The 72,089-nt window shown below is 40.9% G+C and overlaps 1 protein-coding gene across 1 annotated transcript; it reads left to right on the top strand.

Annotated features, from left to right (window-relative positions):
* The first annotated feature begins 14,863 nt into the window (after window positions 1-14,863).
* Window positions 14,864-48,779, top strand: LOC119493512 (protein crumbs homolog 1-like). The gene is made up of 13 exons (XM_037778874.1): window positions 14,864-15,111; window positions 22,436-23,134; window positions 24,634-24,829; window positions 27,217-27,356; window positions 29,238-29,420; window positions 29,535-29,648; window positions 34,757-35,713; window positions 37,760-38,304; window positions 39,882-40,047; window positions 40,943-41,804; window positions 43,226-43,342; window positions 43,525-43,651; window positions 44,986-48,779. Exons 1-13 carry the CDS (start codon window positions 15,042-15,044, stop codon window positions 45,205-45,207), a joined length of 4,398 nt encoding a protein of 1,465 aa, XP_037634802.1. The 5' UTR covers window positions 14,864-15,041; the 3' UTR covers window positions 45,208-48,779.
* Window positions 48,780-72,089: the final 23,310 nt, after the last annotated feature.

The following is a 72,089-nucleotide window of genomic DNA, read 5'->3' on the forward strand; positions in this document are numbered from 1 at the left end:
GCCCACTGAGATTTGCAATCAGGACGTGCCTACCGAATACATGCATCACCACAGTATATAAGGCGGCATCCAGCGCTTCCTGGCACCCCGCGCCCTCTTCAGCGAGCAGCGCTGGAGCAGCACGTCCTCCTTGGTAGAGGGCTCTGCCTGTGCTTATAGAACTAGGGGTTACAATATCATAACCTTCGTTGTAATTAACATAGGCTCCACCCTCTACTGGACCACATCGACCTAACCACACTGATCCAGACTAAGGATTTGACAATGCAGCCCGCCTACTTTTTAATAACCTAGACCACCGCAGCGGAGCTCCGCCCTCCACCGCTCCTGAGAAGATAAATCCACCTCTTTGACCCCATGAACGGAGGAGGAAGGATGCAAAACTTGAAAAAATATTCCAGTCACAGCGTCCTGTCTATCCACTTTGTTAACACACAGGTGCGTCGCCACCAGCATTGGACGCTCGATGGGGTTCCACTAGTCACAAGGCGCTCGGCACCTGATTGGAGAAAAGCTTTCCTTGGTGGGCTGCTGCTCCCGGCTTTCAAACCGGAACCAACATGGCGGCTCGTTTGGAAACTTTCTTCTCTTATATCACAAAAACAGTTCACTGAAATGTATTTCTGAAAACATTTAGATCTCAACTTTATGCAAATGAGGAGCGGCCAATGTGACGCCCCGTCTATTGAATTGCATCGCAAAGCTACCAGAATGCATTGCACGGCTGCTTACATAGACAATGAATGGGAAGTGTGGAAAGGACGGGGGCTACCATTATGGTACATGTCCATTATGGAACATGTCCACAGGGTCCGTCCTGGCCCATAAGAGCCCATATGACTCCTTGCTGTGTAACCTTTACTGTACAGATCAGAGAGGCATACAAACCTGTGCAGAACTCTGAAATGAAAACTCCGGTTAAGCCTGAGGTGACAGCCACATCAAAGACTCTTGGCATGGCGTCTAGACTGAGAGGTTCTGTTGTGCATGTTGTTGTGTAGGACTCTTTCCATTTTAAAAACCCACAAGACTTTTGTAAGACCTCCGGATAAAATGTGAGATTCACCCTGCATGAGATAGATGTTGAGTTTACAGTTATATCTTTCATTGCTGTATCTTTCTTCAATCAAAGAGCCACAATAATACATTAAACATGATTATAGTAGTAGCCCTAACAGCTCATGAGTACCTCATAAATGTTTTTATTGCAAAGGCACACTCAGAAATTATACTCATTACGACTCCTTTTCACCAGCCAGGGCCTCAAATGAATGGTTGTAGCGACTATAGAAAGCAAGAATAACAGGGCCTGTATCATTAAGGGAGGAAGCTGCGATCATTAAACATTTTGATGTGATTACCACATATTTAGAGATTAGGCAATTAAAGCTATTATAACACCAAAAACGTATGAGAAAAAACACTTTTCAATCCATGTACTCATCCAACTAACTTGTCCTTGGCTACAGTCTATTTTGTCAGACACTTTACTCGTATTCAAAGGATGAGAGTGGCATTAAAGGGGAACTACGCCCATTTTCAGAATTCTTTTCATTTTCAAGATCCTCTAAACTGTCCAAAAATATAAGTAAACATGAAAAACTCTCCTAAATCCAAAAACTAGAGTCCTAAAACTCAAATTTGCGATGTCATCAAAAATGAATTGTGGAACTGCCCCATGGACAATGACTTGGGAAGGATGCTATAGGTGACACTGCGGCTCACTCCCTCTCACAGACACACTAAAATCATGAAGGTTTCAATTCCTCATAAATACTGCTGTAGTTGAGAAGGTGTGTCTAAGAATATGGACAGTAAACAACAGGAAGATGCTTCATTTTCTCAGAAAGGCCAATGAAAGAAATGCTGAATGAGGGATTGCATTGAGTTACAGAAGCTGGAACACATGGTAGATATTTCGAGAGATATTCAAAGATGGCAAATATTCCTACAAGCTCCAGAAACATTCTTAGCAGTGGCAGCCTTGAAGGAAAATCAGTCAAGCCCCAATGTTTAACAGTACCACAGTAGACGTCACTCATGATAAAGCCCAGTAATCATAATTGTTTCTTGATTTACAACAATTGATGTATTATGTACCCTGCAAAAACATGATAGATCAGATATCTTATAGTCCACACTTATCAGCCATGAAGCCACCAGCCAATCAAGCTGTTACTGTTCTTACTTGCCATTTTGCTATTTTAAGGTCAGTAAGTCCTCATTCATTCATATGTAAAGTGTGAGGTTGGTGAAACCTGTTAAACTTGACCCGATGAATTTGACATACATGAATCTACGGGACGTCCAAGGAGGCACCATGCCCTCCTATTTCCAGTTCTGGACTCCTTTCATGTCTTCCTGAAAGGAGCGGGTGAGCCACACGCACACACACACACACACACACACACACACACACACACACACACACACACCCACCCACGCACACCCACGCGCACACACACACACACACACACACACACACACACACACACACACTCTTATGTTTTTGGTTTGCATGTATGTGGGCAGATAGAAATGTCTGGATTGATGGAAATTGAATGACATGTGAACCCAAAACGAATATTAGCTTATTCAAAGTTAAACAAAGTCCCTTCACTCTGTGTCCCAAACAAGTGGGACTAAATAACGATGTTATATAACCTTTAGTTACAGTAATCGGGTGATGTAATTGAGATCAAAATATATTTTGCAAGGGAGAGTACAGCAGAGACACAAACAGCCAGATAAAACAAAAGGACAAATACTGTACATACAAAGGACACAAGCAGAGAAACAAAAACACACACAGCATCAGACAATCACAGATATGATTAAATAGATTCAAAGTTTAACGTTTAAAAATGAATTGCAAAGTAGTGGAGGTCTGTCTAAGTTCAGAATTTGCCCGAGGGGTAACCAGAGTTAAACAGGCCTGAGATCTGCTCTGGTGAGCAGGGGGTTTTAAATGTGAGAAGAGAAGTGATATTCTGAGGCAGCTCTGCTGGAGACCTTTTTAAATAAATAGGAAATTGAAAATGAGAAAAAGAATTGTAGCGTTTGTGACATCTCCAATAGTTTATGGACATTTTGAAAGCCTGAATTTGGATTTCATTATTTCATTTAGAAAATATTAAGCTTCTAAATAAAACAAATATGTTGTTCAAAATGCCACAAAGACACGCTCTGGAAAACAAAAATACTGTCTTTGTTTTTAAAGGGAGATGATTCACTTGATTCGTCAGTGGTGGAAAGCATATCAATTTGATGCTACTTTATACTTCTACTCAACTACATTTCAAATTGAAATATTGTTCTTTTTACACCACTATATTTTTGGTAGCTGTAGTTACTATTTACTCTGCAGATTCAGATTTTGACATGCAAACATAACTGTAGTTTAACTACCCGACAGTATATCAAATACATTCATTTCGCTCTATACGCAGTATACCTATACCTATACCTGCTCTGCAGGTGGCCACTTTGTAAGGCTAAAGATGCCAGAGAAAGCCAGGAAGCAATGGGGACATTTGGAGAAACACCTCCACTAATAACACCGTGGGTGTGAGACACAGTATCATAATTAGGTTTTTAGAATCACAGATTAAAAGTGAGTCATTTAAACTGACAACAGTAATCGTGAAGACACACTGACAGCCGGATGTCCCAGCATTCACTGTCAGACAACAAGCCACCCCTCTGAGAGTCCAGCAGCACAGAGCTGAAGAGATCAGGGTGAGGAGACTGTCTAGCCTTTAGCCTTTACCAAGCCACAGAAAATCTAAACAATACAATAATAGATAGATGCACATTTTTGTGACCCGGATTCAAAGTAGATGTAAAAAATGTGGGACAATATGAATACAGGAGCAAAACCCACTGTTGACGCTAGGAAAAAAAAATGGTATTCAGTCAAAAAAGAAAATAAATAATACAATAATGCAAACCAGCATTGCATGACTACTTCAAAAACTGTTATTACCACTAAAATGTAATGCTGTTTTGGTTGTGGTAGGCTGACACTGAGTTATTCCTTGTGTGATTTTCCAACCCGGTCTCACTCCCAACTCGTCAAATACCGCAGATTGGGCAGCGCCCCTCAGGATCGGATACTGACTCACAGATGCACCCTTTAGCGACGGTACGTGACAAACCGGGCTTTTAGCTAACTCCAATGTAAACCCACCCATGGCGTTATTCGAAGGTCGGAGCAAGTGTCGTAGTATTAATAGTGTGAGAGTCCACTAAGGGCTGGCTGGGGGAGAAATGTTAAAAGAAATGTTAAATGTTACTCCAGTTCACTCTCCCTGTGAATAACGTCATCTCGACATGCGTCATCAGAGCATCTCAGAAAGACGAAAACAAAACGGAGCAGGCTGATAGCGAGGAAGCGCCAGACAAGCGAGAGATTTTCAGGGTTGCGTTTGAGGTCTAGGGTGTGCAAACATTTTGGCTTTGGCAAAAAAAGGGAGTTGTCCTTGATAAATCGCTCGCTGTTCGCAGAATATGCAAAGGCCAGATGAAATACAACAGCAACACGACCAATATTTCCACACACCTACTGAGACCATGCACTTTATTTTTTGAGAATAAAGTGCATGTCAGCATTCACCCACTGACAGGATCTGATCTAAATACTCATTCACACAATGCTTTTGGGGTTAAGTTTCTTGCTCAAGGACACATCGAGATGTGACCAGAGCAGCCGGGGATCGAACCACCGACTTACCGATTGGTGGACGACCTGCTCTACCGTCTGAGCCACAGCCACCAATAAGAGCCTTCATGGACGACCTGACTGTCACTACTACATCTGTCCCGGGCAGCAGGTGGATACTCCAAGGCCTACAGAAGCTCATAAATATTTATGTTCATATATTCTTTTTTAACTAAGTTGTTAAGGTCATATTGAATATTGTTAAACGCTACACAGGCACTGTATTGTCGGGGTTGATGAATAAAAGGGTTAAGCTTTTAACATGCAAAACACATGATATTATAAAGTCTAGCATACTGTAGGTTCTCAGATATGTGATTTGCATAATACAACATCGCTGAATTCACCATTAACTATTCGCCTGAACAGTTTATGATATTGTGTATGGTATCATTGTCAAGGTTGGCCATTATTCAAACACACACACACACACACACACAATCAAACATAGAAGTAGACATCACCTCTTCTGTGTTACCATGTTTGGTTAAGGATATATGATGCAAAATACATAATTTGGTTATGGTGGAAAGTAATGCAGGAGGATAACCGCTCCACCTGTCTTAATCATTGCTAAGGTGCTGGAAACATCAATGAGTCCAAAAGATGATAGAAAAGACATCCACACACTTAGCGCTATGCAGTGTTTCACTTTTATTCTAAGCTTTCGGTCTGTCAGACCTTCATCAGAGCATACATGATTCAACAATGGACAGGCTGGTAGAAATAACCAACCCCATTGTAATCACTGGCAGTATGCAGTGCACCTGTGCACAACCTGCTGGTAGAAGAAGAGAACTGTGAGGCATACAAATAGATGCCATATTTGTTTTATAATACAAAAAGGGGTGGAACATAGTGGATATAGAAAAAAACATATATAATCATGAAGCACCTAATAGTAATATCATACATTTTCATCACATAGTAAATGGGGCTTTGAGAAGGATCAGGCTAAAGCCATCATAAATCAGATCAATCCCCAGATCTATAAGAAAAAACAAAACTCTCTTGGATGCTCTTTTCACCTACATGATTCTAATGTTTAATTTAAAGTGAGACTTAATTTGACACGTGAATTAACTGCAATTAAAAATATTACTGGATGAATTTTTTCTTGTCCCTCCCTAATACCTCCAGGTCGACAAGAGACAGGGTGGTTCTGACAAAACCAGGTGCCGAGGTGTGATTATGTCACGTATTACCCGGAAGGAGTCCATACCACAGCCAGCATGCAGACCTGTGTTACTGGTTCAGACAGGAAACCTCGCAGAGGGACCAGACATATGAGAACACTAACAACACTGCGGTTTAACTCAACAGCCAACATGAACAGACATTATAGGGTTTGAACATGTAAAACTGACAGACACATGTTAACAAATTAATGAATTCCTCTTAACCTGATTTGAAATCTTATACAGTCTCACTTAAAGGAAAGTCTTCCTCTTATTTCCCTGTGCTGCTGGTCTATGCAGCTCACCACAGCATCAGTGTGTGTGTGTGTGTGTGCAGCACATGTTGGCCCACTGCAGAGAAAAAACAGAGCATTTGGCAGGGCCTGAATGCAACAGAAACAATAAATCACCACCATCGCCATCTGGTGAGCAGCTAGGTGAGTCACAGCCTGCATGGTGTTCTCCTGCATCATTACCGCCCTCCAGTGGATCAGCCAGAGAAAAGAGCTGCAGTCAGTTGGCCTCTGCTGGATCGCTCAGCTCCAGCAGCAGGATCCCTCCTCAGTTCACTGAGCTCCCAGCCAGACAGCCTGAAAGAGTTGGGCCACGTCTCTGTGCTGGTGACTGGCAGCCTGCACCAGGTGGGGGAGGAATGCTGAAACATCTGAAACATTCACTCGACTCCTAGAGGATCAGAAATCATCATCACTGTTGATCACTGTAATCAGTCCAGGAACATATGTCTGTATGAGTTTATAGTGACTGTCTCCTTGTAAGGTTTTGTTCAAACTTGACATATTTTATGATTTTTTTTATTGTATTTTCTCCTCAGTGGTTATTTATAGTGGCCTTTTTGCACTACAGTTTATGATATTTCTATATTGCTATATGGAGACATGAGCTGTTAAACTCAACAGTCAGTATAGTAAGAGTAAAGTACCATTTGTTTTATTTCTCCTCTGTGTTATCAGTATCTCAATCTACTGTGTCCACATCACTTTCTGTGGGTCTATAATAACCCCAGTATTGTTTCTTAAATGGTTGTCTGTCTGTCAATAATAAATAAAGAAATAAAACAAAATGAAAAGATATTAAATATTAAACAAAATGACTGATAATTTAAAAAAAACTATACCGCCTGCTGCAAACTGTAATTCGGAGAAAACTTTGATTTCAATAGTGTGAATAAATAGTCAAACTTAATAATAAGAATACATTTCCAAAGAACAATTTGACTTCAATACGACAGTACACCACCTCAGAGTGTTCAGATTAGTTTGCTAGAATGATCACGCTGGTATGATCATATGCATCAAAGGGTTGAATCAAACAGTTACGTTATTTTAGAGAAAACATGGAATATTATATATATTTTTTGAGACATTATGTATGAGCCATATCGCCCAGCCCTAGTGTGATGACATCTGAGCAAAGCGAACAACGTTACCACGGTTTTGCACTTGGCGGCGCTCAAGTCTGTCCTTTATGACAATTACAACTCAGACTCCGAATGAATGTTAACTGTTTATTCTGCGACTGTAGCACGTTTCATAGCAGCATGGCTGACAACAAAAAAAACGGAGCATAAAGGTTACCCATAATCCCTTTGCGTTCCTAACTGCGGAAGTCAAATTAGCCTGAAATACACAACACAGTTGGTTGCAATCTGCAACCACGCCGCTAGATGCTGCTAAATCCTACACGCTGTACCTTTAAGTTAACTTTTATAAACTTCATTCTCATTTATGTTGTGTTGCATGTTAAACATGTCGCGTTCTCTTATGACAGATATATAACAACTACCATAAAAAGCCCTGTAATACAGTAAAATTGCTGCACCCAAACAACAAAAACATGTCTGTCTAGCCTGTCCTGCTCCCCTGCTGTGAATTCCTAGTAGTAATGTCAAAGCTAAGCTGACAGACGGACACAATCTTAAAAGCCAAATGGAATGCAATGTTGCTCTATTATATATTGCCTTCCAAATATTACTGGAGGATGTTTGCTTTGATACTTTCCATCTCTGTTCAAATCCCTTTCATTACTTGAGCATTTGAGTTGGCATACTTCAGACCAGGTTTTGGGTGATGAAGGGTTAAAGTAGGATGTTTTCGAAGGTCGCGGGTCCCACTGGGGGGGGCCACTGCAGGGAGCAGATGTCTTTCTGGCTTATTAGCCCCTCATCAAGATTACTGCAGGCAGGGGGACGGGACAACAGATTGAGGCCTGACAATCTCTTTATACCATACACAGAAAATATCATTAGAGAAAAGGTCAGCTGTTTTTCTGAGCTGCAGACATTCTCATGTTGAACTTGGAGATCTAGCTATACACCCGCCAAGTTTATTGGAAACAAAGCAGATAGTACAGTGTGTTGCAGACTGCTGTCGAGCGTGGATGACATCTTAATAAGAGCCCGAAGAGAACAAAGACCCTCACGTATAGACAGGTAGCGAGAAAAGGCCCCAGTTGGCGTGTAAATCACTTTATTGTGCTAATCAGGTATTAGAGACAGCCGGAGCAATTAGTGAAGTCACAATCTCAACAGAGATTTGTTTTACACAATCCACTGTCGGGCAACAACGTTTCTCCCTCAATGAGAAACCTCAGGGATTTGGTCATGTATCTTGTGCCTTTGCTCTTTAAGATGCTTGAACCGACCAGAATCCTCTTACAGGGACTCCCACTATCCACACTAATTCCCAGTGGAGGAGGTGGACCGCTGTGTTGGAGTTATCACCGCCTCTTATCATTCAGCTGTCAGACCGCTACAGTGAAACTCGCTTTCATTTAACCTGTATTTGCACAGGGAGGTTTTGGTGAGTAACATGCCTCTTATAAAGTGACATTCATACAGTTACCTGCAGTCACAGCGGCAGGTAATTTCTATTGGGAAAACTATGCAATAACTTCATTGTTATAAAGTGTAGTGCAAGCAACATGTCTTCACACATTAATGGTCTCTTCCGGGTTATGCTACAATACTTATTTTGGAAAAAAATGTGCTTTTGCATGTATTTTGTGAATCTTTAATGGGAATAATATTCAATAACTTCACTGTTATAAAGTAGTGCTAACATAAGAATTAGAATAGAAGTAGAATGGACATCCCCATTCAAATCAACATAGTAGGATGGTCAGACCATTTTTATGTGTACCGTTGCCATAGAGACCATTGTAGCGGGCGAACTTCCATATAAACCCGTTCGAATCTGGCTTGGGGATCTTCTGTGTGGAGTTTGCATGTTCTCCCCGTGTTAGCGTGGGTTTTCTTCTGGTTCTCCGGCTTCCTCCCACAATCCAAAGACATGCAGGTTAGGTTAATTGTTGACTGTAAATTGCCCGTAGGTGTGAATGTGAGGATGAATGGTCGTCTGTCTCAATGTGTCCTCCCTCTCACATTTCTGAGACCCCAGGACCTTTCTTGCAGTGCCACCATTTGTTCAAAGATTCCACTTGAACACAAGAAATATCAAACTTAATATGAAAAAAAACACAGAGATCAGAAAAATGTACTGATACTACTGAGCACATTCATGCTCTTCAGAAGATGGACCCTGGAGACTCACTGAGCTAATCATAGGACAAAATTTAAAGTCTGTCAATAACATATTATTTCAGGCAGTTAGATTCAACCATAGGCCAGTACGCAGGCTTTCTCATAATGATTTTTAGTCTCCAAGCCCAAGCCAAGACAGCCCTGATGACATCTCTTCTTGGTATCGCCACCCTTAGTGCAATCAATGTGCTGTTTGCTGTTTTGCAATTTTGGGTAGGTGGTGTTTTCATTGCCTATTTAGCCACAGTGGATGTCACTATACATCCTGTGTATTTTTCAGCATTCATAGTGATAAGGTGATATACGAAAACAAACCACTTTCTTTGCACCACATGATTTTTTTGGGGTCGGAAAAACTCTATGAACAACAAATAAAAACACTTTCATGAACTGTACAAAGGACGTTTATCACACTTATATTTACTACGACATCACTGGTGAATTTATTTTCAACCAAGCAACTTTTTCCAAATGCATCAAAAGAAACACTTACATTTAGTTTAATACAGAGCTGAGTGAGGAGTCGTGGACAAGTGAACATGGACGTGAGTAATGGTGGATTGGTTGTTAAATGGAGTTTGAATGCCTCCCCATCTGAGCTTTAGCAGCATTCTTTGTTGGCAGAGTTTAGAAGAGGGGGAGTGAGGGGTTGAAGTTAAGGGTCACAAGGCAATTGGAGCTCTTTTGAGATGCCATTGTTGAGGAGGGTCAGACAGGAATGGATGTTAAGATGTGCAGGGGAGGGAAACGTGTGTGCGTATGTGTGTGTGTGTGTGTGTGTGTGTACGCAGGGGAAAGAGAGAGAGAGAGAGAGAGAGAGGATGAGATGGAGTACCCACAGCAAATCCCCTGTCTGGAACTTTAGAAGGAACCACATAAACAACCCCGTCGCTCTTCTCTCAAGAGAAGGTGGGAAATGTTAGCTGAGATTTTTCTTGAAGAAAACACAGAATGAGAGGCATGACACCTTTTGAACTATTAACCTCTCATTCCAGGTGCTTTACATTGCTTAAAAACTTCAGAAATTAAGTTTGTCAGAGTGTTATTTGGACTTCAGCATACCGCTGTGGTCGGTGTGTTAATGGATGCAATGATTGACTGTCATAAACCTCTATTACCATTCAATAGCAAAATTAGCATTGGCTGCCCATTAGCAGACAGCTGCTGCTCCTCACACTGCTTGTAAAATACCACCAACAGTGTTTTCTCTTTATCTGCCTTGTACCAGTGGAAACTTGAACAGACAGAGATACAGACACAGGAGCAAGTGCATTGTTCATCTCAGGGATTATACACAGTTTAACAGAATGTGAATATATATGTATATATATATATATATATATATATATATATATCTCAACAGTTCATATACCCATTGTACAACACAGTTTTAGATGTTTGTGAAGTTGTTAATCTGTGAACTAAACCATCCTGTTGCACTCTCTGTGAATCTCTCTGTATTACCATACAGTACAGGTGTAAAAGAGGAGGGCGCGTGTTGGCATCCTGTTAGTAGCTGTATTTTTCCAGGCGTGAAGTTTATAATTGCCTGCGACTGTATTGTGTATTGTAAGCATGCTTATTTACCCATACAGACCACTTATAGCTTCCAGCAGATCCTCCAGACCACTGCTCCATATGGTACCATGGGTAAATAAGCTGCAAATACTGACTCGGAGGGACGGATTGGGGTGTTGTCTGTTACTTCGGACAGTATTTTTTTGATAGAGATGATGACCCCCCCTGTCGTGGTTTGTCTGCATCCTGGATGAAACTGGATTTATCTGTACAACTGCTCTGAAGGAATACACCTATGGGTTGAATTGTCACCTAGATGGTTAAGTGATGAGAACATGCACACCTAATTTATCCTCATGTCACCTGTAGATTATTAGATTATCCATATTAATTAATGATCTTAATAAAATTGTTTTACATAAGAAGAAAGTGAAGTCAACCTGGAAGATTTTATCACTTGTTTCTTAAAAAAAAAAATCTAATAATAGGCTACTCAGTATTGGATAACTGACATCAGAAAGAGAGTGTTTCATAATTATGATTATGGTCTAATAATTATGAGGCACTAGATCATATTGATGCCATTCTAAGCGTTACTTACTCTATTAGCTCATAATAATGATAATAATTAATATTTTTTTCCTCATAATATAGCAATATCATTATATGAGAGACTAATTACGATATTATATCTCTATGAGATAGCATTATGAAACTTTCCCCACAACTACGAGAATGATTAATTTATATTATTTTGATTCCCCAAATATCTTACAGACGTTTTACAACATTATTTCAGTTATCAAAAGTTCTTGAACTGTGAGATCAGTAAATAAAGTCATGGGTGTCTAGAAAAACTGGGAATTATATTACAAAATGTTACATAATTTGTGATATTTTGAGCATTAGTCTCCTGTGATATGTATGTTTAATATTCTGGTATTTAATCTCCCTACTTTTTGTTTAATCTGTGTTGTCAATTGTGCATAGGTTATGTTAATAAGGATTTTAGTAAAGCAATTTAAAAAAAAAAATCATTGGAAACCATTTTAATCAATGATTCAATGAAGCAACTTATTCTTGTGCTCCAATTAGGGAATATACCTTATCATTTTAACAAATAACTGTTCATTTAGCATCAACATAGTGCTACGTGAAAGTAAAATATTGTTCTCTTGTGGGTGATATTTAAGTATTATATTATGTGACAGTGACTATTCATTGAAGGGTAAAAAGAGAAAAGGGTCTCAGGTAGTGTTGGCTTGTTTAACTGTCGTAGGACAGAATTTTCCCTCAAATTCTTTAAAGCTAAAGTTGGAAACTTTGAGAAAATATGATAAAAAAAAAGTTATTTTTATAAAACGGTCACTATATCAAACTGTCAAACTTGAGAGCGCTGATCAAATGTGAAAAAATCAGAATGTTTTTTGACCCGGCCATATTGAGACCTCTTCAGGGAATACCAAGCACTGGTCACATGACTGGAGGACAGCCAATAGGAACGCTCTCTCTCTGAAATGACCTGTGATTGGTCAAAGTCTTCCATTACAGGCTAAATTTTTTAAAGCCTGAAAACAGAGCCGTGAGGAGGTACAGAAGTCTAGTTTTCTCTCAGAACACTTGAATTACAATATGCTGAAAGGTTATTATGGAATTTTAGCCCAATGATGCCAAAAATATACTGCCTACTGCCACTTTAAGAGATCTGGAATTCTGTTTACAATGGAAACATGTTCTCTATATATGCTGTGTCATGTAAGACTGATGACTAGTGGGGAGCCACAAATCTAATAAAGCAATTAGACTTTACAATTCAGGGAAAACATGACAGCACAGTATATATTAAATACATTTGTATACCTCACTTTCCCCTGACAGAAAGACAGACCTACAGACAAGCAGAGAGACTGTCAGCATCCTCAGGCCTGGCTGAGACTCCACGTCAGCCTGCTGTCTATTTCTCTATTGTGTTGCTGCTTTAATGCTCAGCAGCCAGTCACTGAGGAATGTGAAGCTGTGGAGCTGCTGTGACTCACTACTTCACACATTTGCATGTCGCTTGTTGAAGGCCACCCGTACCCCCCCCCCTCGACTGCCCCTCCTCCTCCTGCCCCACCCCGCGCCGGAGTGTTTAATTAAACTTTTTTTGTTGTTGTGAACGCAGCAGGTTGGAGTTTAAGCCCGACGCTGGGATCATGACCAGGAGATGTGGTTGGGGGTGGGAGTGTGTGTGTGGGAGTGGGGGTGAGTAAGGCATTCGTCTACCTACCATAGAGGCCTCCTCCAACCAGATAGGTGCTGGGTAAGCTCCCTCTAACCCTGCTCCCAAAGGTGGGGGTGGAAGTTGAGGGAACTGGGGAGCAACAATCCACAACCTACACTTGAAAGTGCAAATTTAGGGTACTTCATGAGAAAGTTGTCTTAGTTAAACACTGAAAAGTCGATAACACGGTGTGTTTACTTTCTCAATATTTAGCCTAAACTAAAGTGTTAGTGTGGTCAGCCTAAACCCAGTCTCGAACCCATCGGCTATCGGTCTGCCGACGGATAAGCCTCTAGGGACAAGGGGCTATATTTCTGGGGTTCTGGTGTAGCCAGTGGATATCCACACCAAGAGTTCCCTTTCTGTGCCCCAGCTCATTGTTTAGAGTCCGATTACAACTTGAGAAGCAAGACTAGGAGTTTCGAAAAAGAAAAAAATACCTGTAAAGTGCCTAAAATGGCGTATTGTCACATGACCTATGACATCATCATTTGAGGTATCGACTATTCCTTCGCAATTTAGCGTTACATCAGTTGGAGGGTTATACCTGCCGAATTTGAAACAAATCTAATAAACCCTCTGGGAGGAGTTTGAAAAAGATTGCACAAATGTTTTAAAATAAAAAAAAAATAATTTTACAGACAACACTTCTGGTTGGGGGAAGCTAATGGAAGTCAAGGGAAATATGTCCAAAATGATGAGAGCAATGTAGGTACCAAATTTTGCGAATATCGGAGAAACTATGTCCCAACTAAGGCCTTTCACCCGTCAGGGGGCGCTATGGAGCTAAACACGCATGAACCCAATCGCTGTATAGTATATTCTCCCAAGGTTCACAGGTTTTGGTGTGTGTGCCAAGTTTCGTGAGTTTTCGAGTATACCAAGGGTGTCAAAAATGCGTTCACAGGCTAAAAGTGATTAGGGGGCGTGCCACGCTCAAGCCCAATTGTGTCATCAAATTGAAATAACTACTTGTTTGAACATGGGTGCAAAGTTTCATAAGTTTTTGTGCATCCTTAAGTCCTCAAACATGTTTGTAAAATTAAAATGAATGCATGACATCCAACATGGCTGACTTCCTGTTGGGGAAAAAAGAAAAAAGTTAATATGTTCTTAAAGATGAGAGCCATGATCCCACTGAATTCTATAAACATCGAACGAACTTAATCCCAACCCTGGCGTGTGTTTGGAGAGCTATGGAGCCCGCTGGCCAGGCCCGAGCCCAATCACCTCAGAACTGTGCAATTTTCACCCGTACTGAAGTGTGTGCCAATTTTTGTGAGTTTTCGAGCATCCCGAGCCCCTCAAAAATGTGATTGTGCAGCAGAATAATAATCTCTACAAAAACAATAGGTTCCTCGGCAATAGGTTCCTTTTTTTCCAGGCCATGAACCGTTGGGCCCCAGGCACTTTCGTGTTCGGTCCCTAAATATAGAAATAATGGCAGTGATCGGTGAGTCCGGTTCTCAACTGGTGAAGAGAGAAACAGATAAGCAGTGGTTCAGTCCAATCCAGTATTCCAGCTCATGTCTTCATCCCCTCACTCTCTTGCCGGGGCGATTACTCTGCTTTACTCCAGCCCTGCTTGGTCTCCAGTGAGACTCACACACACTCCATAACACACATTCACACACACACACTCAGTCCAGTCAGTCCCAGGGGTCAGGCATGTAGGTGCCGGAGTTCTACTCTTTAGCGGCAAACTTGGAGCAGCCTGGATGGAGCGCTGCAGTGTGCTGGATGGAGAACCTGTGGAATGACAGCATCCTTGTATACACTGACTGTTTGTGACCCTGTTTTACCATGGAATTTGGACGAGCTTGGTCCAGATATCAGAGGACGGTGCTGATCACCATGATGATGTTCAAACTGGGTAAGGCTTCAGCATGTGCAGTTTACTACTACTACTGCAGAAATGTAAACACATCACCTTAATATCTACATTCATGCCATACATACACAAGTAGGAACTTTTAGGCAGTTTTTAGGGGAACAATTCACAATTCCATCCACAATTGTAACTGTATCCTTTGCTTCTGTGTGAAGTTCACAACATTACAGCAGTAATACAGCAGTATACAACATTGTGTTCAGTATGTGTGCACATGTATGGCCATGATGTGTGTGTTTAGAGCCACTACAGGGCCATCCCGTAGAAGTAAATGGTTTGGTAGGTTTGGTAACCCTTTATTTTATGGGTCTGTACTTTAATAATTTCTAAGAAGTTTCCTGGAAAGAATCATGTATTTTTAAATATAGGGAACATATAGACAATGTTCAATTGGTACACATCAATAATAATAATGTTCTCTAATGAATTGCTAGCATAACCTGGTGGGTCTTTTAGTCGTATAACATACAAATATGTGAAATTTGTCAACCATTGCACATATGGAGAAAAATACAATTAGTAATAAATAAAGAACTCAATCATAAACGATCAATGAAATACATATTTTGCCTGTAATTAGTATTACAAAGTTCTTTCCAGGCAACTTCCTAAGAAATTATCAGGATTTTTTTCTAGGAAATTCACAGGTAGTTTTACTTATTTATTAAATAAAAGCATCAAAGTTTACTTTTAATTGCAAAGCAAGAAATCCATGTTTTAACACCAGTTTAAGCAGTGTCATTGGTTTAGTATACACTATAGTGTAATGATAACAGTGTAATGGATCCAAGTGATGTTATCAATAAAACTATGATTTCTAAAGATATCTGTTTTTATGTGTAGGTTAGTCAGTTCTCGACACAAATCACAACTCCCTGATTCCTAACAGATAACGAACTAATTTAACAGGATCTAATTAGTTTCGTTATGACTCTCTCATGTGTGATGAATCTGCAGCTAGTCCTGGGGTGTGTGCGTGTGTGTGTGTGTGTGTGGGAGGGGGTGTGGTTCGGGGGGGTTCTTGGTCGACCCCACCACCTTATGAAACCCTGTTGACCTATTTTTCCCGCGACCTTCATTTGTGTGAAGCGTCTGAAGCTCGTTTAAACGGTGGCGGGATTGGCTGAGGGTGGCATTGTTGGAGATCTCCATGGTAACGAGCTGAGCGTCCGGCTGCACTGCTACACAGCTTTTTTTGTCTTTGCTTTGAATGGAAGGAGTGATGGGTATTAAGGAGCATGGCAAGAGACCTGGCACTCTGAGCTCTTGAGAATTTAAAGAAAAAGATGAAAACACTAACGGGAAGCAGAGTACATGTGATGATGAAGACGAGGTGAACAGGAATTTTAAGATGCAGGGTTTGCCTAGTACTTTATTCAAGACTTCCTTTGAAAGAAAAGTACACAAAAGAACATCCATAGCATTTGCCAAACAATTTACTAAAAGGAAACTGCTTAAAAAGTTACGGATTTAAGTGGAAAAGGTCCAAAAAATGCAGGACCTTTATAGCTTCAATCAAACCAAGCCTGAACAACAGCAGTTTTAGGAAAGAGAAATGATTTGATTTAAAACTGCAAGTAGTAGTTCTAACAAGAGTTGGGAACTAGTGACCCAAAAACATTAAACATATGGGAGTACAAGCATCCACACTAAATGTATGCAAAAGCTAAACCTAGTACTTAAGTATTCCCCCTTTTAAGGAAAACAGTTTTAAAATCAGTGAGGAGCCAAACTCCTCATTAGGCCTACTCTTAATACCAGAAAAAAACACACTGTGATTTTGAGATCATTGTAATTATAATGACTGGTCCTATGACTCTATAATTTGTCAAATACAAGTTAAAAAGAATCACGTATTTTACCCCCAAACTAGACAAAAACTTTGTGCTGGAAATGAAGCAGTCTTTGAGGCAGCTCACACAGGAGACAAAAGGATGTGCGTCTCTGACTCAGTGTGTAACTGTGACTGATTCAGAGAGGATTTGTGCATTTTTGTTGTATAAAGCAAAGCAGCCACCTGCTGTGGAGCCTCCGGAGCACAAAGATGAACTCAGGCAGAGCTGCTAGTCTCTTGTGGTGATTCAATAAAATTCCTCTGAGCCCAACTTGTGCGTTAGGCAGGGGCTTCCCTTTCTCTGTGATTCATAGCGCTGCTGCTTCCTCTGCCCTTTAGCGAGTCTCTCTGTTGACTTTGTGTCGCTGTTTTCGTGACTCGGGGTAAATACTTTCTCTGGCTCTGTCCCTGCTTTTTGCACCTGCCAAGAATGAAAGAAGTCCTATCTTATTTAAGAATGTCTTTATCTCATTTGATATGGTATTTTAAGACATGCGGAAGCTCTTAAAAACTCTTAAAAAGCACAACTCTCACAACCAAGCCCTTTGATTTCTACTGAATCATTAAAAACGGTTCACAAATATAAAGGCTCTAACTTCCTAAAACAGCTGACCACTGTAGTTTTTTATCACATTAATGCTCAAAAAGGAACAAATTGTGCATTTGTTGGGGATTATTTTCAGCGGTGGATTAATCCAAGTTTAGTGCTCTAGTGAGTCTTTGTGGAAGCAGGACGGTGTATGCAGGACTGAGTCAAAATAAACTAAAGTCTGTGTGTTCATGGTAATGAAGGAACATGTCACCCAGGGCAACAGGTGGCTCAATGGTGTGTTTTTAATGTTTTTTGGACAACAACAGCGCTCTAATTCTTTAAAAGATTGTGTGAAGTTTAAAAGTTATTTGTGTTAGCAACATGCATCTATGTTATCTACTGCACAAGCCTATAGCATTATCTTGAGACTCTTAACGTAATTTCTTACACATCTTGCAAATAAAAACACAAATCTTATTGAAGAGTATTTTGTTAAAGTTTAGGTTGAAGTTAAATTTGCTCAGGGTGTTCCTAAATGTTAAACAGTGTGCAGTTTATGTGCTCAAAGCTGACTCAAGTGTGTGCTGCTGCACAAGACCACCTTAACATTAGGCTGCAAACAGATAAAATAACTTGAGTTGGAGGCATGAGCCGTTCAGATTGATGAAGATGCAGTGTAGACTTTATTCCATAACAATGTGCTTCCTCAGATCTGAAGATTAGAGTAGCAACTGAATGTACAAAATAATCCATATAAATATGTCGAATGCTCGGGTTGACCCTGTTAATGTTTAGCTTAAATTTATGTCTGTCCTACTTTTACTAGTAAGGCAAATTAACCCCAGAATGTCCTTTGTTACCACTGTTACTAATGTATTGCATAATATGAATTGTTTGTATTTTTATTCAACATACACGTTTATCTATATGGATTATAGTTCAACATATTTTTTGCTCCAGAAGTGATAAATAAGATGTCACAGTGCTTCGATTTAAAGCTTTGGAGATGGTGTGTTGTCAGTAAAATGTCAGTCAGTGCTGTGTATCCATGCTCCTGCTTCCTTTTCAAGTTATCATACTTATTTGCTGTTGAATGTAAAAAAATATACTGTATATATACTAAAAACTTTACATAAAGTTAGAGTTCATGTTCCTAAACGTTGGTTATTTCTTGGCCTGTTCATACTAATGAAGATGAACATCTTTTATTTTAAATCAGGTTGGTTTTCCTGCTTTTCAATTGGTTTTAAGATTCATTTTAGGATTTGATTTTTCAAAACCTGCATATACATTTCACATAGCAAGTAGACTTCATCAAAGCAGGATGAAGTAACAGCATTACATGTGAATTGACTCCCTCCTTTGCATCAGAGGGAGTAGTGATATGTCTATGTTAATGTTCTGAAAAGACTCTGTGAGGTCTCTGGAGCTCTGGAGTCCCTTCAACCTGCCAAGAGTCAGTGTCTCTGCTCAGTGTTATTGTTAAACTGTGATGCTGGTACCAGTCAGTGCCAGGGATCGACCCTGTCTGGCCATAACCATGATCTATGAAGTGCTGAGTAACGGGGAGGAGGGGTTAGGAGGAGCTGTTATCAGCGCCCTGGAATGTGTGAAGGGTTGATTGGGTTTAGATGGAGGGGTGAAGAGTGAGGAGACCCTCACTGTCTCCGTCAGACCTCTCCTATACAGGATTCATGAGATTACAGGTAGTGCAGGTTAAAGTGCACGGTTCCAACTGAGTTCAGCTTTAAATCCCAGGCCAGGGAAAGATCTCGGCTCTCTTTGACAAGGGAGGCGAAAAGAGAACAATAATGAGGAGATAGTAAAAAATGATCTCAGTACATGTGAGAGCCAAGTGAGGGAGGGAAAAAGAGGGAGGTGATGCAAGACAGAGGAAATGACACTTCTGAAAAAGACATCACAGCTTAGGTTGAGATAAGGAGGACGAAACAGGCAAAAACATACCATCAAACCTGGGTCAATTAACACATTGTGTAGCATTTGGCTGTGAAAATAGCAGATTGAAGGATTTACTGCATTAACATCCTTTATAAAAAAAAAAGAGTCATCCTATCGCTGTGTAAACTTTCATAGTTCTTAGAAAAAAACACAGTTTGCAATGTTATTGTCAAATGCATGTTATGAAGGTTCTCTGTTGGTCAGAAGTGTCACATGTTTTACAGTTTACATGAATAAAAAGCAACACTTACATTTGTTGGCAGCAGGAATAATTGCAGGTAATGTGTTATACTCATTTTTTATTGGTGACCTGTTGACAACCCATTCCAATTTATCCCACCCATCTAAGTGGGTAGATATGGAGTCTCGAGTGTGTCACTGCAATAATCATAGACTTCCTCAGTGTTTCATTATTATCAAATATATTGAGGAATAAATAAATAAAAAAATAAATAAAATTATATATATACATCATTTATCACCAAACATCAGCATGTTAGTATACAGGGTGGCTGTAGACTTTTAGTCGTGTTTGGTGGCACACTGCTTATATGTCTTTAAATCAAAGACAGACAAACTAATTGTGAAATCGAATAACATACATTTGTAAATGGAATAACAAAAAGTAACCATTAAAAGCCTTTTGAGATTTTGCAGAGTAACTCAGCATTTAAAGATAGAATAAGGAATCATCATCATCCTTTGACTGCAACCGTTCAATGCAAATGTGATTTATTAGTTAAGTGCAAATTACTTTTGATAAATGTAGCAATTTTTCAATTGATTTCAATTCAACTGAAAAATGTCTACAATTATTCCAGTGGCACACTTTAAACTCTAGTCTATAGATTGGGAGTTAGCAATTCAAAAAACATTTCCACTCCTCATAAATTCCCTTACTGAGGCCTGATTGCACTTCACTGCTACTCATTCTGACTGTGTAAACATCAGCTTTTAGGTTATGAACAATGGGGCTTATTACCAGCATTCAAATTAAAACAGAGGAAGCACAAACAACGGATTTATCAGGTATGAGGATGGTGGGAGGAGAAGTGAGAGGCTGATGTGAGGATGAAGACTTGGTGTTAGAGCAGAAGAAGGAAGGAAGTGTTAGCAGATGCATGTGAGAGGAACTGGAGGGGTGTTAAAGTGGATGCAGTGGGAAATGAGAAATGTAGGTGTTGCAGTGAAAGTATAAACACATTGTTACTCGCATGTTTTTGTTGATGACTTGCTAGCTGATTCCATGCATTTCTGATTATGGGTGCTTGTGGCACCTTGTTACGAGACACAGGGGGAAAAGGTGTCAGAATTGGCCTAGTTGACATACCTGTGATTCATCTGCCTTAGAGTGGATATAGAAGATTTTGTAGCAGTACTATGCAACTTTTGAAAGAAATACTTGCACAATTTACCTCTTACAATTGAAAAACTGAATTCATAAGAGATATAATGCCCTTGCCTAATAATACACTCAGGAGTTTTGCTGCCACGGCCTTACTTGGTCTGGTATGATCATTATCTCATGGTGGTCGTACCTCTCCAGGAAGCATGTTTGGTGTTTCCTGCTCGTGGTCCACTTGCTCTCATACCATCATGTAATTTCCACTTTTGGCAATAGTCTTAGGCAATAAATAAGTAAGTAAATAAATAAATAAATAAAATGAGTGAGGCTAAACTTTTGACCACATAATGGTGCTACACCACAGGCTATTGAAATATTCAAGAAGGTTCTCCCCCTGTGGAACATGAATGCATTTAGCGAGTGCATTGTGTGAAGTCAGAACTTTAGTGTAATAAAGATGCAAATGCCAGGCCATGTCAGTATGATCCATTCTCTATGGGCCACGATTAACCAGAAATAATTCCCTAGCAATTCAACCATCAGATACCTTGAGTGCAAAGTTAACAATTTGGCATGGGGACAGCTCAAGAAGAGAGTTCATAGAGTTTCCAGGAGGGTTCATCCTCTGGAGACCATGACGTGTTAAGTCAGATCTCTTATGTGTACAAGTAGATACAAGTGGTGATAAAGAATGGTCAGATAGTTGTGAACCAGGGGGAGCATGAACATCCACTACACCTAGGCCAGTAGTTGTTAATCTATCTTGCTCTGAACCAACATGTTGGACAGATGGACCAACTGGTGGTCAGACTGGAAGCAACTATGCGGTTCATGTTTTGTGTGATTCTCAGATAATCATTGCATTTATCAGGTTAGTAATATCCCTATTGTTCTACACATCACAGTCTGAAGTCACAAACTGTGTACAAACAGCAATGAGTGAAACTCTCATTGACGACACTGACAGCTGCTAGCTTATTCTCATAATACGTTTACTTTTAACACCATCTGCTGTGACCTTAAGTCCAGAGGAAATATAGGGTCCTTTCACCTTTAGCACCTAAAGGTCAGCGTTATAGGTAGACCACTGTATAAGCCGCAGGGTAATGCAGATAAAGCTTACAAGGGAAGGGCACTGTATACCTGTGGGCTCATCACAATGAGCAACCTGTGTCACATTATACATAGTCATTTTATCAATTTTTAAAAAAATCAAAATATTGATTGGAGCAATTAGAAAGCTTCATTCTGTTGTACATTTAGATGCACATCAGCAACCATCAGAAATGGTTCACCTTGAATGGTCTTGACCTTCGTGTGGCAGTGGGGAATCAAGGCTCTGCATCAAAGAATGAAGCTTTAAACATATCACAGCCAATTTCATTTGCATATAAATAAAAGCACACAACATTATTAAACAACTATAAGGGAATAAAATGACTCATGCGTAATATACACACCAGATGTTTTGGGCAGTATGATGCATGTCAATCATTTTTAATTGTGTACATTTACCTTACACAAAAAATTGGCACCTTACCTCTCTCTATCCCCTGTCTTGTAAGAAAGACATATTTTTTTTATAGAAAAATGTTGCCTATTCCATCTTTAATTGCAATTCTCTCTTCCATTCCAGGTCTACTGTGCACAGCAGCAGCAGACAAGTGTTTGTCATTTCCTTGCAACAATAATGCCACATGTGTTGACCACCACGGTGACTATGCGTGCCTGTGCCCCAAAGGACCGGTGTGGTACATGGGCAAAAACTGCGATGAGCTGTATGACGCCTGTATCATGACGTCACCTTGCACCAACTGTACTAGCGAACCTGGCACAGACAATTTTACCTGCCACTGCCCGGACGGCTTCACGGGGCTCAACTGCACCCTGGATGTAGATGAATGTCAGAGCAACCCCTGCGAAGGTATCCATTCCAATTGTGTCAACGGAGTCAATGGCTATTCCTGCCACTGCCCCCTGGGGTTGGGAGGGGAGGACTGCCAGGATAATGTGACCACTTGCTTAGAGGAAACATGCCAGAATGGTGGCACCTGTATGGACATCCCTGACGTTGGGCACAGGTGCCAGTGTGCAGCTGGGTACCAGGGGGTGAACTGTGAGGAGAACATTGATGAATGCCAGTCTGAGCCCTGTCAGAATGGAGCCATCTGTAAAGACGGGGTTAACGCCTACCAGTGTTTCTGTGTGCCTGGATTTCAAGGCTACCACTGTGACTTGGACATCAACGAGTGTGCCTCCCAACCATGTCAAAACAATGGCACATGCCTGGATGAGTCGGATCACTACAGGTGTGACTGCGTTCCAGGCTTCAAAGGTAAGTCACTGTGTGTAGGGTTCGATTTTTGAAAGGTGAAACGTTTGTTGTTGGATGGAGATTCTTGGCAAATTATCTTTTGATATGAAAATATTTGACCATTAAAACAGCAATCCAATTATGAGACACTTGTACTCACCATTTAAATGCAAGGCTGGATTACCAAGAGGATAATCCCCCAGACCCTCGGGGGGTTAGCGTTAAAAGGCCAATTCAATGTGTGGCAATAGATTTGTGGTAATTTTGCTGATTTGATTTAAAAACATATATTTTGGTGCTACCAATACTGACTGACACACAACGAACCTGGGATAGGATAGCATCGCAGAATCGGAGTTCTTGTTGGATTTGCCATTTCAATCCAATTATCTTTAGGAAGTAGGTCCATATTGGATGATTCACCACCAATACTAATGTTCAGGGCCAATAAACAAAGTGGTGTGCCCATTATGCATAGACTGTATATGAGAAGTGGACACCGTGATGTCGCCCATTGGTTTGTGGACTACTGTTTTGAAACCTTGAGTTCCCTGCATTCCAGTCATGTAACCACAATCTTTGTTGTGTTTAAGCTGCCTAACCATAACCATAACCATAACCATACTTTATTTTCCATAACCATGATCTTTCCCTAATCTTAACCATTGGTTTGGTCATTCCTAACCTGTTTGACTTGCAACCCCAGAAAACAAAGCTAAGTCTGCTTGGGACTCCTCATTTCATAGTTTGCATCAATCAGCGGGTTTTGACCAGTTCAACCAAAGACTGATTCTTGCCTCTGAGATTTATTTTTATTTTTATTGAAGACATTTAAAGAGACCCAAATAAGTAAAAGTGTTCAATAATGCACAAGAAAAGCTGACAAAATTAGAAATAAATTACAATATATATGAGAAACATTTTTTTTTCTGCCTTCCTTTTCTGTTAAACATCCTTCAACCTGTCATATTGATACCAGCGAGTTGAGAACAAGCACCATAAACGTTGGCACTGGACGTAAAAAAAATGCATTCAATATCAATGTCTTTGACTGGTGATAGGGCTGGAAGTCATCTTGATTCTTAAAACTTGTTTTGATGTTGTTTTTGGTGGGTTTGGAGTAAGATTTGATTAAAAGGTTCATGGCACCACTGTTATGCTGACCATGCTGTTATGCAGCATTCAGTGACTTTAAATGATAGTTTTCAGGAGTATTCAAACAAATCACTAGATCTTTCAATGAAAATCATCATTAATTTTTGGGCGTGAGATTAGTACAGTCAGTACGGATAGATTGCTTTATTTGTATCTTTGTATAAGGGGTCAAGCTTTTATACCATTGACTACATGATAAGAGGTTGCATGGCTCTGTTTAAGTAGCATTAGTCTGTGCGTTGCTGCAGCTGAGTTCTTGGCAGCTCATGTGTTATTGTGTTGTGTCTGTACGTGTGCTAAGATAATTAAGTGGGTTGCCAATCTCCCTCCTTGGCCCACTGCCATCCCCACTCTGTCCCCTGCAGGGATTAATTGTGAGGTGGAGATAGACGAGTGCGAGGTGCATCCCTGCCATAACGGCGCCACCTGCCGAGACCACGTTGCCACATACACATGTGAGTGTATGGCCGGCTTCCAGGGCCAAGACTGTGAGGTCAACATTGATGAATGTGCCAGCATTCCCTGTTTGAATCGGGGCAAGTGCATAGACGGGGTCAACAGGTAAGATCACACACACACAACCACACATGTTTATACAGCCTGCGCATACCACACACATACTATTTTAGTGCAGTTAGAATGATTTGGGGTTTTGAAACGCAATACCTCATGGATAAACAGTTACATTGATACATACCTATGGACTGTACATTTGAGGTAGAATGCAAATCACTCATACATTGAGTTAGACTGGTGGTAGTACGTGATTATCGTTATTATATGTTTAACCATATTGGTTTAAAATTAGTGCACATTTCTATATGACTTTTCTATACGCCCTCTCATGTTGAGCCTGGTAAGGCCGACGTGTAATCCAGGGTCTTGTGACAGTCTGAGACTCCATGGCAGACATTAAAGTTGATCAGGGATAATAATTAATCCACTTACTGTCGGTAATTCTGATGAGTCATTAGACGGCTAGAGGTGCTGAGAATACCTGGTAGTAACACAGATTGGAACAGCAGGGAGTGCAGATGATGAGTAGGATGTTATATTTTACACTCAGGGACAAGATAAGTGCTGTAAAATGGTCCAGAAAACAGTAGATTATAGTGCAGGTTTGGACAAGAAGATGAAGTTGTTTGACGACACCCAGATCAGCTGATCATACGTCTATGCAATTTCTCTTGAGGTTTTCTGCTTTTAATCGCAGTCTTTGCAACGACGAGTGCCGTCATCTCTTTAACCATGTTTGTTTCTAAATATCATTTATCATCGTTGAAGATTCCGAGCAAGACTATGTAACTTGAAGAAGAAATTGCACATTCTTCGTTTTATAACTGAAAAGATGAATTCATAAGGAATGACCATTCTCATCCCAACTCGTCACATACTGCCGCTTTGTCACAGCCCTTGGCGTCGCTTAATTAGGTTTAGGAAAAAACAACATGGTTTGGCTTTAAACTACAACGTTTGGAAAGTGAAAATGAAACTGAACGTTGGGACACGAATGAACAGTTGATTGTAATGGGAAAGTGAAATTTTATGCACGGGACATGAACAGCGGTCTCCTGGATGAAAGCCTTGTGTTTGTTGGGCCCATCCATTTCCCCTCCCAACCGCTTTGTGTGTGCCTTTTCACTCTTTAAACTACGACAACTTTACTGTTGCCGCAGATGATTTTATATTGTAGTTGATGGAAAGCCTGGTGCGTCTCATACCGGCACTAAAGTGTGTCTTGTCTGCTGACGGCCGTGACAAAGCGTTGGTTTTAAGGCTGTCAAAGTTAGCACAATAATAACACGATAATAAAACATTAACGCAACTTGCGATTTTTAGGTTGTAGCGGGCTCAGATTTAAAGCTAGAGTGAAGATACTGATATCATATGAAACTAAAAAAGCCAATGAATACATTGGTACCAACCATGTCATACCAGCTTGTCGGGAAGGAGGATAAATAACGCTCCAAACTCACACAAAATTTTGTCTGGCAAAACCAGCATGGCCATTTTCAAAGGGGTCCCTTGACCTCTGACCTCATGATATGTGAATGAAAATGGTTTCTATGGGTACCCACGAGTCTCCCCTTTACAGACATGCCCACTTTATGATAATCACATGCAGTTTTGGGCAAGTCATAGTCAAGTCAGCACACTGACACACTGACAGCTGTTTTTGCCTGTTGGGCTTAAGTTTCCCATGTTATGATTTGAGCATATTTTTATGCTAAATGCAGTACCTGTGAGGGTTTCTGGACAATATTTGTCATTGTTTTTGGTTGTTAATTAATTTCCAATAATAAATATATACATACATTTGCATAAAGCAAGTGTATTTGTCCACTCCCATGTTGATAAGAGTATTAAATACTTGACAAATCTCCCTTCAAGGTACATTTTGAACATATAAAACATATGCGATTAATTAGCGATTAATTGCAATTACGGACAATCATGCGATTAATTGCGATTAAATATTTTAATCAATTGACAGCCTTAGTTGATATTTGATGCCCTGGGAATGAGAACGGGCAGGAATAACACACCCTTGTTCATTTCAATACACTCAGGGGGTTTGTTACTACTTGGTCTGGTATGAGCAGTAACTTATGATTGCTAATGTTAGCAAAGTTTAGGTTGATAATGTTGTGTACATGAACTGACATTACATTATTATCTCTTCTCTGTTTGTTTACTGTTGTATCATGTCACAGATGAACATTTTAATGGTTTTACATAGTAAAACAAAATAACCCACCACACCTCACCAAGAGACATATTTGTTGTTTCCTGCTTGTGATGCCATTCCACTTGCTCTTAGTCAGGTCACCTAATCCTGTAATTGCCACTTGTGGCCACAATGGCTGCTGATCACCAAGATTAAATATCCTTGCAATCCATTTTTATCAACTTTACATTCCATTTGTCTTTATATGTCCTTCCTCCAGCTATGAGTGTGACTGTGAAGGAACAGGCTTTGTAGGCGACCACTGTGAAGAGGATATTCCTGAGTGTGCCTCTGACCCCTGTCAGCATGGGGCCACTTGTTCGGAGCTGATCAACCAGTACGACTGCCTCTGCTGGCCAGGTACACATGCATTACTCTTCTCTGGGCACCAACTCTACACCTGTTAAAACCAATTCTCAAACATTGAAGCAGTCACATGTTAACCCTCTGCTTTGTTATATAGCTATTACACTGAACATAAGATAACTGAAATCATAAAAGAATATGCATGTTGAAATTTTTTAAGGTATGATATGCAACACTTTCACATAAAATAATGTATAGACTTATACAAAAATAATCCTTCTCATCACTTATGCTATTACCCACTAAAAGTGTGTGGTGGTGTCTGTATCCACAGAGACCCTGCCTCTGCCTGTGTTTTATTTTTTTTGTTTTGGAGCGGCGCTTTGGCTGCATTCATTCAAAATCCGTCAATATGGCACCTTCCCGCAGGGTTGTGCGGAGGTGTGTGTGTGTGTTTATTTGTGCTTTACAACATAACCGCAGTGCAACAATCAGAAAATACCGTTTTATTTCTCAGATTCACTGCTTCGTCCTTGCTAACGCCGCTCCCTCTCTTCATTCACTCTCTAGCTCACTTGACCAATGCTGCTCTCTCTCTCTCTTTCGGCCCATTGAGCCGGGAGGAGGAGCCAACTTTTAATGCTGTGTATTTACAAACACCAATGTAATGATGCCTTCATATTATACCTTTAAGAAAAAGACAAAAAAACTACCAAGAAGCTCACAGACATAAAAAGTGTGCTCAGGCTGGAGGTTTCCCACACATAAATCAAACTGAACAAAGGATGATCTGATGTTTGATTTTAGAGGCAGGAGGGGGCTAAAGAGCAGGGCTGTGCTTTGCAGCATTTATGGGAGAGCTATATAAAAAACAGCAGACTTAAATCCGTCAGGGCTGTGACGAATTATGAAAAGTGATGCATGAGCACACTGCGACAGAGAGAGATGCAGACGTCAGCGGTCTTTATCTGATTTTTGCTGTTACTGTGTTTTGTTAGTGTGTGTGCGCGAGTGTTGTTGTATGCATGTCCCAAAATTACCTTGTACAGATTTCACGGGTGGATTTAAAGACTGAAAGAACAGGTTCAGATCAGATCATATTATGTATAGTATAGATATTAGTCACTGTAATACTGTCCACACTGGCTATAAGCAATTATGATCAAGCCCTTGTGCAACAAAATCCACAGTCCTTGTTAGTCTTGCCAACTATTATCAATGGAAGGTAGCTAAAGCATGCTTGGAAAGTCACAAGATGACTTCACATGCTAAAGTGCACATCAGTGCCAAAGAGTAGCTTTTAAGAGGCTCTTAAACGTCACCAAATTTAGCTAGAAATTGTTAAGTTGATACAAAAATGCATTCCAAAGTTCAACTGAAGCAAAGACTTCAGCAGTCTGAGGTAGTCAAATCCCTCTTTGAGTTTCTGTGAACAGCATTTCCAGCTGCAGACGGAGGGATACGTCCTGGTAGTTAAAAGACAAAATGTAAATTTTACAGCTTGCTTTATTCAGACAAATCTGACATCTGAGGTGTTTATGCAGCCCGTGTTTGTTCGATTCAAATGGCCAATGCAGCTAACGGTAAATGGTAAATGGACTTGCATTTATACAGCGACTTTCTAGTCTTCAGACCACTCAGAGCGCCTTACACTACATGTCAGCATTCACCCATTCACACACACATTCATGCAGAGGCTGCCATGCAAGGTGCCAACCTGCCCATCAAGATCTAATCTAGATAGTCATTCACACAGCGATGCCACAGCCTTCGGGAGCAATTTGGGGTTAAGTATCTTGCTCAAGGACACTTCGACATGTGGACTGGAGGAGCTGGGGATCGAACCTTCCGATTGGTGGGATCACTTCATGGCCTGTATGGATAAAAGAAATGATGTGTATTTGTGTTTATGTGTGCATGTGCGTGTGTGTCCAGGTTACGAGGGAGAAAACTGTCAGCTGGATATAGATGAGTGTGAGCAGCATCCCTGCAAGAACGGCGAGTGCTTCCAGCGCTCAGATATCGTGAACTACGGAATGCTGCCTGAATTCAGCAAAGCCAATTTCAGCTACGAAGAGGCAGCTGGGTTCATCTGTCGCTGTATGCCAGGATTCACTGGTAAGCCTGTTCACAACATAAACCCTTTAGTTTTTATAAGTATATTGCCTTATTAACTCACAATGAAGTGATGAGGACACAGATATGAATCTCATGAACATGTTCCGTTGGCAGGAGACAACTGCTCAGTCAATGTGGACGAGTGTGAGTCTGCTCCGTGTCAGCACGGAGGAACCTGTGAGGATCTGGTCAACTCTTATCAATGTGTGTGTCCAGACGGCTTCACAGGTAGGAGAAACCTCTTATCTGCTCTTCTACTGTTATCTCCTTACCTCTTCTACTGTTATCTCCTAACAACGGAGATAAAACTGAGCTGCTCTTCCTCCAGAGGCACCCCACAGATTAGTGTCCTGTCCCCGTTACTGTTAATCCTCACTGATTGCAGAAGTCAGAACACGCAAAGGCACTTCCTGAAATTACAGTTCCTGCATGTGCTTGTGGTCAGTGAACTTTTCGCCCACAGATGTGAAGCTGACTTACAGAGGCTGAACATTATTACAACTCAAGACGGCTGTCGACTTCAGACGAACATTAGATTGTTAAAATGTTGTTAAAATTCAATTCAATTCAATTTATTTTCATGTAACATCAAATCATAACAGAAGCTATCTCTGATAATAAGGTGTTGCAATAATCTAGTCTAGAAGTAAGAAATGCATGGACTAATTTTTCGGCATCGTTTTCAGACAGGATGTGCCTGATTTTTGCAATGTTACGTAGGTGAAAGAAGGCAGTCCTTGAAGTTTGTTTTATGTGGGAGTTACAGGACATATCCTGATCAAAGATAACTCTTTGATCGATATTCTTTACGCTGGAGCTGGAGTCCAGGGCAATGCCATCTAGAGTAACTTTATCATTAGATAATTTGTTTCGAAGGTGTTTGGGTATAAGTACAGTAAATTTTGTCAGAGTTTAACATAAGGAAATTGCAGGTAATCCAGGTTTTTATGTCCTTAAGGCATGCTTGAAGTTTAGCTAACTGGTTGGTTTTGTCTGGCTTGATCGATAGATATAATTGGGTATCATCTGCATAACAATGAAAGGTGAATAGAATTGGTCCAAGCACGGAATCATGTGGAATTGTGCATCCATTCATTACGCTACAGATCTAACTCCATAATGGTAAGTGTACATTGGTATATTGATGAAACTGGGCTTTGACTTGAATACTGAGGCAATAAAAGAAAGGGGAACAAAATGAAAAATGTGTCCTGACACCACTTGGTACTAATTCTAAGCAGGGCTTGAGTCTGTTGTTGTCTTTCACGCTGGACAAGTGACAAATGAAAGGAAAACTCAAATGAGTCAGTAAACATACTAAAAATAGTGTGTTGTTGATGTACTATTATCTCCTAATGTAATGCACAAAGGATTGGAAGGGGCTTCTCAAAGATGGAAAATGTAAATTAATTGAAGGTGAGACAGCTACAGAAAGATATATGACATATAAAATATAAGTATGAAGCTGCCTGGTAAAATCAGTAGTAGTGAGCAGCAGCCCTCCTTGTCAAATGTCCATTTTTGCGAACCCAGATTGCAGAAACACTTACCACTTACAAACCCCCACTAGGGTTCCTGGAAATGTTTCCAAACGTTTCTGTTAATTCCATTAGAGCTGAAGCGATTAGTCAATTAACAGAACTTTCATCAACAACAATCTGTTGACTTATTTTTTAGGGCATTTATTCCTTTATTGGCAGACATTTTATCAACTAATTCATCAATCAATTAATCAGATAAATCAATAATGGAAATAAGGGGTAGTTACAGCTCTACATTCCATGCACAATAAACATGCTAAATTCAAATACCAGTATATTAGAAACTGCTTTTCTTTCCTCACAACTACATCTTGTTTTATTTTGTTGGACTTTTTTTTTTAATCACATGGACTTCTATTTATTGCATGTTGTAGTGTATTGTTATCAGACTAGATTAGATTAAACTCTGAAATTTGTCATGTGTCACAAGCCAACTGTCTTTTACAGTAAAGACAAGTACTTGGGTAATCATTGTGTTTGTGCTGGTCTGCCTCACTGCAAACTCCCTGTGGAGGACAAGAAAGATCTTAAGTGAACTCAATAGAAGCCATTGTCGACAGATAACCTTCACACCAGGTCTCAGAATCTACTCGGCCAAACAATAAAGGGTTAATCCTCCCTCTGCTGATCATTCCTCATGGCCAGCCAAGGTATTAATTCCTCATTAAAGGAGATTTGTCACCGCATCACTCAAAACAGGAGGAAACGCACCAAAAACTGACCTTGAAACGCACAGTCTGGATTTAGAAGTGAGGAATTCAGCCAGACGCTCCCATCAACAAAACGAGAGGCTAATTTAATTTGCTAACGGTATTATGGCCAATGGACGTGGAGGCCACGACAGAGCAGAAGATAGGAGGGGATGAGAGGGGCATATGGTATGGAGGAGCAGAAAACAACAAAGCCAATAAAAGGTGCCATATGTCAGGCGCCCACCTTGGGTATTAAACGGGGGTCTCCTATGAAATTTGTCATGGGGAGGGGAGATTACAGCAAAGCTGCTTAGGAGCCTAATTAAAGCCTGATGAAAAAAAAGACGATGCAAAACATTGTGGACAAAACAAGGGCCTTTTTCCAAATGATCTGCACTTCATTTTTCCGGTATGCTCCACTGTAAACATATCACTCTTGTGCAACAGCAAGCACAGATAGAGGAAAACTCAGTGTGGCTCAAGAATATGATCCTATTAACTTTTGTATGGCACGTGTGCAAGAGGTTGACTTTCCACGTGCATGAGGTGGTCGTCACTTTAACTGGCTGTTAAGCCGTTAGAGATGAACCCTACTTGTGCCCTCCTCATTGTACTTGGACCGTGCTTATAGAGTTAGCAGCTAGAGTTTTTGAAGGATGATCATGTCATCATGCAGCAACAGGTGTATGCTTTTAAAGCTTGTTTTAATCTAACAGATCACATGACAAAAACAAACAAACTGTATCATTTATATACTATACAGATTTCCAGCTCTTAGCTCTTTTTTTATGCCAAAGTATCAACTCCATAATTGCTGATGCATGTGCTGGCTCAATATCACCGGATACTGTGAGGGAGTACTGCATAATGCTAATATTGACAAAGATGATGTCTGAGATGAATTAAAGAATTATAGAATACATGTAGCAAATCATGAGGTTAATCTCAGATTTTTTTTCAGAATTACTGTTCAACAACTGAATAAGTAACTACGTAAACTACAAGTACATCAAAATTGTACTTCAGTAAAGTACTTGAGTAAATGTAGGCCTACTTTGTTAAATTCCACCACTGAAAATCAGGGTTTATGCTGTTAAAAATAGGAAAATAATAACAACCGAGGGACGGCAAACATTATTGAAGTTCCAGTAACTCCTTTAAGTCTGAGAAACATATAGTGCAAACCATGGCCTAATCAAAGAAACCTTCAGTGTACTTCAGTGGCATATGTTTTTGTGAAGGAAGTGCCATCTCAGGATGGGGGAGGGAGACACCCAGTGGCTGGGATCCGCCTGCCATTCAGCTGGAACTAAACTGGGAGGGGAAATTCTAGGTGGCTGTAAGGAAACATATAATCCAAACATAACATTTTTAATTAACTTTTATCCCACACAGCCCCTTTCCCGACAACCCCTGGTGAGCATATAAGAAAAAATGAAATTTTTACCATAAAATTGGATTTTAAAAAATGGCGATAATTCAACATTTAGTAGGTGACATAAAGTCAAAATCTGACTGCAAGGGGTGAAAGTCAGAATAGGAATTCTGAGACTTAAATGTCAATACTATTTAGACAGTATTTGGCTTTTGTAATTCAGAATTCTGAGAAAAAGTGAGGATTGCAAGGATTTTAAAATTTAAAATTAAATTTAAATTAAAATTAAAATTTAAAATCTCAAAATTGACTGATTATTCATACTTAAATCCAAGCATGATTTTTTTCTCCACTGGCACTAATCCAGTAACAACAGAGCATACTCTCACATACTAGTGTTGAATCTAATATATTGTCTTAGAATTAGTTCAGGTTCAAGTCTTTCCATTGGCAATAAAACTAATGTGATGTAATTTTGGATGAGACAGACTAGCTGCTATATGCAAACATTAATAAAAGATCAGAATGGGCTTCATGTATCGGTCCAGCCGGGACTCAGCCCCGAGACCTTGAACCTGCAGCACCTCCTGCAGGTTCATTCTAGCGGCTCCTGCCGCTAGTGGGCATCCACAAGCCAGCCCATGGAGCAGGGAGGGGATGCAGCACTGCATTCCTCTTGTCAAACAGTGACAGGAGCCAGCTGGAGGCTGGAGGCTTACTGCTCTGCTAGGGCTGGGCTGCAGACAGGAGAGGAGCAGGGGGGTGTGAGGGAGGGATTCAGGGAGGGAGAAAGAGAGGGAGGAAAGAAAAGGTGGGTAGTGCTGCCGTGTAATCACTTCTGCCTGTCTGTCTGGTACAGAGTGGAGGAGTGGAGGCACTTCTGCTTTGTAAGCTAGAGAGAGAGAAAGAGAGAGAGAGAGAGAGAGAGAGAGAGAGAGAGAGAGAGAGAGAGAGAAAGAGAGAGAGAGAGCCTGGTTGTGTCACTTCTGTCATCCAGCAGTGTGAGGAGTGTGTTGGCTGTTGACTCAGTGGATCATGGGGGTAAGCAGGTTGATGCTGCTGCTGCTGCTGTGCTGCTGCTGTGGGCTCTGGTGGCTGACAGGTACAGTATGGTACAGCATTTTAATGCTACATTAACAAAGAAGAAAGTTGCGTGCTTGTGTATGAGGGCGGAGTCTTGGCACAGAGAGGACGAACAGCTTTAGGGTTCCTTGGGTGTAGAGTATTTTAAAGGCCTATGTTAATGCAAGTTGACTGCTGCAGCCAGGGCTTAATGTTGAATGCGGTTTGATTTGGTGGCTGTGACTACTGAAACCAGGCAGATAGACTGCAATTCTGTTTGTCTGACAAGCACATAGTGCATTATTTCAATGTCTAACTGATACAATCAGTATGACAGACACTGGTTTAATTGTATTAAGGAAATCTGTGCAAATGTAATTATCTTCTAATTGTGTAATTAACGTCTATTTCCTCCAGTCATTTCCTCATCTGCAAATGCAGATGAGGAAAATTAACCTGACTGTTCATCTGTATGCATGCACAATAAGCTCTGTGCATTTTGTATTGTTGTTTGATTGATTAACCAGATTTATGTGATTAAATTATAATTAAATATGTCTTCCACTGTAAACCATGTGAAGGGTGTGTTTTGTCTGCTAAGAAAGAGTTTTTATCCGCATTGTTAAAGTAAGTAGTAGCGCTAAACGTGAGTGTCTCTCCGTGCAGGTGTACACTGTGAGGTGGACATAAACGAGTGTGACAGCAATCCCTGCCAGAATGGCGCCACGTGCGAAGACGCTGCCAACTCCTATAGGTGTCACTGCCTCGTGCCAGAGCCCGGCCAGGAGCCTTGGGGTGGGCGAGACTGTGATGTCCGTCTGGTCGGCTGTCAACAGCACCAGTGTCAACACGAAGCAGGTTGCGTCCCAGTGCTGACCGATGATGGAGACCACGGTTACACCTGCCTGTGTCCGCCTGGCTGGACCGGAGAGCGCTGCAACACTTCCACCACCTTCTCCTTCAACTCAGAGGGCTACGTCCACATGCTGCTGCCTGTTTCCCAAAACAGGACGAAACGAGAGACTAAAGACCAAGACAATCACGGGCTCCACATGCAGCTCCGATTCAAGAGCACTCTGCCCGACATGGTGCTGTACTATCGGGGCACCATGGAGCACTTTTTCTCCTTGGAGCTCGTTGGGGGCTCCCTTCAGGCCAGGGTGAAGTCAGGGAAGGTACTGCAGGTCATTTACCCTGGCCGAGTCAATGATGGGGAATGGCACCAGGCCACTGTGACCATGGATGAGAGGCTTGTTCTGGTTGTAAAAGGACCCGGCTGTGAGAAGGAGTGCCTGGTGAAAAATGAGGGCTACAACCATCTGATCTTCCTCCAGCCTGGCTCCTTTCAACAGCTGTATGTCGGAGGGGCACCGCGGGAATATTTAGCCCATACGTCTAGTGGAAGTGGGTTCATTGGCTGCATGGAAGACCTTCAAGTTGACCACAAGGTGCTTCTGCCTCAGGACCTCATCAGAGAGGAGAACCAGGGCTTGGAAATAGGATGCAGCAAAAAAGATTGGTGTCAAGCAGACCCATGCATGCAACGTGGGAAGTGTGTGGACATGTGGGTTCGTCCCAGCTGTCAGTGTCATCGGCCCTACTATGGAGAAAGCTGTGAGAAAGGTGAGAAAACTTCCGATATACCTTACAGGTTTGCAGAAGTGTGCTAGACATTTAAAGGAAAAACAACACTACTTATGGACCGCTGAATAGATTACTTTGTGGCTAGCAATCAGAGCAGGGGTCTCCAAGACTATGTGTAGGAGGAACTGTTGGAACACTTAAGATAAGCACAGATTCACTCAAAGTGACGGTCGTGTTTTTGGGGTGAGGGTATGGGGCTTCTTTACCTCGTATAGCTCTTACTGGGGATGCTATCATGCCAAATCACAGAGTTTGGTGCAAACATAATAATAATTAAAGGAAGGGAAAACCATACCAATGAAACAGGAACTCTCTGCTGAGTGATATGACACTTCCCTCAAGACTCTACGACAAATCAATCAATCAATCAAGCTTTATTTATATAGCACCTTTCAAACAAGTCAAATACAATTCAAAGTGCTGTACAGATGATTGACAAAAATGTAGAATGTTAAAAATGAATTTAGAGACTAATGCACAACAAAACAATCAATATAAAAGTTCATTGAATAAAAAAGCAATACAAGATGGGTATTTAAGATAATAAAAGATAAATAAAATACAAGGAAATAAAAATAACAATAAAAATAAATAAATAAAAATTACAAAACTACACAAAATAAGCAGATTGTATTAAAATAATGACATTTTAATAAAATAGAATAAAAGAGATAAGGATCAGCAATAAAATGTTGATTAAACAAAATATGGTAAAATAAACACTATAATGATGATGATAAATAAAATAAGTATCAACAATAAAACCTTAAAATTATAAAATTATAAAAAACTACATAAAAGCCAGACTAAATAGATGGGTTTTTAGTTTACATTTAAAAATATCAATATTTTCATCTCCTCTCAGTTCCTCTGGAAGGTTGTTCCAGCGACTGGGAGCGTAAAGGCTGAAAACAACATCACCAGATGTTTCTGTTCTGCTTTAAGGAACAACTAAAAGAACCGGAGGATCTGAGAGTCCTTCCTAGTTCATAAACCAAAAGCATTTCTGCAAGGTAGTCTGGTGCAAGGCCATGTAGTGCCTTATCAACTAATAAAATAATTTTAAAATCAATACCAAAACTAACAGGTAACCAGTGTAAAGACTTTAAGCATAATGTGTGCTCTCCTTTTGGTCTTAGTCAGCGCTCGTGCAGTAGAGTTTTGAATTAATTGTAGCTGATTTAATGTATACTGGTAGACCAGAAAGGAGAGCATTACAATAGTCAAGCCTGCTAGTTATAAAAGCGTGCATCAGTCTCTCTGTGTTGCTCAGAGAGATGGTTCATGAGTTATGAAAGGGGGTGGGGATAGCCATACCAATGAAACAGGAACTCTATGCTGAGTGCAAAGGCACCTCCCACAAGACTCTACGACAAACGGTTCATGAGTTATGAAAGGGAGCGTGGCTAATGTGTAGGGGGTGGGGAAAGCCATACAGTCATATAGTAAACACGTGGATAACGTTGTGAATTTAAACTAAAGCACTTAGGTTTAGGCAACAAATCCACTTAATTAGGTTTAGGAAAAAAGATTGTGGTTTGGGTGAAAATTACTATTTTGGAAAAGTGAAAGTGAAACTTAACGTTGTGAACACAAATACAAAAAACACATTGTCGGTTTCATATGGGACATGAACAGCTCCCTGGGTGAAAGTCCTGTGTTTGTTTGGCCCGTACACCACCAATCCCACCTGCCCTAGTATGTGGGGTTTTTATACTACGTCACCAGTGTGGTGACTGGAGCACTTTCTCTGAGCATCTAATATTGATGCCGATGGGTTTACATTGTAGTTGAAAGTCTGGTGCGTCTCATACAGACACTAAAGGGTGCTTTGCGCGTCAGTATCACATGCCGAGGGCCGTTAAAAAGCATTGTTATTTAACGCCCTGGGACTGAGAACGAGCTAGTAAAACTGTAGTGCTTCTTCAAGTATACCAAAATAAAGCATTGCTGATACAGGTGTAGCATGTGCCAGTGTGTGGGGGTAAGATACTGACAACTTTGTGCTTCCCATCCCCACCTCAGAGTATCCGTCCTGGACCTTCGGCCATGAAAACACCACCAGCTACATCGGCTTCAACATCTCAGAAACTCACGGAGAAAACTTCACTATCTCTTTTTTATTGCGCTCCCTCAAACACAACGGTCTGCTCCTGCAGCTCCACCGAGACGGAAAGCCTTACCTGACGATCTATCTGAAGGAGGGCACTGTTGCTATTTACAGCCCTCACACCACACTGCTGTCAGAGGCCAAGTTCGTCACTGACGGCAACTACAATTTAGTGACTGTAAAAGTACAGTATGGCCATGTGGTCTTCCCCAAAGCAGGGAATCATCGCGCCTTAGGGAACGTGAGCGTGGAGGCAGGGGATGTGGCGTATGTGGGAGGGCTCCCTGCAGGCAACAGCATGAATGCCTGGGGTGGAAATGTCAAGGGCTGCCTGCAGGACATTCGGCTGGACCACAAGCATCTGACCACTGATCAAGATCATCTAGAGGAGGTGGAAGTTTACCAGGCAAGCACAGAGGAGAATGTGCTGCCAGGATGCCAAAGTGATGACACATGCAAGGTAAAAGAGAAACATGTAGTCTGCTGTATGATTATTTATGGAGTACAATTATGAATCTTTAAATCTAACTATTTTTTACACTACTAAACTCTATTGCCACAACTAAATTCTATTTCATTTCAAGGTCCCTTGTTAATCCCAAACAACATTTGGACATCTGCTAAACTACTGCTCAGTTGTCATTACAACTACCTCTGTTATTTCTCCTGCTATTCTGTTATTCCTGCTTCTTCTACAGTACAGGCACTACAGCTACTATTAAAGGTCCCATATTATGCAAATGTTCAGGTTCATACTTGTGTTTTTCGTGTTTCTACTAGAACATGTTTACATGCTGTAATGTTAAAAAAACACTTTATTTTCCTCATACTGTCGGCCTGAATATACCTGTATTTACCCTCTGTCTGAAAAGGTCCGTTTTAGCGCATTTCAACGGAATTGCAACAGAATTGCATTGCTAGGCAACAGCTTGGTCCATGTGTACTTCCTGTCAGCTGATGTCATTCACATACTCTGCAACCAGGAATAAACTGGGACACATTTAGAATGTTTACGTTTAAAATTGTGTAAAGGGTCTAAATATTGTATATTTGTGACATCACGAATGAGCAGAAATCCTGACAGCTTGTTTCAAATGCAGAGTTTCTGAATATGGGCTGTGTGTATTTCCCTGTGGATTGAGTGTTTCGATACTTTCACAGTATTTATATAGAACTTAAGCCTGCTTTATAATAAAAAAACATGAAAATCTCACTTTTTTATAATATGGGACCTTTAATGCTACTGTAAAACTAATAAAGAGATAGTTAATGCACATTTATATGGAATCAGCATAATGTGCTGCATTAGGAATACTTATGTATTAGGCTTGGACTTTATAGAAGTAATGGGTTGTACAGTAATAAGTCTTGAGCTACGCTAGTTCCCACAGTGAGGCTGTAATGCATATATATTTTTACCACTATTGGGGGAAATGCTGTAGGTACAGTAATGTTTGGCCTGATAAACCACGTTGTTACCTAAATCAATCAGGATTTGCTCATCAGTTAAAGCTGTTGGCATCAGTCGTTCTTTGAAATAACACTAACACAATAAAGTCAGCATGTTAATATACAACTACTTGATGTTAACATGCTATGTTAGCATTACAGTAAAATGTAGCTCAGGCTAATGGGACATAGTGGTGGACTGACACACTGATCAACCAACATTGCCATCTCTAGAGCCGCTACAGCGTGGCTACATTGTGCACACCCAACATATAGAGATTGACAAAACTGTCTGGCTAATATCCAGTTTTACTGAAAAGCCCCAGATAAACACTATTATATTTTGCCAGTGTGTAGCTCTAACACCAAAAACCCATGCTAATTGTGTCGGTGCCTTGCAGTGCTGTCTGATAGCTGGGCTGTACTGTATTGCCTCAACCCTATTAGCATTGATCTGGTTGTGAGTCCCTTTGATCTGTAAGTTACCGCTCAATCCTCTCTGCGGCTTTTACCTCTGCCCGTCGCATCAGGTGAGAGATTTTACAAAGTGATCGTCTAATCCACCCATCTGTGTTTGTCTGTGCACAGGATCAGCCCTGTTTCAACGGCGGACGGTGCCAGGTTACCTGGAACGACTTTGAGTGCAACTGTTCCATGAAGTACTCCGGCAGACTGTGCGAGACACGTTTGTGGTGCGTCGACAACCCTTGTTTTCACGGAGTGCGCTGTGTGGACCTACAGGATGGCTATGAGTGTGAGTAATCCTTTGACAGTGATTATCACTGTTTTTATCAAGGCAGGGCAAGTTAGGTCAGGGTCATGTTTATTTGTTTAGCTCTTAGTTTCTTAATTAGACTTACAGTCTATCTGAAGGGCCGTTTAAGGACACCCTGCCAACCTTAGACCCTAACTGACATCAATGGAAAAACTCCTTAGTTCAAGAGAGGGAAGAAACTCCACAACCTCAAGAGTCTGACTGCAAGAAGTCAAGAAGATTATCCTACGACATACTGAAATACAGAAACAACAAATATATAGTTTATGGTTGATTCTTTTTCTTAGTAGCAGAAATGAAATGGGAACAGGAAGCAACAGAGATACATGGGAAATATGACAACTGATTTTATAAAGGAAAATAAGTTTACTTATTGCTCATGATAATGATCATGATCACCCATCATGTGTGACTGCAATATTCTGTTACATTAATGCCTATTTCTCGCCCCACATGTTTTCAGAGACATATTTTAGTGTACTGTTTAGCTGTAAAATGAAAAAAGTTTGTGACCTGGCTGCCCCTTTAATTGTGATACCTTAACCCTGTTTCCACCAAGTAATTTTATTCCCGGGACTACTTTTTAAGGAACTAAAAGGTTCCTCCAGCCCATTGTTGTCTCTGTCTTTCCATAATGGTCTAAAAACCTGCAAATATTAGGCAAATTAGTCCGCTGAGGTATGAAAAAAGAAACGTGACATGGTACGAGGTCTGCTGGTGGTTGCAGATCAGTAGTTTTCCAATCAATGCATTTATCGTGTAACATATAGAAATTACTCTTAACATAGCCTATTAAGTTTTGAATCGGCATGTGACTTGTACAAGTTCTTGATTTGAGAAACTTTTCAAAACACATGATCTTCTGCTCCCACAGGTTTAACTGAAGCCATTTTTCAGGACAACGCTCTTCAGTATGTCGCCAACGGTTCTCTGCTGAGCCCTGTAACCAACTTCACCATGGATATACGGACGCGGGACGACAACGGGATCTTGTTGCGGGCCGTGAGCAGATCCGAGGTCTTCTGCCTGGGTCTGCTCAACTCCTCCCTACTGGTCAAACTGGACAGCGGGTCGACTGCGGAGCTGCTGGCCTTCACGAGTGACAGGGCCATCGCAGATGGAGCGTGGCATCGAATCCAGTTGGCCATGGTCAATCCCACGCAGTTAGCGTCCCGCTGGCGCCTCACAGTCGATGGGCAGAGAGTGGGCGGCAGCTTCGCCGTTGGCGGCAACCTCGACTTCCTCAATGACACCAAAATCGTGCTGGCTGAGACATACACTGGATGTTTAGGAGAAGTGAGAGTGGGTGGAGTCTACCTACCACTCATAAATGTACCAGACGCCCCTCAGAGGAGCCGGTTCTCCAGGTTGGGTGGGCACGAGCCAATCATAGGATGCCGAGGTGCGCCGATTTGCGATTCCCAGCCCTGCCTCAACCAGGGTGAATGTCAGGACCAGTTTAATGAGTTTAACTGCAGCTGCAGCGCAGGATGGGAGGGGGAACTGTGTGAGATGGAGGTCAATGAATGTTCCACAAGTCCCTGTGTCCAAGGTACATGTAAAGACCTTCTGGCAGACTACCAGTGCGACTGTGAGCCCGGATACACGGGGAAAAACTGTCAGGACGAGGTGGATAACTGTCAGGAGTTCAAGTGTGTGAATGGAGGAACGTGCATGGACATGGTGGAAACTCACACGTGTTCATGTCCTCGTGGCTACGTGGGCAAACGCTGCCAGTGAGTACAGACTTTCTCTACAGTACATTTTAGGCTTTTTAGCTTTTGCTCGTATTCATGAGAATTAACCATGAGTGACCTGATTATGCTACAGTGTAATGACATCGTTGTAGGCGGAAAATAAATCCTTTCTAGTATTTATTTATTGGTTTATTTGATAGGGACAGTGAATGTTAATAAACATCCGTATAAAGATACAAGATGGAAACATGCCAGAGTTAGCAAGAATTATAATTTATGTTAGTATTTGGCTCGTAGGGAGTTTATTCAGGAGTTGGTTTAACACTGAATTTTGATAGGAACAAAACAGCTTTCGTTTGGCTTTTAGAGGAATCAAAGGATACAATATTGAACTAGACAAGTGTGCACTTCCCCCCCTAACGATAATGGTTAATGATCGGTCAATGAGTGTCGGCTATCGGTCAGAAAAAAAAAATCCATCCCTATACTCTTTTTTTTTCACCGTAGTTTTAGACAGCTCATCTGTAACATCCCTCAAAGCCGAGACACAGTGCGGGGTGTTCTTTCTCAGCCACACGCCGGCTACAGTGTTCACAAACGGACACAGCCTCACGCCACCGGCTCTGTCCGCTTATGTCAGCGTGACCGTGCCAGGCGCCCACTGCCTCCTTCACCGGAGGAGGTGGAGCGCTTTTTCCTCACCGCGGCGTTACGCCTCGCCTCAGCTAGCACGGTAGCAGGAGGGCAGCGTCACTGAAGCCTAGTCAGCACTTTTGCCGCTGTTAGCACCGTAAGCTCAGCTAGCACTGATCCACTCCTTGGCCCATGCTACACCCTTCCCCCAAGTTGTCATGAAAATTGGGCCGGTAGTTTTTGCGTAATCCTTGCCATTAAATTATATTATTACACGGCTGTGCTGAATACTTGATTGTGATTGGTCAATCACGGCGTTCTGCGTTCTGTAATTTCTTTACTACAGACCGTTGCTATGTATAACAGACCGTTGCTATGTATAACAGACCGTTGCTATGTATAACAGACTGTTGCTATGGGCGCAGTTCTGATGTCGGACTTTGGTGGACCGTTTTTGCGTGAAAATATTGATTTCTTAAGTAAGTAGCCGTGTAATAAGCGGGATAATGTACAGCTAGCGGGTCATTATTGTGAAAGAATCCCATTCAGGGCGATGAGAGACCCCGATGCGAGCAGCATCGCCCTGTTGGGGATTCTTTCACAACAATGACCGGCTCGCTGTACATTGTCCCTTACTTAGTAAATTACATACATACTCAAGTTCAAATAAAGGTGGAAGCCAAAATCAGTATTATATGATTGTGGGATTAATTCTGAAGTTCTCAGTTCCACCTACACTTCTTTTGGGTTGTAATTAAAGGTCATATATATGTATGACTACAAAATCATACATTAGAGTGTAATGAGTATGTGTGTGTGTCCAATAGGTGGCGTTTCCCTCCGGTGGCATGCGATGCGAACACAGAGTGTCTTAATGGAGGAGTTTGTATAGGAGGTGACTCTGGAGGAAACTGCACCTGCAAGCCGGGATACACTGGTGCCAGGTGAGAGCAGTACACTGCACATTCCTCACCACACACCTGCGGCTCAGGAGAAAGTGTGTCTGAACCACATCCAAGTGTTAAAGGTCAGGAGAGTGTGTGTGTGTATGTATGTGTGTGTGTGTGTGTGGGAGCCGCTGCTCTGTCAGTCAGCATTGTGTTAAAACCCTTCTGATGTGTTTCAGGTGTGAGACAGAAATAGACGAGTGTGAGTCCAGCCCCTGTCTCAATGGTGCCACCTGTCTGGACAGGCTCAACCACTTCCAGTGTGTGTGTGTGCTGGGTTTCAGCGGCACAGTGTGCGAGAGCAACGTAAGTGACAGACAGACCTTTTCGCTGACACTGGCTTTGAGTTAATTCATTTTCACAGCACATGTGCTATATTAGAACCTGAATCTTGTGTGATGGGTTTAAGATTGAAGTATACCCTTTAGCGGCCAACAGAAGCCATGATCTAGAAATAGGAAACAGCACAGACATGCAGTACATGAAGAGTATGCTTTAAAACACGAGGGACAGCAAAATAGCATTATAATTTATTCTCCTACTCCAGTGTAAACCTCTCCAAATGGGTAACAATTCAGGATTTCTAAAATAGCACTAATGGTTGTAGAGTTTTTCAAACATATACATGTAAGGGAAACATGTCAACTTTTAAATTCCAATTGATAGCTGGAAATCACTGAAATAAAGTTATAGTATTGTATAACTACTAAAAGTGAATAGGTTAGAATACTTTTTGAAAAGGGTTATATTATAATGGCAAATATAACACAATAAAGAAAACTAATATATAATTCAAATATTATTTTCTATGTGCTATTTTTATATTTAATTAATTTATTAATGTATCTATTTATTTATTTATTTTGTAAGGTTTCTATCTTACTGCTTGAATTATATTGTTGTAGTATTTATTACCTTTAATTTTAACTAATTAACTAAATTATTTAAAAAGAATATTTTTTTAATTATTTTTTTCTGTAACTTTACCTCTTGGGGTGGGAGGAAGGCTGGACCTGTTTCTGTGTGGGAGTGGGAAGCGATGTGTATGTGTGTATATATGTATGTACAAAATTAATGTTAAATGTAAGATATTATTTTTTGCATTATGGCACCATGGTTATGCTTTGTTATGTTAGTCATGGTATGTTTGAAAAAAAGGAATACAATTTTTTTTCCAAAAGGAAACTAATAGAAACAACAGGCATTACATACATATGTGAGTGTATTGGATACTGTTAAGTGAACATACAGTATATAATCTATATAATTGCAAAACAAATATTAAAAATAATTTAAATACTATATTATATGTATATATAATGAGAGTAAAAACATATCCAGTGCTATTTGTTCAGTTTAGTTCATCAGGAGGACCGCTGCAAAAGTCTGCTTGACCTCTGACTTTTGCTTCTGGACTAATATCAACAACATTAATATGTATAACTGCAGACACAGCGGCTCGTTAGAAAATGAGTTCAGTTGTTAATAAATGGATTTTCACGAACAGATTGTTTATTAACCATTAATAAACCCATTAGTTACAACTCATAAACATTTTCTAATGGCTGCCATATTAAAAATGGTACCAAAAATGGCATGGTCACGTATCATATATAACATTGTGTCCTGTCCTGTTGCAGAAATTGGAGCATATGGAGCGAATCCCCTGGCTGGTGGTGACCATCCCCCTGATCACCCTGTGTGTTTTACTGGGCATCCTGGCGGTGTTTTGCCTCATCATAACAGCACGGAAGAAGCGTCAGTCAGAGGGCACTTACAGCCCCAGCTCACAGGAGGTGGCAGGCGCCAGGCTGGAGATGGGCAGTGTCCTCAAAGTGCCCCCAGAGGAGAGGCTGATCTGAGGCCCGCAGCCCTGTCTCACAGCTTCGCATCCCGTTGATGTATTTATGTAAAGGGCAGACAGAACATATGCTCCGCAGTGTCACGCTGATGGGCCCTCCTGCCCTTACGAGGAAGCGAGCGATGGAGGATAAATCAATGACTGATCCTCCACCTGGGAAAACTACTGACGTTGAAGTCTGACAGATGGACAGGTAAAGACCACAGGCTGAGAAAGACAGTCTCCTGATTACTCAGGCTGTCCTGTTGGGGAGAGTGTGGTCAAAGAATGCTCTGACCATGGACGTCCCCTTGAAAAGTTCTGTCTTGAGCTTGATTCATGTGGGACCAAAATCCTGTGAGGACCACGTGTACTACAGAAAAGCCCCCAAAAGCTGTGGATATTAAAGAATGTATTCACACAGGCTGAAAACCACTGAAACTGAAACTGTCTGACTCCCTCCATACAGTCACGTAAGGGCAAATAATTCATCATTTATGGTTTAGCAAAGCAAAGCATTCAAAACCTTCCTCTGCAGATTCCACCGCTGATTCTGTTTTGCATGACCGAGGAAGAGGAATGTGTAGAGAGGGAGAAGAATACATTTGAAACCAATTCTGTCAAATTACAGAGTTTAAAATGGCATAATATTATAAAGGGCGGCCCTTTCTTCTTCAACATACTCATTGTAGTAGTACTACATTACATGTACAAGGGGGTGTCTGTTTTATTGTGACAGACACTAATTTAAATCCTGGCTTTATCTTGTTAGAGGTCCCTTGGTAATGCTAATCCTGCATGACTTCAACTCTTATGCCCTGATTTCCACTTTTTTCCCTCTACGTCCACAGTAAATGTGTTTCTTTTTTTGTCTGTTGGACAATTGGAAGCAGCAGTTGCAAAAATCCGTTGAAGAAGGAATGTATTTTTGATTCGAACCTCATGTTCTCCTTTGCTGAATCAGAAATTTTGAATTTGTTCAATACTGCCTTGAGCGCCGGTGATTTCAGGAGTAATTATTGTCCCATGGGATAGGAGCATTATTGAGTTTAAGGCAGTGCTCTTCTACCACGTGTCTGCAGGTTTTCATTTACTAAGTCACTGAGTCATTTCTCTAATATCTAAGCTGCTGCAGACTGTGAAAGATGCAGACATTTCACACGACGGAACGTGATTCGATAAACCCCCAACTGACTATGCGGATGGACATCACTGCAGCCTCTGCAGGAGTCAGAGACAGTTGAAGCTGTTGAATAACTTAATATTTGCTGTATTATATTGTCAATGTGCACTGTACAGGCTAACCACTCTGCCCATTCTTTGTCACTGTGTAAGTTCGCTGTGAATGTCTTTGTGTTGTGTATATAATGTTCTGCAAAAGTTCAAGTCACTGTATTTTCCTTTTTGTAATATTTTCAAGGGGAACCGTATTTAATTGTAGGAATCCTATTGCTGCGGTCTAAGGTGTCACATCAGTATTTGTGGACATACATCACTTTCTTCATGTGTCAGACAAAAAAGAGAATTTTGCAAAGAATGTCTACTTGAATTGTCGCTTATTTAAAGGAATAATTCAACATTTTTGGAATATGTATTCGCTTTACTTTCGAAGAGTGAGATGGGAAGATATAAAGTCAAAGTGTGGAGCTAGGGGCAGGATGTGGTTAGCCTATCTTAGCATAAATACCGGAAGCAAGGGGAAAAAGCTAGCCTGACTCTGTCCAAAATTCAAAAATACACCCACCAACGCCTCTGATGCTCACTGATTAACATGTTATATTTCAATTTTTTAATCCGTGCACAAACAGACATGTAAAAATGACAATTACACTGCAAAAAAAGGATTTTTAAGAAAGTAAAAAAAGCCTTGTTTCTAGGAAATTTTTCTTATTTTTTGCCTAAAAAGAAATAAAATCTTGACAAGCAAGTTTTGCATTAGAAAAGTAATCTAATTTTAAGAAAATATATCTAACTTTTTCTTAATAAGATATTAAAATCTTAATTAAGGTGTAAATTCTTAAATTAAGTAAAACAATCTTAAAGTCAGCTTAATCAAGAAAGCACAACACTCATTTTAAGTAAACATTTCTTACATAACAGTTTCTTTGCTTGGAATAAGCAAAATTCTGGCCTATTTTTCTAGTTTTAAGACACATTACAGTCTTAAAGTGTCTAGATTTATAGTCTAGTTTTAAGAATTCTAGCCAAGCAAAATTTGCTTACCCCATTGGCAGATTTTTTTGCTCAAAACAAGAAATTTGTTGAAATTTAAGAATATTTGGCTTATTTCTAGTAGGGCTGTTTTTGCAGTGTAGTAAGTGTTGGGTGAGTTAACAAAGAATGTAGGAGGGGTTACATGCTGAAACTACTTGGCAAACAACAGCTTTGTGCATTGCCAGGTTGCCAGGTTTGGTATTATCATGCCAGTAGAGACCTAAACTAAAACCTGTCTTCACCGATTGTTTCTGGGAACTCAAAATATCAAGTACAGCAGCTCAGCGTCTGATACCAAGGCACCGAGGCACCCTTTAACATCTGTTCTGTATGAGATGCACCAGGCTTTGAACTAACTCCAATTTAAACCCATCTGGTCAGAGCAACTGACGTAGCATGAAGAGCGAGGATGTCCACATAGGGTTGGTGGGGGCCGGAGGTTGTACCAACCTGTTCTCATTCCCGGGGCGTCAAATATCAACGATTTGTCACGGCCATCGACGTTCAATACCAATGCACAAAGGCACCCTTTAGCACCTGTGTGAGACATCCATTAACTACAATGTAAACCCATCCGTGGCAACAATAAACCCTCTGCCCAGTGCGTTAAGTTTCACTTTCATGTTACAATCAGCTGTCCATTCGTGTCCCGTGTTCACAACGTCCCATGTGAAACCAAGTCAATATTGACTTATTTGACTTTAGTTTTGTCAGAAAGGAAGCAAGTACATATATTTCCCCAAATGTTGAACTATTTCTTTAAGTTGTCTCATCAATAAAACATTGTCAAGTCACAATTTTATATACTATAATCGCATGCAGTTGCCTCAGACAAACCTGCATTCTAGTTTTAGGATATTTCACAAATACTTATCAGACTGCCCAAGAAAACCTAAAAGTAATGTAAATATTTCTTAATTTGAGTTCAGAATTCTTAAACTGAGAATTAGTCCTTAAACTCTGATGCCCTGTACTCACGTTTGTACTCCAGGAAGTCCCACTGCTCACTTGCCTTTCACTCGGTGCTCACTAGTGCTGTTAACTTTATTAAACCACTTAACCGGGATGCTTTTACAGGTAACTCAAGGTGCTGGTGTGATATTAGTTCAGACTGATGCACTGTGCTGTACCAGTTTCATGTTAATGGAAATCGAACATTTGTGAAAGGGAAGTGACATGCAAGTCACAGCTGAATATGATTAAGAAAGACACTGGCCATTACTATTGAATGTAGAGTTATATATTAAAGGGGTGATACGTAGGATTTTGATCATGATCTGTGGAGTTTTAGGTAAGGGTGGTATCAATGACAAACAACAGGTTTACTTTGACTTTATTTCATCTGACCTGGTACAACAGGCCCAATATTGCTGAAATGTGGCTGATTAGATACATTTTATAGCCAAAAGTATGTGGACATAGTGTTCACATACTTTTGTGTAATTTTGGTCTGAGGCTGATTTTCGGTGTTTGGTCCAGGCATCTTATTTCCAATGAAGGGGAATCTTAATGTTACAGCAGTTTGTGCCCATAAAGACATGCATTTTCCAGTTTGGTCACATACTTGTATGTATTGTATGTTGTATGCTGTTCTCCTGCTGTCATTATGACGTATCCTCAGATTCATTCAGATCCACGACATATTGACACTGACCCGAGACCAGTGGCTGTAAAATGAGACCCTTCCCAACCCAAGTATAATTTGGACCTGGTTCAACTCTGTTCCTGGGTCAGATCTTGATTCCTCAGAGCTGAGTGGACCCGTTAAGACCTCTTCCATACATCAACCCCAACTCACCCCCCACCAGTTCATTGATGGTATTGTTTGCACCTATTTCAGACAGCAATATGACTGTAGGTATAGGCTTATGTCATTTATCCATGTGAACATGTGGTTTTGTTGTAAATGCAGGAATCAGATATGGTTTACAAGTCATAATAGAAATCAATGAATGAACATTCAAACCTGATCTCCCTGCATACTGCTGCTTCTCTCACTGAGTAGGAGGATGTAGGGCTTGTTGTCATTCCTATATGGGCTACCTGGAGGTCAGAAATCACTTAACGCTCCTTTAAAATGCCTGCAGGGAATGTATGTGTATGTGCATGATGAGATGATAGTATGTGCCTTCATATTCTCCTGCATCCAAGAAACACAATAATCCTGCCTGGTCTGTTTTTATGCTATACTTGTTCGGACAGATGAAATCCTTTACTGTATGTAGACTGTATTTCAAAGGAGAGGTCACTGACAGAACCTCACTGTGAGCAGTGTGCAGGGACACAGCTCCATGCTCAAATATTCAAATGTTGTTAAAGGCATTATGGTACTGTACAGACATGTACAGTGTTAAACAGTGCTGTGACTTCACAACAGAACGTACACAGGACAGATAAGTATCTCAGCTATGTACAGAACGGTAGCGATTTTACACTGGAGTTGTTTTTACTAAAGCTGTACTATGTACAGCACACTGTAGATCTGGGCTTGAGGAGTTTTATTCCAAAATATGATATATTCGCTTTAGGAAACAATGAGTGATATTAATGGGTCAACATAGGACTTCTACTTATTCACTCACTTTTTTTTTTTTTTAAGTGAATATCTCATTTTGAAATAAAAATCTTTATTTGTTCTCAGAAGACTTGTCTATACGAGGAGGATTTTATGGTTTGTGGTCATTATGTGTATAGTGGGAAATGGCGTTTTAATTGGAATCAAAGTTGGCGCGTATGAAATGTGTCTTAAACAGTGTTCAAGGAAAAATAAAACACAAAGGAAATGAGTCACCTTGATGGATGTTTTCATTTTGTAAAAAACTCACTGTTTCCACCTCCTACATAGTCACTCATTCCAAATCTCATCTGGTATGACAGCGACTCATACGTTCATGCATCTCCAAAATGACAAGTATTTACCTCAGAAGTAAAAGCTTCAACAAAACAGGAAACTGGATGTCTAGAGTGATGGGGCAAAATGACAAAACACATAAAAAACACAATATTTTAGCTTAATTTACTAATGAAGAGTGTAACGTTGAACATAATATTTAATATGCAAATAACAACACTTTGTCTGATAAAGATTGTATTTGGTTTTAACTTGATCTTTTCATAAAAAGATCAAGTTAGACAAGAAAACCTCCATCCATCAATCCATGGAGGAAATGAATGATTGTACAATACTGTTTAGGGTTCTGCTGAACATATTTATGTGTATTATATTGCTTCACCAATAGAAAGAAATACATGGATGACCAGTAATGACTGCTCCAAAAAAAAAAACACTGTGAAAAACTAGATTAGTCGAACTGTTGAACCCCCTCCACATTCCCTCTCCTTCCCCCTCTTTTTTAAAAGACATCTTCTTTACCTCCCCTCCCCTCTCTCTCTCTCTCTCTCTTTGAAGCTATAATGGTGCATTCCTTTGTGTCTCTGAGCAGCTCCCACCCAGGCTGGCTGCTGGCTTGGTCAGTGCTTCTCCTCCCTAATGATGGCAAGTGAAGCAGGACAAGCATCCTCCTCCTCCTCCTCCTCCTCCCTCATCCCACAGTGTGGGGGCGGAGGAGCCAGGAATGCTGGCATGAAACCCTGAGATCATCCTGCTACTCCAAAGCACGTTTGAAAAGGCTAAAGAATTGTTTTCAAAAACTAAAGAAACACTTCCAGTCACCTCATCAGTGAGACTCAATGGAAATGTTTTGCTTTCATTGACATATCTACGATTGGAAACTTGAAAATGATGATCACAACCTGGACATTGTTTGTTGGAAAGACACATTGCTGAATTATTTTAAGTATAACTTTGCAATGCTGTGAGCACAACAAACTAAATTTCATTTACCTCCATTGTAATGAGGTGGAGGCAGAAATCTTAGGTAGATATGTGAAATAGGCTATGCACAGATAACACACAAATATCTGCATGGCTAGATACCACTGGAGAGAAAGTGGAAAAAAATGTGTATCTTGTAATATGTTTCATTATTTGGGTGCATTGACCCTTTAAACCAAGCTCTCTCTCTCTCTCTCTCTCTCTCTCTCTCTCTCTCTCTGCCGTGTGCTGTCTCACAATCTTTGTGACTCGAACTTATTAGTCTCAGTGGCTCTGCAGCAGAGGACAGTGCTCCGTTCTCACTGAGATGCAGGAAGTGACACATTGAATAGTAATAGTGACATCACATCTACCCAACACAAACACTCACTTTTTAAGATATGACATTTAGACCTCATTTACGCCTTGTATTAAAGTGGCAGTAGGCAGTATACTTTTGGCATCATTGGGCAAAAATTCCATAATAACCTTTCAGCATATCACAGCTCATTTCATTGAGAGAGCGTTCCTACTAGCTGTATTCCGGTCATGTGACCGGAAGCTGGCGTTCCTTCAACAGATTTCACAATGGCGCTGTGCACTACAAGATGCTTCTGAAAACATTTGAGTCGAGAAATAGGCATTAACATAACATCATTTTGATTCATATTTGATCAGCGCTGCCTAATTTGATCGTTTGATCAGAGTTCACGAGTGATTGACAGCCGGCTCTAATAGACAGCAGATAGACAGCAGATCTCAGGTCAGCTCTTACTGCTTGTTCGCCTCCGGTCTGTGAAATCTTGCAGATGCCGTTAGGAGCATCGGAGGACACAGAAGCACATGACTTTTTTCAGGTCACCTGTTTCATGTTCTACTGTCATGATATAGGGACCGTTTTATAAAAATAACTTTTTTTAATTATATTTGCTCCTATCTCGCCTACTTCTGCTTTAACATGTGATCAGATGTCAGGATAATGACATCCAATCATGGACAATTGCATTTACATCTGGTATTACTTAGCAAGTGTTCTATATAATTACTTCCGTTCTACCAGAATTGTGATCAGATCTCAATATGTAAATTAGGTAGGCAGGGCTGATGGTCTGGTCAACAAAGGTTAAGGGAGGCGATGCGGTATACTCTCACATTCAAGGCGAGGGTCATGTGACTGACTGAGTTAGTGGTTGCGCACAGGGTCCTATTTATACTACACTGGGTGTCTGCTTATATGCTTAGTTTGTTACTGTATAGTCCATGCAGACAAGGGCACATGACGAAATGTATGTTACACAGACCCTCGGGGCCACAGCAATGTGTAAAGTATAAATTCTGCTGAACCGGGCAGGCATTTGATTTCCTTGAACTATGAACTGAACTATATAAACAAAATAAGCGGTGCTGGCACGCTAGTGTATTGATCAGGCTGATAATACAATTATAAGCACATCCTCCCTATCTACACATAGCATGCAAATCTGAATTTTCACCGATCAGGAAAGATCAGCCTCAGTAACTCAGTAGTTGTTCGTGCTAGATCCCTAAAAGTTTGATACATTGTACCCATATTTGTCTACTACAAATAAAACACTGACTTGGACGCCTACTACACAATCACACATTATGTGAGTCATTGCCAAATGCAAAGAGTTCCGTTGTTACAACTGACCCCACTACTGGGTGAATTGTAACACTGGGGATAGATGTAAGTAAGGGATAATGTACAGCCAGCCGGTCATTGTTGTGAAAGTATCCCCGACAGGGCGATGCTGCACGATGTCATCGCCCTGAAGGGGATTCTTTCACAGCATGACCCGCTAGCTGTACATTATCCCGCTTATAACACGGCTACTTACTTAACAAATCTATAATTTGACACAAAAACAGTCCGCCAGAGTCCGACATCAGAGCTGCACCCATAGCAACGGTCTGCTATACATAGCAACGGTCAGTTATACAGAAATCACAGACCGCAGAACGCTGTGCTTGACCAATCAGAATTGAGTATTCGACACAGCCGTGTGAATAATAAAGAATAAACGGTTATAGATAAAGTGACAAACAAACACTGAGGCCTATTTTTTTTATATTTATTTTATAACTTTAAATTTAGCACACAAACAATTGATTGGTGTGTGTGTGTGTGTGTATAAGGACTGCAGACATGTATGTGCTTGTGTCACAGAGTCCGGGGATGCAGGCTTTGCAGGCCCAGAACTGACTTTTTAAGGAACTGCTAAACTATTCCCACCCATAGCAGCCATTACGTAGCTAACTGTTTTAACATGTGGTTTTTCACCACAGCTCCTGGTCAAACTGACAGCGTTACTAACCCCGTGTTACAACCACCCCCCACCATACACACAGAGTTAGTCCAGAGACCTGCATTTATTTTGGCAGCATCACATTGGCTTACGTTTTGAATTATATTCAGGGCTACACTCAAAACGTTCAGATTAAGCAATAAAAACATGATATTTCATACACAAATGTTGAAAGATAGTTGAATACAAAAGACACATTTGTATAAAGAGCATCCAATAACAACAATAATGTTAATAATAAATCACAACCAAAATATTTCTTTTGGGGGAAACTATACTTCACATTCCTAATACGTTTAGGATTTTTTTTGTGATATTCTATATTTTCCTTTCTCTCAACAAATCCCATGAAAAGACCAAATACAACAATTAATGTATCCTACTAACAAGTATTGTGTGTGTATCAAAGCCTGATATGTCTTTTTCCTCTGTGCCATACAGCTTCATAATAAACACATCAGTGAGCCACACTGTTACACTGTTCATTACCATGAACACACACACTGTAGATTATTTTGACTCACTACCACATTACACTGTCCTGCTACACCAACTACTCACTAGAGCACCAAATGTGGATTAATCCACCGCTGAAAATAGTCCCCAACAAATGCATTAATATCCTGTTTGAGTAAAGTTTGATAAAAACTATAGTGAACAGCTGTTTTAGGGAATGAGTCTTTATAAAAATCTAAGCTATATATTTGTTACCTGTTTAAGATTTGCGTCTTCAGCAGAGAGAGCCACACACAGGCTAAAGGCCTTTGCACACCTAGTCTGTTTTTTTTCATTCAAAATTGTTTAAAAAGAAATACAACCTCAAGTTGTGTCAATCACATTGGCACAACGACTCAGAAACTTTTAACCATCATTAACGTTTTAGCAACAGGTTTGATTTTCTGTGTTTTTTCACATCCGTCAAAAGAGAGTTGTTTGACCACTCAGAGCAACCGTCCGTGCAAAAGTCATCATCCAAAAAGGCATGATAAATATATACTTCGTCTCCCAACACAAAGCTCTTTACAATAAAGAAATAAAAGAATACAGAGATGCAGAATTTGAAGATAGATTGTGGCAGGTGATTGCAGAACAGCTTGGGAATCGGATGGCTGCAAAACAAAGGATGTATGAAAGATTAGACAGTAGTCAGTAGTGTGCTCTAGGCAGCTAAACGATAGCTTCTTGCTAACGTCATTCATTCATTAGCCCTGTTTTGGACTAGCGCCATCCATTGCAACCACGTAATTAATTCAGTTTGGTTTTATATTGCAAATTTCCCCAACAGATAGAATAAAAAAATCCACCAACTCAGTGTGCAAGGTCTCTGTATGTAATGTTTTCTATCGGATGACGGATACAAAAAATGGATACGAAAAATACGGACTTTGGTTTTGGTCTTTTGCTTGACAATAAGATAAATATAGAATAACACAAAAAATATTTTTAAGTTGCCTTTTAAGTGGCTTCTAAGATTTGAGACTTTTAGGCTTTTGGTTTTGTTGGACCTGCCTGTGTGGCTTACCCTTACACAAATGGTTCTATTTTACTCTACTGCTGAATTCTACTTATTCATACTGTATATAGGCCTACTCTTTTTTTAGTAGCTCATTTTACACCCTTTATTATGGTGTTTTTTTTACTAAAGTTTTCTACCTTGTTAAAGATAACAACACCCAACTCCCAACAATTTGGGGAAATAGCAAAAAAAAAAAAGGCAAAATTCAGTATATTGTGAGGTAATGTAACTTGTAGCTACTAGTGCTTGCTAGAGGGGCTTCAGACTTTTGCCCTGACTATAATTAGTGTTTACCATCTATTTTTTAGTATCCCTTAATCATCTCCTTCCTTATTGCTCTACATTTGTATCATTGAGAAGGATATTTGATTGTGAATGCACCACCCTGGTTTTAAAAAATCATTATTAGATGAACTTACACTCATGCTGTCACCACACTAAAATGTCAACCACGTCCCACATGTCCTTCAGACACTGTGACATATATTGACATTTTGCTATACAAATAAACTTCATTATAGACTCTCCCTCCCTGGCCCTCGGAGTAGGGTGCAGCCTCCCACCCTGTCTCCCTCCCTCCCACCCTCGTGCACCTCCTCCTCCACCCATCTGCTCCTCGCTCTCCCTGACTGGATGGCTGGCTGGCAAGTGACAGGACTGACAGACGAGGCCTGTTCCTGGGTTAGTATCATGTCGGCGGGGAGCGAAGCCTCCCGGCGGTGTCAGCCATCATAGTGCCAGCTCCAGGTCTAATGAGGGAGACTGCCGCCTCGGCATTCCCTCCCCGGTGTCAGGAATCGGCCGACAAATCAGCAGTGCATCACGGGCCCAGCACAAATGATATGTTGACAAATGCAGATATTTCACTTTTAATTGACACTAAGAGACAGAGATGATCCGGCTGCCAGGGCTTCTGAGGAGACAAGGACAAGACAAGATGGGAGAGAGATATGGAGAGGGAGAGAGAGACCAGGGACGGGTGGGGGGGGGGGTTAAAACAGTGTTAGAGAAAAGAAGATAATGGAATAGGCCTTGGAAGATGTTTAATATTTGCGCAGGGTGTCATTTTTTCTGTGTGTTATGGTTGAGGGGGGAGAAGAAAAGGGGGAGGGGGGGGGGTTGAGATTAGAGGTGTGTGTTTCTGAGACTTGTCAACGCTGACAGCCACTGTATTATACGGCAGCCTCACAGCCTACTGACTCTTCTAAACCCTGACAACATTGCCTATTCATTTAGCCAGGTGGGCTTTCTCTGTAAAGTCCCCTATCTCAACTCTGCCTGACAAAGGCTGGATCAGGGAGCACTTGATATTCTACTATGTATTTGCTCTTATTGTCTGCTTGCAGATTCATTTTTGGGGCTATAAAGCCTTTTCTTTAGTAAGGCGCACCACTGTTCATAATATGCATACGATACAAAGTTTTTATTATTGTGTCATTATGCCCAGCTCGCTTGAACCTACATGACAGCACACGTTAATATACATATAATATATGTTATATACACATGTACAACTAAATTCATAGATTAGGCTAAAACATATTTTAAACAAGAGCAATTCCATGAAGAATTGTCACCTTTTAGTGATTGTTTGTACTTTCCACTTGTCCCAAATCACACATTTTACACAATCTCAACATGATTCAGATATTATAGTGTTGTATTCGACTGCATTATATTATTTTATTATTTAACATCATAAAGAGGGCAGAAAATGACAGTTTATAATATAACGGAGTCCAATACAACACTAGCCTTTAGTAGAGAGGAAGATATGAAATGTAATGGGAGAGAAGAGAGAAGGGGATGACATGCATCAAAGGTGCCAGGGCAGATTCACAACGGGGATGCCACGGGTTACGCGGTTTGCATCTTATTCCACCCTTCAAATAGAACTTGTGACCTTGTGGTTACGACATGGCAAGTCGTGTACACGATATGCTTGCCGTTCAAGTGGTTAAGTCGTGAGAACGCCGCTGCTAGGCAACTGCATGTCGGTGTCTAGAAGCCACAGAGGTTCACAATTTAGAAAGCGAGCGGGTAACGTAATGCAGGGGATGCAAAGACATGACGGAGGTAAAAGATGAGGCCGTTGGGAATATCAACATTTTCCTCAGACATATTATAAAATGATGTAGAAAAATTCTATATGATTAAAAATTACAATATATTAACTTATTCACCAAAAAATTAACTTCCATGGCCTCCGCCATTTCTAAAAATGTCAGCAAACACGTCACATCTGGTGAACTCGGAGCTCTCAGAATTTGTCCACTTCCGAGGTCGTGAATACCACAAGGTACTAAATCTATATTGCTAGATTCAAACATATATAACCAAATTTTGATTAGATCCACTTTGTGGATCGCAGCTATTCCAACACGTTCTCATCTCAACTGACGCTGACCACAGACTGACACTTTGTCACTCTCTGGTCACAATAAACATGTGCATAATGTTGTAAATTAAACAAAAACACTTGTTTAGGATTAGGGAACAAAACCACTTAGTTAGGTTTAGGGAAAAACAACATGGTTGGGCTTAAAATGACTACATTTGTACAGTGAAAATGTGACTGAAGGTTGTGAACGCGGGACTCAAACGGGATGAAAGCCTTGTGTTTGTTGGACAGTAAGAGACAATTAATAAGAGGCGATTTTGAAAATTGAAAAAAAAACTTTTTGAAAATTATCCAAAGAATGAGACAAAATAGAATAAAAATGTTATATGTATGCTAAAATTATGTTTTTTGCCACTATGTGTATTTTTCCTACTGTAACAACATACAGTAATTTCCCACTGTTAGCAACATGATAACTTCAGTCATGTCAGTTTGATGGCAGTGTGGTTGTCTGAGAAGATAAGTCAATAACTTTAGTCCTCTTACCACGCAGCACTCAACATAAATCTAAATCTAGACGCACGAGACAGAGCAGTTTGCCGTGCACGTCTCTTCCACTTCTAACTCTGCAGCCTTTTAAAATCTGTGTGACAGCAAACAGCTTGGACCCCATTGTCCCCACCCATGAGTATCCTGACATTCCCGTCTGACAGGGCGTTACGCTCAGACCTGCTTGACATCTCTTTGATGTCATTTAATATTAATATGAATCGGAGGCTTCCCTATTTTTTAAACTGGCTTTCAAGTGCATCCTCGATGACTGTTTATCAATCGAATCACATTAATCCACCAAAAGATCCAGCTGTAAATTTACCCAAGATGCATTGTGGGCAGATTAAGGACTGACTGCTTACTCTTAACATCTTCAGGAGGAGGTTTAAACCAACTATGGCTTACAGTTGGAAAGTGCAGGCAAGTGCTAATGGAAATGTTTGTCCACGTCTGCCAAGTCTGTGTAAAATGGTTCAGCAGCATTTGTGTTCCAAAAAATATATATTTTTTTAAAGTGTGCAATGTTCCTTTGATTCGATCTATTCTTTATAACATAAACATGTTCTTACTTACTGCATTCTGACAGGATGACATCACCTACTTCAAAAGGAGTTTGATCTCTTTTCTTTGTTTTGCCAGCACAAGATCAAGTCAAGTAAATTTTAGTTAGCCCAATATCACAAATTTGCCTCAAGGGGTTCACACCTGCACATCAACCGACACCCTCTGTCTTTAAAAGGGAAAACAAATGGAAGAAACCTCAGGAAGAGGAAGGATGCTTCTCAGTGGACGGCCAGACATGCAATAGATGTCGTGTGTACAGAATAAACCAACACGGTAAAAACACAGCATGACCAAATTGATTGTGAACATATATGAAGAATGCATCCGGGAGGACATTGAGCAACTTCAGGTGTTGTAAACAGATTCACACAACCTCCTCTCCACGCATGGAGACCTGGAAAGAGGACAGGCTACACAAACACACAAGAGGCAAAACTCATACATGCACCATTCACACAGACAGTAGAAAAGAACAAACTCAGAGACAGAGAGAGAGACAAGTACAACATAGAGGGAGACAAGAGGAGAGGCTGAATCTCCTGGAGGACGAAGATCCAGATTCAAACTGGATTGAGGCATCAACAGCCAGGAGAGACAAAAGAGGAAGAGAGAAACCTGAGTGAAGACAGAGGACAAGAAGGAGGAACTAGGGAGAGAGAGAGAGAGAGAGAGAGAGGGAGGGAGAAGACAGAGGTTTTCAGAAAGTTTACAGTGTTCTGGTCTGTATTACAAACATGGACTATAGTTCTATAGGCTTAATGTGTCCGTGTCCTTCACGTGATGCCATTAGGCCCAAAAATACTTTTTCCCATAGACTTACATTGGGAAAGAGACGTCTGTAACTCAGTGGATACTTTTTTTTTAGGTAAATCAACTTCCAACTATGAAAAGATCCGGGTACTTTTCCAGACGAAAGTCGAGCCATTTTGGCATCATGCGCCACTGAGCAACTCTCATAGGAACGAATGGGGCCCCGCCTCCAACGCTGTATCCAGTGTTCTTAATACATCCATTCGAAAAAGTTGCTTGTTGACTGGTTATTCCCCGCCGAATGTGTCTTGGTTGCTTGTTGTGCTGGCAGCTGTGTCCTCATAAAAGCCTTCAATTTTACGATAATCAATTTTAAACGCATACTGTACTCATCTATGTTTATTAACTATGCCATATATAGGCAGAGTTAACAGCCTATCTTCATTTCCTCTCATCAGTGAAACAAACAGAACATACGCTGCCTTTCGTATTAAATTCAATGTTATAAGTGGCTGCAATCATCAGAAAAATATGAACATTCAGGCTCCCTCATGTGGCTTTACAAATTTATTTGACGACCCTAATAAAATCTCCCACAACCCACCTGTGGGTCGTGACCCAGTCTTTAGGAAAGACTGCTCTATACAATACCCACAGCATTAATATAGCAGCAAACAACGATTTGCTATGTAAAGATATAGGAGGAGTAATGTCTACCTGAGCAGAGAATGAAGTCGCTCTCCCTCTGTGTGTTGTAATCTTAGCTTCTCCGCACTTTGTTGACATAGCCAGGCCGGCTGTGCGTGCTTTTAGTGTGTGTTTGTGCATGTGATTGTGCCCCACTGGCTATTACACGGTGGTAACAGCTGTTGCAGAGGCATAGCACCCACCCTCCGGTTCCCTCCCAGGTTAACACTGTTAGCTCCGTCAGCAGTGTTGCCGTTGTTTTCACGTTTGCCGCTGTTACGAGCCGCCGGCTCAGCCGTCACCCATGTTATGCGGAGGCAATAGAAATGCTCTCAATCTTGCATTTAGCACCTTCAACAAAAACAGTATAACTATCACTTTGAGTTCAGATCACTGTTGGAAAATATTCTAAATTTAGCATGTACCACTCAAACTGATATTAATTTCATTTTACTAGGTGAGCCTTTCTTTTAGATGTTTAAAATATGTTTTGCTCCCATGCTGGTCTTCCTGTCCTGTTTCTCCAAACTGGGGGTGTGCTGACCGTCGTCTACTGTAGTTAATACACTGACTATGAATAAGTACCTCATACAACCTCACTTCAAAGCACCTGAACTATGGTAAATGGACATTCATACACACCCATTCACACACACACACATTCATACACTGATGGCAGAGGCTGCCATGCAAGGTGCCATCAGGAACTAATCTAAATACTCATTCACACCCCGATGGCTTGATGGGGTTAAGTAAGTATCTTGCCCAAGGACACTTTGACATGTGGACTGGATGAGCCAGGGATCATACCCTCGACCTTCCGATTAGTGGACGACCCGCTCTACCTCTGAGCCACAGCTGCCCCAAACTATCCCTTTAAGCATTAGAAATAAATTGATTTGGCATACTTGTGCCTTGAGAAGTAGAAAACTTGCAGTCTCCTTCTGGCCTGCTCAAGAGCACGTGTTTCATCATTAACCTACAGTGTGGACCTCTTTGACTCTCTAGTTTTAGTAATAAGAGGCGCAATTGAATCCAGAAGACTAGAAAGAGCTGTGTTTAAGTCACTGGTACAGTTTTCGACAGGTCCTGTCGCTGCAGTGAAAGGAGCCAGAACCACAGATAATCGCTCACCACCTGCTAAAGTTGACGGACCAATGTGGGGAGTGGTAAATACATCAGCACCAACAATGCAAGGACGGGCTACTGTCGCTTTTAACATTTAATTATAAAGTGATCTGACACCACGGATGTGCCAGCAGAGAAACAGAGCAGAAACCTCTATCCTGCATGATAGAATCATCAAGTCGGAGGAGTTACCACTGGTGTGAGTTGGTTCATGTACAATCTGAGTGGAAACAAACCTATCAATAAATGCCAAAAGGATCATCAGCCTTATTCAGGTGAATTATTGAAATCACCAATAATTAAAATCTCATCAGAGTGAGTAAATAAAATATCCAATTTCTTCTAAAAATTGGGAACAAGGGCCAGGCAATCTATAGAGTACCACAAGGGGAATCCAGATTCTCTGGTGAAGGCTATTTAAAGTTGATGGAGATTATTTTCATACAATAGCCTCAAATGTGTTGAGATAAATATCAAGATTTGAGGTTAAATGAAAAATAGAATTATATATTAAAGCAACACCCCACATGGTTTAGTAGCCTGAGCAACATGGGCATAGGTATAGTGAGGTGGGGAAGCTTCATTTAATGGTAAGAAAACATTTGATTTCACATAAATCAATCATATCCAGGCCATGCTGAGGAATCAAATGATTGGTGTAAAATGATCTGATATTTATAAAACCACAATTGAGGGTCTTGTTGGGGCCCCAGTTTTTATTAGCAGGGCAGTCAATGTCGTATTCATTATAACAAGATTCCTTTTACTATTAGTAGAACATCTTGGTGGCCTGTGCACGCGACAATGTAAGGATACTGTTGTGATTACCTTGGATATTTATTTTTTGTTATTCACATATTTTGGGAAAGAGAATTTAGTAATACTGTGGGGAAGGGAGACAGTCTCAGTCTTGTAAACTGGGCTTTCAGTCTGACAGTCTAGGTTTGCCCTTGCTGGACACATTGACTAAGCTAGTGGACTCCAAATCCGCACTGACCATAACCCTAGCAGGCTCTCTAATCACCTGCGACCTACCGAGCGCTAAGTCACTAATGTCCCTAAGATGCTTAAAACTGAAACAAATTGCACTCGACTCCTTTTTATTCCTGTAGTGATTGAAAGGTTAAATCTCAACACCTGCACACCTGCTCTTTATCTTACCAAGAACAGGACAGGTGAAGTGAATAAAGTTCACCCATTCACCCATTGGATTATCTTGTTACAAAGGCACCTGGCAGTGGGTGGGATATATTAGACAGCAATTGAACATTTTGAACTTTGAACTTTGTGTTGGAAGCAGAAAAAATGGGCAAGCGTAAGGATGTGAGCGACTTTGACAAGGGCCAAATTGTAATGGCTAGACGACTGGGTCAGAGCATCTCCAGAACTGCAGCTCTTGTGGGATGTTCCCGGTCTGCAGTGGTCAGGACCTACCAAAAGTGGTCCAAGGACGGAAAACCGGTAAACCGGCGACAGGGTCATGGGCGGCCAAGGCTCATTGTCCGATCCAATAGAAGAGCTACCGGAGCTCAAATTGCTGAAAAAGTTCATGCTGGTTCCGATAGAAAGGTGTCAGAACACACAGTGCATCGCAGTTTGTTGCGTATGGGGCCGATCAGGGTGCCCATGCTGACCTAATGTTATGGCTGATCGGTGTATATCCATGTGGATATACTGTATATCTTGGATATATATAGGATCCTATATCCTGGATACAGAGATGTGGGTCAATAACTTGGTACACCCCTTTGGTCCAGACTGACAAAATAAAAAAAAATTAACTATTATAATGAACTAAAACTATTATATGGATTATTATGAAATGTGGTACAAGCATTCATGTTCACCTCAGGATGAATCCGACTGACTGAATGAGGGAGCAATCAGTGTCTCACTAGACAGATTAAAAGTTCAAAGTTCAAAATCTTGCTTGGTAAACAATCTTATCTTTTCTAACTCCACTGACATTCTGGGGGTATCTGTATAATCCTTGAATTTGTAAATTACTTGTTAACTATCAATTATTTAAGAGATAATTACCAATCGTGTGTCATTTACTGTGAATTCTGGCTGAGACAAAATCTAAATAATATGAAATAAACTTATTTGGAATTATTTTTATTTAAAGTGTTAACCTCCATATTTTACACGATCAATATGAGGTCACCCTCTTTACATTGAGTGTTGAATGTACCTTCAAAAGTGACTTTCTCTTGTCTCTGACTGATGGAAACCACCTATATTAGCTTTAGATAAAAATAGGAATGTTTCATGTGGCTTCAGGTCACATCTTCTGTCTTCAACTGCTCTTCTGTTTGTGTCCCTGGTGCAGTTCACTGTCGTGACCACCAGAGGGCAGACACAAGCTACAGCTTTAACTGAGTGCTGACAAGCAGAGGGAGAGAACATCCAAGTTTCAACGTGTTTATTTCACATCCTTGGGCTTTGCTCATCAGATCAGTTTAAATAACTAACCCACCGAGCTTCCACATCTCTCTCATGAATAAAGCTGTGGCCCTTAGTGGTGCCTGCACTGTCTCCTGGCAACGCTAGACTGCTCTCTGAAGCTTAATATACAGTCACTCACGCACACACACACACACACACACATGAAAACCCACAAACACACACACACACACACACGGCACGGGTAATAGTTGCGGGTCACAACAGAAACATCATTAGATATCCGGCTGTCAGCCACTTTCTTGGATTCTAAATTGGACGAGTGGGTGAGAGTGATACAGCACAGCCGAATAATGACTCAATTGCATATTGTCTGATCTGTTAAAAAAAAAAAACCCTGGTGTCTTCTCACCTTTAAGTGTCTGCTGGAAGTGAAGGCAGACAGACTTAAAGTACCGCAGGAATCAAGTCGAGTCTGGGCTGAATCGCTTGACTCGAGGGGGGGTGGTGTGGGGGATGGGGTGGTGGTGGTGGGGGGTGCGGTTGGCGCTGAGGGCCCGCTTTCTCACGGAAGTAAGAGTTTAAGAGAGTAAGTTTCACACGAAGGCAAGAGAGAGTATTTACTCTGCTGATGAATTTGTGGTTAATTGTGAGTGTTGGTGTGTATGACTATGTGGGGGGAATGTTAATGTGTACCCTTGGGTAGGGCTGATAGAGAGGGAGACATCCCTCATTAAAGTAATTAGACCTGCAGGAGAGGATCCCCCGGCCCAGGAATAGATATGCGCACCGCATCTACATCCACAGGCACACACCCCACACACACACACACACACACAACTGTGAGGACCTCTCACACTCTAGACAGTAAGACATGCATGCATCTACACAAATACACCAATGCATGCATGCACACACTAAACTACACACGTTTCTTCACACACCACACATCCTAATCCAGTTCTAATTTTAAAAAATTTGGTTTTGCCTCACACGTTAATCCTTCAATATGCCTGAAAACAATATGGGAGTTTTTGGAAAAGAATATCAAACATTCAATACATTGTATGAATACTTTATGTTAGTATTAAAGGATGAATCCGCTTTATTACAACTTGATTCTTATTATTATTATTGTTATTATTTGTGTTATTATATGAGGCCGAGATTAACTGTACCAAAGGAGACACACAGACATAACTATCTCACACTTGTTTTTAACATTTTATGCATTTGAGTTTGGCATAAACAAGTCACTTTGTTTAGAGTGGCTCAAACCTAAGAAGTGGCACATTTTTCATAATGTGTCTGTGGCTCAGAGGTAAAGCGGGTTGTCCACTAATCGGAAGATGGGCGGTTTGATCACCGGCTCCTCCAGCCTGCATATCGAAGTGTCCTTGGGCAAGACACTGAACCCCAGATTACTCCCGAAGGCTGTGCCATCGGACTGTGAATGAGTATTTAGATTAGATCCTGATGGGCAGGTTGGCACCTTGCATGGCAGCCTCTGCCATACAGTGAATTAATGTGTGTGTGAATGGGTGAACTTTGAGCTTTGATGTAGTCAGAAGACTAGAAAAACACTATATAAATGCAAGTCCATTTACTTTCAATCATTTTTAACGAATGTGCACAATGATCGGGGCCATGCGAGGGATTTAGTCTGCTGCAACATCACACATTGCAAATGCTACAACTACTAAAAAAATTAGACACTACAGATGAATAAGAAGAACAAATGTATCGGTAGAATAGTTGCTTGTTTTGTGACTGCACAAAAAAAAACAAAAGAGCCAGCACAAAGCCTTTTTCATGGAAGAGTTTGAGAAAGTCTTTGAAGATGTGGACATGTTACAACAGGAAACGGACAGGTGTAAATAATGAAATGAATGATGTCTTAATTCCATTTAGTTGCTTCAGTTTCATGGTCCTGGTATCGTCATGCTGGTTTCACAGTCACACTGCAATGCAGTTGTGAAAAAAGTCAACATTCCCACCGACGCTTGGTCAGACATGGCCCTATACGCTTCAAACTATGATGTAGGTGGCACCAGTTTTGGGCCATCTTTAATGTCAGTATTTACACCTTTGTTTTTCTAATTACAGTCTGCTGTGAAAAAGGCCTGTTGGCATAGTAGCATTATCATCATGGCTTGAGTGGATCAGAGTGCATCAGTGTTTCGTAACCTCACCGATCCATGGAAAAGCTGGGAGTTTTATTGCCAGCACAGATCTTGCAAATTGCATACATCTGCATAAGCAAAGAATGTACACAATGGCTTATTTTATTATTTTTGTATTCAGATCAATGATCAACTACCCACTTGGCAGCACTAAGTGTATTGCTTATTGAAAGTTGTTTCCCCTCAGTATTGACTAAAGGCAACCTAACCTGTCTCAGTTGCACCAAAATGTGTACAGTCAACTGAGATGTTATAGAAAGATCACAGCCGAAGTTTCCCTCGAGTCTGCTGGACAGACCTGGCAGAGGGATCAACAGTTTTGGGTTGGGGTGTATAGGGGGGGGGCTGGATTCAGTCCGACTTTGTTCACAGCTGTATCATGGATGAGATGGGGAGGTGATCATGAAAGTCTGGTGCTGTTTGACTGTACTTGAAACGGAGGAATCTGGGGAGGAGGAGAACAACAGAGCTAATTAGTCAAGAGGAGCTGACAGAGCCCAGCCAAGTGGCGCAGCGCCAGTCAGGGAGGGGGAGGCAGTGGTGAGGGGCATGGGCATCAGGGTTACACTCATTTATTGGTTTGCAGGTGCTTTATTAAATATCACATATTGTGCAAGCTAATCATCAACTACACTGCAGTTTGCACGGTTAAAATGTATGAACGTGGATCATTATTATCCGTATTATAATCACCCAGTGGTTTTAACATGCTAAAAGGAGATCCCTTAATGAATATTGCCATGGAGATAGCTATAGGCACACAATATTAGCAAAGACCATCATCTTAGCAGCTTCATCATCCTTCAAACAAACAAGTATGACGTAGTCCAACCACATCCAACAGCAAAGGTTGGTTAACTTCTCCCTGTGGTGTCTGTCAGTCATAGAGAGGAAACACATTATAACCATGTTGTAGTCACAACAAAAGGACATCAGCAACAACAACAACAAAGAAGTCAAAATGTACTGTCACCACAACAAGATATTGAAAGTGGAGGGGGGGTGACAGATTATTGATTACCACACACAATATATAGTACACCCTGCTGCAGGGGTACTTTTTCCATTAAAGGTCCCATATTATAAAAAAGTGAGATTTTCATGTTTTTTTATTTATTATAAAGCAGGCTTAAGTCCTATATAAATACTGTGAAAGTATCGAAACGCTCAATCTATAGGGAAATACACACAGCTCGTATTCAGAAACTTTGCATTTGAAACTAGCTGTCAGGATTTCTGTACATTTGTGAGGTCACAAATATACAATATTTAGACCTTTTACACAGATTTAAACGTAAACATTCTAAATATAATTTATCCCTGGTTGCAGTGGATGTGAATGTCACCAGCTGACAGGAAGTACACATGGACCCAAGATGTTGCCTAGCAACGCAATTCTGTTGCAATTTCATCGCAATTCCGTCGAAATGCGCTAAAACAGAGCGTTTCAGAAGACGGTAAATACAGGTATATTCAGGCTGACAATATGAGGAAAATAAAGTTTTTTTTTAACATTACAGCATGTAAACATGTTCTAGTAGAAACACAAAATACAAGTATGATCCTGAAAATGAACATAATATGGGACCTTTAAGGGTCCACATAGGAATTCTACATAAGGCCAGAGGTCCATAACAATGCAATGATATCTCAAAACTACCTGTTCTCCGTGCCTTGGATTGTACTGTATAATTTAACTAAAACTGTACACATTCAACAAGACAGCACTTAGTGGGAGAAATGGCACAGTTTGCCTGTTCCTTTCCTGACACATGTGGCTGCCCAACCCTGTCTCCTAGAAACTCGTGCATTAAAACGGTTGTGGCATTCACAGCACTTGGTTAAGGTCAGGGGGAAAGATCATGATCCTTCCTCATTTGAAAAATCATTAAAAAAAGTAATCGGTGACTTGAAGCACGGAACCCAACATGTTTAGGCTACTTAACCGAAACCACAATCTTTCACTTACCTTACCTAAGCTGTGTGTGGTCAATGCTGCAACCCTGTGTCTTACAAAATGAAGCTTATGCAGATGTTCAGTCAGGAAGACCCTCTTTACTTTCTCATTCATTCACAATCTTTCTGTGTCTCACTCTCACTGGCACCTACAGTACTCTTATCAGCTGACTTTGGGTGTTTCACTCTTAGTTAACCAACCAGATTCTGCAAATTGATTGAGATTGAGATTGAGATTGAGCAAATCATATCATTGCTGTCAAATTTTAAAACTGTTCTCCTCTCTGCTGCTGTCAGTTGTCATTTCAGTACGAACCGATGCAACCTGCTTCCACCCGATCACCTCCAGTCTCCATCATATTCAGTGCCCGGTCCTGCTCTACATCCCTTCATTGGATCCTCAGCAACTCCCTTCACCACCACCACCAGTGTCTCGACTCTGGGGGGAGTATACCTAATCTCACCACGGCATCACTATCCCCTTTTCTACATCACGATGGAGTCTAATCTCCAAAGACTTTGCACTATTCATTTTATCATGCACCATGTAATAAGTTATTGTTCATTCGATTTGCGGTCTCTCCTGATTGAAATTACGTTCCCATACAACTAAACTGCATCCTCAATTACCTTTAGAAGGAAAGTTTTTTTTTCTGTGGGATTACGGTTGCGGTTTTAAACAGTTTTAAACATGTGGTTAACATTGTAAATTGAAACAAAACAAAAAAATGCAACCAAACTACTTGGTTAGGTTTGGTAAAAAACAACGTCATTTGGCTTTTCAATAAGTGTCAGTGTAATAATGTGTGTTATGTAAATTAGTTGACTTTTGGTTTCACAGGGGACACAAACCCTGTCCCCCTGAGTGAAAGTCCTGTGTTTGTTTGTTTTTCTTTATGTCTGTCTCTTCTTCGATTTTCTCAACAACCGTTCATCCGATTGACTTCACACTTGATGGGTGTATTGCTAAGGACCAAAGGTGCAGTGCTCTTGAGATATATATGTCTACATCTACATTCTACATATTTAGTAGTTGTGTGTTATTTACACACTGTGTAGTGTATTGATAGGGAGCCCTATTCACTGTTACACCGCCAAAAGGCATGCACTGCACTAGTTCGTACAACATGTAATAAGGGACACATGGTCCAGTACAGGGTGATTTACATTGTGGTCTGGATCGATGACCTGATCTATCACCTCTACCGTTAAAGTTTGGTTAAGGTTAGGCCACATACACTACTTGTTTAAAGTTAGGGAAAGATGCTGGTCATGCTAAAAAACAACTAATGATGACCGTTGGGTAGGAGACAAGATGTGAACTGTAGTCTCTAGAGACAAAGTCAGACACTTTGTCAACCCATCAGCCTTCTGAGTTTAAAATTATAGAAGTGCAAACCCAGATGAACCTTTTTCCTGAAAACCACAACAGATGATTCAACTGAACAAAACAAATAAAACAAGTTATGTGAAGAATGAACACTTAAACTCTGCCAATTTTCACACCAGGCCAAACAAAAGTAGGTACAGATGTCATATTGAAAAAGAACACAAAAATTGCAGATGCAGGACTTGTAAATCCACACGTCAGAAATGAAATCTCTGTCAAATGTCTCAGACAGCACTTTATTTAAGACAGGCAGCAGCATTTAAAATGACAGAGAGAGAATAGACTGGCAGGGAGGAGTGAAAGCTTGTTTGATTAAGCAGAAGCTGAAAGGGACACTGTAGACCAGCCTGTCAAATAAACTGGCTTTCTGTTACTTGTAGCTGTTATTCACCCTGGAAGCATTTGCTTATGTACTGTTCTTCTGCTACAGAACACATTAGTGATGCGCTGGTCGACCCACAACCAGTGAGTCCCGGTGCCATGACATTGTTCCAACAGCTAAAATTGAACCTTATTTTTCTATTCCAATTATCATTCTGTCATTTCTGTGATAACAGACTTATATGTGTTCATATGATTGTGGTGGTGTATTAGAAAATTAATATAATTTCTGATTAACTAGTACTCCACAACAGTAATAAACATGACCTCTCAAATGAACAATAATAATTCTTTGAACCGAGCACAGGGCTAAAAGATATCAACCCGTGTGGCAGCCTTTCACCAATGTTAGAAGTGCTGCCTGATCCTCACCTGCTGCGGCAGATAAAGGAGTGGGCTTGGTGCATATGAAAAGATTCATACATATTGAAACCACAGCAGGTCTGATCCCGCCCTCATTCATAATCCATATTCCTTAAGAGCCCCTACAACAAAATACCTCTTATAGTGCTCAGCTTTGGCATGCATTACAATACATTCTCCCACTGTTGCCTAGTTTGGTTTGAGGAATGAAGCTGTGTGGCCCAGATACAATGTGTTTATACATGCAAGACATAATGCATTTGTTGCCAGGGTGGCTTTTTTAAGTGGGCAGATAGATAAGGTCAGACGACAAAGGAGAAGGATTGGCAGATTGTGAATAGAGGCACCACAGTTAGGTTATCTGGCTCTGCTGCAACATGCAAAGTATGGCTGATGTTGATGATGGAGGAAGTTGCTAGCACTCCAAAATAAGATGACACGCAACTTGGAAAAGTTCTTGCCTATAACGTTCTTATAACCAGTGTGATAGCACACAGTTGTCTATTTACACATATAGCAAAGGCAGAGCATATGGTTTTTAAGCTGCTAAACATTTGACTTTCTTAGGATGTTTTCTTAAGAAGTCATTTGATACCGTGCCATCGCATCCCTCACTTACCATCAGAACTAGTCTTTTGGGATTTGCTTTTGGAAACATTACACACATTTTATTCTGGTACATAAGCTAAAGCCATTGGCTCCCTGACCAGGAGAACCTGGAATACACTGACAAGATAGCAAGATGGTCTCTAGTTGTTCCTGTACAGGTCAAGCTCGCTGGGAGATCCAGCTAATTTTATCACTCGGCATTCGAGCCATTTTGGCTTCATGCGCCACTGAGCAACTTTCATAGGAATGAACGGGAGCCCGCCTCCAACACTGTATCCAGTAACTTTATACATTCATGGGCTAACCCCCTTAACTTTAATCAGTTGGTGACAGGCAAGACACAGGAACTTGGTTTAGGTCTTGAGGAGTTGTAGCGTTTATTCACCAACAAATAAACTGTACACACACTGCAATGCTACATTCGCATGTATAACATTACTACTACTCGCCGTCACACATGCTTCTCTTTATCTCTCTCTCCTCTCTCTCCTCTCTCACTAACACCTCTAGCACCACTCCCTATCACCGCTAGCTTCACTCGCTAATGGTACTAGCACTGCTAGCTCACTAACTGTTAGCTCTGTTTTGGATGTTTAGGAAGGAGGTGCGCTTGGACGGAAATGGTGAAACAGATGTGCCATGGGAATTTCAAAATAAAAGCGTATCTTAAAGATGACATGTTTTTACTTCGCATCGATGATATTGGAACGTCGATGATTGAATTGATACATTGATCCAGATTGATGAATCGTTACGGCTCTAGTTAGTACGCAATTGAACTGGGTAGTGCAGGAGTAGGGTAAGTACATCCTGCCCAGAAGGGAGTCAGGTGCAACACAACTGACACACTCCACCTTTTTCACCAGTCCTGTGTTCTTCCAGTGAGCACAGAACCGGAAAAGGAGCCTGGCATGTCCAAGAGATAGAATCGTATGAACGGACAGGGCGTCAACCACGCTGCTGCCATATGTCTTCAACAATCACCCCACCGAACGAGGCCGCCGACACTGCCGCGCTGTGTGTTGAGTGTGCGCGAACCACAGTGGGAGGGTCTCTTTCCGCCTGCCTATAGGCTCGGGAGATGCACTCACAAAGCCATCCTGCCATGCATTTCTTAGTTAGCACACAAACAGCTGTTCAGTGCATCTGATAGAGGCTGTGCATTCAACATAACATGCCAACGTACTGACTGGGCAAAGCACATGTAACTTTGTCTCCCTAAACCCTGCATGGGACAAAAAGCATCCAGCTGTATAACCCTCGACCTGAAAGACCTGCTTAAATTCTTGGTAACAAAGGAGGGATTTGGTCTGATGGTTGTGAGGTCACCACAAAGCAGCAAGCATCTGGGGTGCACCAACAGGGCAGTTAATTCATACACTCTCTTAACTGAGGTCAGTACAAGCAGCAAAGCTGTCTTGAATGACAACATTTTCAGAGAGGAGCGCTCCAGAGGCTCAAAGGGACCCTACACCAAGGCCTTGAGCACCAATGGCAGTTCCTACTGCAGGGACTAGGCACGCATCACCGGGCGTAGTCTCCTGACCCCCTGCAAGAACCGCTTCATGAGAGGGTGGTGAAAGACTGGTCTTTTGCCAAAACCCTCGTGGCTGGAAGAAATGACTGCTGCATACACTTTAACAGTGGCATGAGACAGACTTGATCCCACACCGTCAAGTATCTCTCTCCCATAGACACGCATCTCTGCCCTGTCGTTACGCTC

This window comes from Sebastes umbrosus, chromosome 8 (genome assembly GCF_015220745.1).
Source record: "Sebastes umbrosus isolate fSebUmb1 chromosome 8, fSebUmb1.pri, whole genome shotgun sequence".
NCBI classification, from domain to species: Eukaryota; Metazoa; Chordata; class Actinopteri; order Perciformes; family Sebastidae; genus Sebastes; species Sebastes umbrosus.

What these genes read in the sequence shown, in the direction of transcription:
- LOC119493512 (XM_037778874.1), top strand. Translation starts at nt 15,042, where the DNA reads ATGGAATTTGGACGAGCTTGGTCCAGATATCAGAGGACGGTGCTGATC. An exon ending in TGCATAGACGGGGTCAACAG is followed by an intron (nt 24,830 to 27,216) that starts GTAAGATCACAC and finishes TCCTTCCTCCAG; the next exon opens with CTATGAGTGTGACTGTGAAG. An exon ending in GTGTCCAGACGGCTTCACAG is followed by an intron (nt 29,649 to 34,756) that starts GTAGGAGAAACC and finishes CTCTCCGTGCAG; the next exon opens with GTGTACACTGTGAGGTGGAC.